At 37.5% G+C, this 72089-nt stretch overlaps 3 protein-coding genes across 4 annotated transcripts; 2 read left to right on the top strand and 1 right to left on the bottom strand.

Annotated features, from left to right (window-relative positions):
* The first annotated feature begins 2816 nt into the window (after window positions 1-2816).
* On the top strand, window positions 2817-5086 carry LOC139745439 (uncharacterized). The gene is made up of 3 exons (XM_071655826.1): window positions 2817-2941; window positions 3571-3849; window positions 4836-5086. The coding sequence occupies exons 1-3, from the start codon at window positions 2861-2863 to the stop codon at window positions 4962-4964; spliced, it is 489 nt and encodes a 162-aa protein (XP_071511927.1). The 5' UTR covers window positions 2817-2860; the 3' UTR covers window positions 4965-5086.
* Window positions 5087-27901: 22815 nt separating this feature from the next.
* On the bottom strand, window positions 27902-40550 carry LOC139745440 (uncharacterized). Of its 2 annotated transcripts, none has more exons than XM_071655829.1 (6): window positions 40421-40550; window positions 37183-37314; window positions 36149-36274; window positions 35278-35415; window positions 34329-34457; window positions 27902-32338 (listed from the first exon to the last, which is right to left on the bottom strand). In XM_071655829.1, the coding sequence occupies exons 1-6, from the start codon at window positions 40509-40511 to the stop codon at window positions 31803-31805; spliced, it is 1152 nt and encodes a 383-aa protein (XP_071511930.1). In that variant the 5' UTR covers window positions 40512-40550; the 3' UTR covers window positions 27902-31802. The 2 variants fall into 2 exon arrangements, with proteins under 2 accessions (XP_071511930.1, XP_071511929.1); XM_071655828.1 differs by having other exon boundaries at window positions 36149-36277.
* Window positions 40551-50122: 9572 nt separating this feature from the next.
* LOC139745451 (potassium voltage-gated channel subfamily A member 1-like) lies at window positions 50123-54199 on the top strand. Its single transcript, XM_071655840.1, has one exon. The coding sequence runs from the start codon at window positions 51516-51518 to the stop codon at window positions 53193-53195; it is 1680 nt and encodes a 559-aa protein (XP_071511941.1). The 5' UTR covers window positions 50123-51515; the 3' UTR covers window positions 53196-54199.
* The last annotated feature ends 17890 nt before the right edge of the window (window positions 54200-72089 follow it).

Raw genomic sequence — 72089 nt, forward strand, 5'->3', positions numbered from 1 at the left:
CTATCGAACTGCTTGTATTATGATTTGCTGGAAGAAAACATTCTAAAAATTGCCATTGTTTTCGAGTGATTTGTTGCATACTCTTTCAGGAAAGAACCACATAACCCAGCCCAGACAACATGGTAGTGACAAAGACGACAGTGGTGACGACAACGACGACTTGCCCCTAGCAGAATTGATTAAGCCAGGTATGGAAAGGAAAATTTAAAATAAAAATTAAAACACATTGCACTATACCAATTTGTAATTGCCTAGCTTAATTCTTCCATGGATGTTGATCACAACAAAGTGCAGGTCTGGATTTGAGTCATTCTGGTCAATGAAATATGATAAAAATGAACATAACCAACTACCGTAATGCTGACGAGCTGCCCTTGGCAGAATTGACTGAACAAAGTGTGTTTATATAAATATAAATTAGCACACACATAAATTTAAATGAGCGTGAGAATTTATCTGCATTATTTAAAATACTTTTAGGGACAGGTTCATTATAGTATTCTACTGCGTATTCTAAAGTCTTCCTGTGACATAATTATAATAGATAACAAATGACTAGCACTTGGTCAAACCTATCCAATTGCTTGTATTATAATATACTTAAGAGGAAACATGAACTAAATGCTAGAGTTTTCTGTAACATTTTTTTTTTTTAAGGAATGGATGACATTAACCAGGCCACTGAGCCCATGCAACTTTCTGAAGACTCAATTGAGAAATCAGTGGGAACAGCCAATGACAAGGATGGTGGAGATGAGTCACCTCTACCAGAATTGACCCCAAAAGGTACTCAATTAAGATTAAGAAATGTTAACCAACATATAACTTGCGAATAGCCTGAATGAGAGATTAAGAGTGGATATACGATGTTAAGAAATTATTATTGACAGAAGCACAACCGTTTCACAAGCATATGCCAGAGTTCCGGGAATTAGATAAATGTAAATGGCTTGAATTCAACTTGTCAGGCTGCTTGAATAGAAATTATATATCTATTTCATTTACAAATAGGCCTGTATGACAGTATATGTCTTGACAAGAAAATATAATTGACACAAGTTCGGGTAATTCATCTACAATTTTGTTAGATTCCATTTATGCGGATCCATTCGATGTCAAATCTGCAAACCCTAGTGATATAAATGTGATTATTGTATGGAGTCTGGAAACTGAATTAAGGAGCAAGATAGCCAAGCAGACACGATAAAGAATTCATGTATACTTTCTTACAGTTGGAATAAATATCACATGGTTATGATATCACCAACAAAATATTGTTCACATTTTGAAAGACAATGAAAGGAAATAAGTGGCACATGTAATTTTTCGATGGCTACCCCTTTTGTCTGGGGAAAGGGGCTTTCACAATTGGTTGTGCGATCGCTATTGCCATTATTTCTTGATAGTATACTTTGTACAGGATCGCAAGCAATCGCAAGCGATCACATGACCGATTGTGAAAGCCCCTTAATTGGCAGCAGTGCGTATGATAACAAATTGCTAGCACTTCGTGAAACCTATCCAATTGCTTTTATCATAATTTGTTGAAAAGGAAACATGAACTAAATGCTAGAGTTTTCTGTAACATTTTTTTTAAAGGAATGGACCACATTTACCAGGCCACTGAGCCCATGCAATTTTCTGGAGACTCTATTGAGGAAGCGGTGGGAACAGATACTAATGACGAGGATGGTGGAGATGAGTCATCTCTACCAGAATTGACCCCAAAAGGTACTCAATTAAGATTAAGAATTGTCAACCAACATATACTTTGCGAATAGCCTGAATGAAAGATCAATAGTGGATGTATATGATAAGAAATTATTATTGGCAGAACGCACAGCCGTTTTATGGGCATGTGCCAGAGTTTATGGGAATTAGAGAAATGTAAATGGCTTGAATTTAACTGGTCAGGTTGCTTGAATAGAAATTATATATTATTGCATTTACAAATGGGACTGTATGACAGTATGTGTCTTAAAAGAAAACAAAATCGACACAAGTTCGGGTAATTCATCTACAATTTTGTTAAATTCCATTTATGACCATCCATTCGATGTCAAGTCTGCAAACCCTAGTGAAATAAAATTATTATTGTATGCAGTCCGGAAACTGAATTAAGGAGCAGGATAGCAAAGCAGACACGATACAGAATTCCTGTATACGTTCTTACAGTTGAAATAAATATCACATGGTTATAATATCAACAAAATCTTATTAAAATTTGGGAAGTGAATTAATATGAATAAGTGGCATATGTCATTTTCCAGTGCTACCCCATTTTTCTTGGTAACGACGGTGGGGTATTATTTGTGTGAAATATAATTTTATGTATTACTTAAGCCATGAGTTGGTAACAGAAAAACAATGTTGGCTGTCACATTCTACGTAATTACCTAATTCATGGTCATAAGGGAATATTGATTTGAAAGTGTAAGATAAAACAACATACAAGTCCTCTCTAACATATCGGGCGAAGAGGTTATAATTTCATTAGTGTGAAAACATGAAAATGAATCTGTTGTCGAAGACTTGAAGTAAGCCATCTCCAAAATGGAAATGAGCCACGCCCCCTTAAAACACAAGTGAGCAATAAGGCAACTGACATTTGATAATGTGTTTGGAATCATTCAAAGTAATTAGTTGTTTTACTAAAAAGATGCATTTGATCAATTGAATGGAAATATAAATGAAAAGTTAAAGTGATTGGAATTCGGCAACGAGTGTTAACTTGTTTTCCATTTTAGGTACTTTCTTGGATATAAGTCAAGCATTTCCTGAGTCGTTGTATGAACTGCAACAGGGCCTGCCTATGTTCTGTTGTAATAGAGGATGTACTCGTGAAGTTTACCAGGAATGTATGACATGTTGGAAGCTGATCTGCTATGAACATTTTGTCGCAAAGGATCCTTGCAGTTGTCACGATGGCAAAGCTTGGGAGGTAAGAGTTAGCACGTTAAGTCTAAGCTTTAATTTAAAAATATCAAAAAGAAACTAAATACTAACAGTTCACCAATAATTCCGCGTGAGGTTTCACATACTTGACATAGTAGACAGACCTTGACATACTATTGTTATTTTCATGAACTTCTCATAAAAAATATTGTCATGGTGACTTACAGTAAGCTTGGAGCTCGTTATTCAATATAATATTATGCATACATGAACTTGAATGTGATAAACATTGCCAGTCAATATTTATTCTAATTCTTCAGAGACTGTACCACAACATATGATTATTTCTAATGTTTCTATGTTGTAATCAAAATCAAACAAAAACTTAAGTCAATGGAAATGAACTAATATTTTTAATATTGATTTCTTCTTGCGAACAAACTAATGCAGATAGCATAAGAACTAAACAAGAAATCTTCAACACTTCGTTCACATGTAAACGGAAATAGTGTCGGAATTGAAACCAGATATGTTTTGATGCATTGTGGGTGACTCGTACTAATTATAGATAATTAAAATTACGTTTAGTTCTTTATGAGAATTAAATTTCTGTTTGATTCTGATATATATATATATATATATATATATATATATTATATAATTATATATATGTAGGATGTTACAGACTTCGAGCGAGAGCGAAGCGACCGTGAGCAGCAAGATCCAGAGGTCTCACTTAACCATGCAGACTTCGAGCGAGAGCGAAGCGACCGTGAGCAGCAAGATCCGGAGGTCTCACTTAACCATGCAGACTTCGAGCGAGAGCGAAGCGACCGTGAGCAGCAAGATCCGGAGGTCTCACTTAACCATGCAGACTTCGAGCGAGAGCGAAGCGACCGTGAGCAGCCAGACCCGGAGGTCTCACTTAACCTTGATGATGCTGAACAGCAGAAGGTAATACGGATTTTTTTCTTCTCTTTCAAATGTAAATCAGTGTGACAACAAGCAATCACACAATTAAAGACATATCGTCCTTTTTGCAGATCAGCAGAAAACCATCCAAACATCTGTAAACCCTAGAGCATGGTGGGCAAGTTGTATATTCAAAATGTGAAATAGTTAAATCATGTAAAATTCAAATAATGCACGTAAACAGTGCATGATAGATAGTCTTGCTCAGACACTTGGAAGTTTTGTTTGTTGAAATAATAGTTATCTGTGTGTAATTTAAATTACAAAACACATTATGAACATAATGTACATTATAGAAGACATTATTTAATATTTTGTAAAAAGTAATTAAAAAGGACTGTGTCAGAGACTAATATATCTTTTCGAGGTTCGAAAAAATAAATTCAAATTATAACGGTAGTTTGTACTTTACAAATGAAGACCCTACAGGTCTAAAAACTACACAAAGGTTTTTGTAACAGTGTCTTCTTCATTATATACCTTATTGTTTTACATCAATTGTATACACAAATTCAATGCAAAAGGGACATAATGTCTTTAAGGCTCTCCTTATCAATAAGTCCTCTAAATCACAAACTTATTAAAACAATCATATCAATTGTGCTTGTACTAGCATTTTGCTTATTTCTCCTGATGGCATAACGGCAGTTGACTAAGCTCCTTCAAATTTAGCCAGGCAGAACGATAGCAGCCTCTTCCCGTGTTTTGAATAAAAGCGATATTTTTTATTCTTAATTCATAGATTTGTGAATTTATAACATAGTTCCCTGAAGACAGCATGGGCTTTCAGTTAAAACTATTAACATGTCATCACAGGCACCTTCAAAGCTTTTGAAAGGCTAATGAAAACTTTGCTAAAAATTTAACCCCCTTTTTGTATTCTCTGTTTCTTTTTGTTTTACTGAGTCCACTTAGATATTCAGATAATGCTCTTACGTTGGCTTCTTGTCTCCATATATCACTCGAAGGATGAAATAAATGAGACGGAGCAAGATCAAGGTGACCGTGACTCCCTCGAGCATCAAGAGGGTCAGCATACCCAACATGAAGATAACATGCACGAGGTTCAAGACAGTCAGTCTGAGGTGATTATATGATATAAAAGGTGTCATGAATTATGATAATATGAGCAGTATTTCAACAACAAAAATCTCTGTCAAATCATTATCTACACTTAGTAACTGCTTATTTCGGAAAGTGTGATTGGCTCTTCATACACAGGTTATGTACTGTAGTTCAATTACAGACTTGCAATAGCTTACAATCAAGTCCATTGCAAACGCGCCAGAAATTTAGTTTCTAAATTCTAAATTCCAAAATTCGCTACAACTTGGGGCACACAAGGATCAGACTGGTTCCACTGTATGGAATAATCTCCTTTTAGTTAAATAAACTTTGCTCTTCATCAGAGTCCTTTAAAAGTAGTTTAAAACTCACTTCTTTAATGCTACCTTTTGATTACCCATGCCTTGTATTAATAATTTACTTTCTATCTTACTCTTCTATTTTCGCGTGGAGCATTCTACAGAGTGGATTTGCCGCATTACAAATCTCATCAATCATTATTATCATTATTACTTACTGTTGCAGAATTTTAGGGAAACTAATATGAGAACTGCCTCGTGCCGTTTTTTCGACCTCTAATTTACGTTTGTAAACTCGCTGAAAAACGCATACGTTTTTAGACGCTAAACGGTTCAGTGTAGGACAGTACCTTTGTATTCACGAAACATGGCCCATATCTAATATTGACTTTTCACTTGCATATTGACATGTTTCTGTGGATTATTTTTAAACCTTCAGTATATTCCCACTTTTTTACAATAAACTTATGAAACAAATTTCCTTTTTACATTCTGTGTGCTACTTGTAGCAAGGAGAAAGAAAGAGTTAATCATGTGTTATTTTCTATTTCAGAAACGTGGGAGGAAGAGAAAACGGAATCCAGAAGAATGGAAGAAAAGACAGTCAAGAAAACGTAATCGGGGAGAGGAATATGTTGTACGTAATAAAACAATCCCTGCCAGAAAGATAGGAAAGAAGTGTAACACAAAATGTCCCCATAAGTGCTTCTCTAAGTTCTCTGATGAAGACAGGAAAACATTGTTCGAGGATTACTGGAAAACGGGCTCCTACACCCGTCAGCGAGATTTTATTCATCACCATATTTCTCGGTCCAAAGCAATACCTAGAAAAAAGAGAAAAAGTCAGAAGCGAGTGCGTCACATGTACAAATACCATCTCCCGCTCACATCACAAAGGGAACGAGTGTGCAAACATTTCTTTCTCAGTACTTTGGGAATTGGTTCCAAGCTTATTGAGTATACATTGAAGAAGTATGAAGGCCCGTTTGCACGAGAAGACAGGAGGGGAAAGTTACCGTCAGTGAACAAAACTTCAGAAGAAGATGTTAAAAAAGTATGTGAACACATTGATTCATTTCCTGTTGTTGAATCACATTACTGTCGTGCGTCTTCAAAAAGGAAATATCTGGACCCTTCTTTAAGCGTTTCCAAGATGTACGCAATGTACGAATCGTCTGTATCGAAACCAGTTTCCTTCGCAGTGTATAGAAACATTTTCAATTCCCAATATAATTTGGGATTTCATCATCCGAAGAAAGATGAATGTAACACATGTGCTTCATTCAATAATTCAACTCCGGAAGAAAGGGAAGTTAAAGAGCAGAACTACAAGAAACACATTGCTGAAAAGGAAAGTGCAAGAGAAGAGAAACAAAGAGACAAGGAACGAGCAAAGATCGATCCAATCTTTAGCTCCTTTACTTTTGATCTTCAACAGGTCTTGACTACACCCTATGGCCAGACATCTTCGTTCTATTACAAGCGGAAGATGTCTACGTATAATTTCACTGTATACAACCAGGCTACTGCATGTGGAAATTGCTTTGTCTGGCATGAGACTACAGCGAAGCGGGGAGCATGTGAGATTGGCTCATGCCTCTTAAAGTTCATGCAGTCACTTGATCCTGATACCACACACATAAGTTTCTTTTCTGACTGCTGTGGAGGCCAAAATCGGAACAGAATTATAGCTTGCACTTTGCTATATGCAGTTCTGCACACTAATGTTGCCATCATTGACCATAAATTCTTGATCAGCGGACATACTCAAATGGAATGTGACGCGATGCATTCCTGCATCGAAAGGAACAAAAGGGGAGTGACAATCCATCACCCCGACCAGTGGATACCAGTTATTCAAACAGCAAGGAACAGGAATCGGTATGAAGTTACCCACATGACGAAAGAGGACTTCCTTGATCTGCGTCAGTTGACAACACCCTGTGTGAAGTACATGAAGAAAGACAGGGCTGGCAATCCCGTCAACTGGTTGAAAATTCGTCAGATCCGCGTACAGAGGACAGACCCCTCTGTCATCAAAATAAAGTATGATTTCAACGAAGACTTCGTAGAAGTTCGCGTCTCGGGCTCAAGTCGAAGAAATGACATGCGTCTGCCTCTGTTGTACAAGCAACATCTCGCCCTCTCAAGGGAAAAGAAGCAAGATTTGCTTAGTTTGTGCAAGGACAACATTATCCCATCGATGTATCACAGCTACTATGAAAACCTCACGACAGAGGTACAACAGTCTCAGAGTGATGAATCCGAGGAGGAGGAAAATGATGGACACATGCATCAAACATCCGAACAGTGAATCATATTGTAGGCCTACTGTTGTGGCTTGAACACAGACGACAGTACAAATACATATAGTACTTTTGTGCATCGTTTAAATTCTACACATCTTGCGACTTCGACATTTCACAGACATGATCCAAATACTAGTATCATTAGTTGTATACAGTGTTTGGTGTATTTAGGGAAGTCTGCAAAAGGACTTTCTAACTTTAAGGCGGAGATACACATACAGTATATAACATGAGCCAACCTGATGTAAAATTACTGCATTAGAGCCTATTAGCATATGGAATGGAACTTTGGATTTCATACTGCCTTACTTTGGTAAAAGGAATCAAGAGACATACCATCCAAATTTGAGTAATTGACGTTTTTATATTACACCTAATGTGCTCTTCTTCCAAGTCAAATTTAATGCACAAACACTCACCTTGCTCAGAGATATAATAGGTTATACATTGTGATATTCCATTGGTGTCCTTGCAAATTTGAGACACATTTTGGTCATTACAAGGAGTATCACTTTTGTCGCTTACTTCGTTTTGCCCAACTAGGGCACCACATTGAAGGGAGAATGCAATGACTTGGACTTGGACATTACTTAGATTGAACACGTAGGCCTGTACTTAGAAAATACAGTAAGTATGTACACATTTTTGGATGAATTAAAATGTATTGTAGGAATTCTGTTTTTCCATTGGTAATTCGAAATATTCAAAATTAAGTGCAAATAAGGACACTAACAATAATTACAGAAATACCTGGTATAATGTGTGCTTGTGTGACAATTGTATCATAATAAATTACAAAACGAATTGAATCGAATCTGCAAATCCTCAAACCTTGGGAAATTTGAATACATGTCTTCTTGTATTTCAAAATATTCCGATGAACTTGATGAGATTTGGGGTTTTTCGCCCAAAGTGAAGAAAATTTATGCTTAATTTACACCATTATCTTTATTTTTTGAAATGTAAGTATTGGAAGAATGTGACATGCCCTGCAAAATTACAAATGTGTTGTTTGAAAATTGATTTCTAAGTTGCAATTTGAAATGCCACGATTTCACTTTCTTAGACTACTTTCACAACATAACTAATAATTGTGATTAGCATTTGGATATTCTGCGATGCAATGACAGCAAGGAGAGCATGAATTCATATTAATGTAAATAAAGGCAAGAACAGTAAAAAAATTTCAACAAGTTTTGAAAAAGTATCATAGTTAGAGACGCGAGTATATACCTGGCAGAATGTCATCACAAGTCCTGCATAAATGCAACACTGTGTATTATTCGAAATGTATTAATCTAATTGTCGATTTCACTTTCGTAACTATATCTGCACAGCATGAACAAGAAAGTGAATAATATTTTGATATTTAGCATTGTTTCATATTTTATGCCTCCGCCAACGAAGTGGCCGCAGGCGTTATGTTTTCGGGTCGTCCATCCGTACGTATGTCCGTCCCATTTTGCTTTTTTCAATATCTCAAGAACCGTGATGGTTTGACATCAAACTTAGTATGAGGGTATATGGGGGGGGGATAATACTTTGGTTCGATTTTGGGGTCATTGGGTTAAAGGTCAAAGGTCACAGAGGTCATTTTGTGGAAAAATGACGTAACTTTGAGAAAATAAATAAAATGAATTTAATTGTATTAACTGCCTTAAAGATGGTTCGTTCCTTGAATAGCTATGCAACATCGTAAGTTGATTAAAATGTAATTTTAGACAATCTGAAGCTTTCACGTTTGGAATCTTGATGTATACACGCAAAACATTATGCCGTTAAATTTCAAACGACCTTTTTTCATACCTCGAAACAAATATTAGTCTGTATTACAGTCCCTATTTGTAATTATGTAATGATGTGTGAAGTCCTTATTTTTACCATATTATTACAATATTTTCCAAAATATCTTCTACAATAATGAATAATATGTTCAACATTTGTTTTTTTTAAATTATACACAGAAACCTATTATTTCAACAAATAAACATGTCAATTGTCTGAGCAAGAACTATCAATCATGTATTGTTTATGTGTATTATTTGAATTTCGCGTGACTTATCGACTTCAAATTTTGAATATATAGCTTAAAAGTGTCATGTCAGGTAGACCGATGCCGCAATTTAAATGTTAATTGGCTGTATATATATATATATATATATAATAAAGTCATTTGAACATACATGGTGTTTGATTTGATTTCATTGTTGGTATTTCATTGGTCAGCTACATTAGACCATTAAAGCACAAAGATAGCTTTGATAAATCTGAAAACCTTTGAAAAATACTTCTCAAAAAAATTGTAGTATTAATTTTGATCATGATCATTGTGCCAAGTCATTGGCAGTAGTAATTGCTCTAAATTTCTTCATTAATTTCTAAATAATTTATGTGAGTTATTTAAGAATGGTCTCGAGGGCATTCGAATGAATACATGCACATTATCAGCTATAGTTTACAAGGTGTAACTATGAATAAATCGTTAATCTAATATTTGTTCAAAGCGTGAAAATTATTTAGAAACACTTGCGAGAATGTCTTAAGATATAAAGAGCAAGTTCTATTTTATTTTCTGTTTTTCATTCCCAAAACTATCTCTGTGCTTAGTACCAGACCACATTTAAAATTTTCTCGTACAATATACATGTATTATCTATGCGTAACTCTTGATTATTTTTTTCTTTAAAAATTATGAATTATGTACCAAATGAAATAACCAATGCTGTAAAATATTATCCCCTTTTGTCACGGGCAAAATATGTTGAAATAGCTTGCAGGAATTATTTAAAGGCAAAATAAGCCGCAAATCCTTAAATTGGCAACATGATTCTATACACTGTTGTAGGTGCAAATTGGCAACTTTTTCGATTGGAAAGGATTGCCACATGTTTTTATGCCATATTGTATACACAAAGCATACATTTTCATAGAATTGACTTAGAAATGAAGAAATTTATGTTGCTAATTTTAATACTAAAAAGCGATTGATGTCCTCTTAGGAATGTGGTCTGGTATGCATGGGGTTAATGCATTTCTCACAAATACAATATATTGAATCCTATAATTTAGAATTTTCCAGTAATAAAATGGGGATAAGGCCCCACTACAGTATATAAAAGACACGACTGATAAAGCCTAGCAATTACGTTAAAATCACTATTGGGTACAGACAAACTTAATGCACACATGTTATGGAGTGACAGTACCCTTTCAACACCGTCAGTTCGTGCGATGTTAAATGGCAAGAAGGGGTTATCGACGCGCGCTTTAGCGTTAACCCCTTTTTGCCATTCAAAAGCACGCGAAGATATGGCTGTATTAAGGTTACTAATGGAAAAATTGTAATTACTCAAAGATTTAATGAGGATTATCGCTGAAAGTACGCTTGTAAAGTAATTAATCGTTAATCTACACTATATATAAGAAATGAAGGAATCAACCTTGATTAAACCCAATTTTGAAGCCAAAAAACCTTTAAAGTCGATTATCTCGAAAACTTTTTTCGCGCAGCCCCGCGTAGCTCGGATGCGTTAACCCCTTTTTCCATTGAGGCGACGAGTTTATCTTAGTTGATCTTGATACAGTGTACCTCTTTCGGTGCGCCCTTTCTCTTGTTATGTCACTTCATCTGTTTCTATACATTTTGAAGCAAAGTAATTTGTTCAAGCATTGTGTATGTCCTCGTAACCGTATTGTGTCATTTTGCTGCGATGAGTTGGTTCTAGTAGGCCCTATTATCGCTGTGAGATGTAATTTTTGTAATAACGTGTTGAGAATAACAGATTTTTGTTTCTGAACGAAAGGAAAATGACGGAATTGTTTTGATAACCAATGTAGATGACGTGTTGAGAATTCTGATTCCTGTTTCTGAACGAAAGGAAAATGACGGAATTATTATTTTGATAACCAATGTGGATGACTACCTTCTATAAGTGATTTTGGTGTGAAAAGAGAGTTTGCTCAAAGAAACGCTTCTCATGAATGGTCAACGAAACAAAATACATCATACAATGCAACGTGACTCGCGTGCATTTAGCAAACGAAATGTCTAGACCTTTAAGTTCAAGTAAAATGCATAAAACACAGAATAAGAAAGCAGACAAACTAACAAATATGGAATTAATGACCGCAGACGTAACGTAGGAAAACCTGACACCTATGCTTGAAGAAATTCCCACAAAAGCAGAGCGCAAGATAAAAGAATACATGTGCGTAGTCCATACAGGTCGTGATGCGCTCGGTCGAAATGCGTATGTCGCAGTAAACGAAATTTTAGGCATGTCTACACATGTATATATAAATACTTGAATTCTACATACATTGTATAGTTTTATCTTTACAATAATATATAAAACAACCCTTTTCCGCATCCCTAGAAGTCATAAAAGAAAAAAAAAAAAAGAAAATCGCCCTTAAAGTTCAGGTTATGTTCAAGCTCACAACCCGTTCCCCCCCCCCCCCCCATGATGCAACAGTCCTGCTTAGCGACGGCGTTAACGCTTCATCGCACACACATAAATGGCGACAGCTTGGGTGTGTGAGAAAATTCATTCTTAAATGGATGCACCCCCATGGCACTCAGGATTATCACTGACCCTCCTATGCCTTTTGTCTATCCACCCTCCTGCTTTAATCCCCCTCCCTTCACCTGTTGGCCTCCTTGCCCATGACCTCCCATCCTCTCCTTTTGTTTTCTTTGTTCCGTGTCCCTAGCCTGTCCCTGACTGTTCGTGTTGTGTGAACTTCTTTATAATGTGATTGCTTTCCCTGCCTGATTATCATTTTGCCTCTGACGAAGATTCTTCTGGAATCAAAAGCTCAGGCCCCTTTAATAGACTCCATTTTACTCCTTTGGCACGCCACTGATATTCGATAAGCAGTTTTCAGCATTTTTGTGTTTGTTTGTTTTGTTTTTGTTTTGTTTTGTTTTGTTTTGTTTTTGCTACAGATAATTAGCCAATCACAAGACAGATATAATTCGATTCTAACCAATACCAAAATACGGTTGCCTGAATGTAAACTTTGGTGTGTTTGTGTTGTGTGTCGGCTGCAGTGTAGTTTGAAACAACAGAAACAGAAAAAAAGAAAGAGACACGCAATGTGTGCTATATACGAAAAGCCTCATTTACCGAGAAAGTTGATCGCTTCCATTCTCCTCCCATGGCATGTTGTTGTCAATGGAAGCTAAAGAGAATGCTTTTAGCAAGTATACCAGTACCTAAAGAGGACCTGAGGAACCCGTTGTTTTGAATGCTGTGCTCGGTACGAGTTCAAAACGCAGTCGAAGTTATCAGAATGCCATTATAATAGAACTGATAGCTCTATAGAAAACTTGTTTAGGTCAGTAAAGGTTGCTGTAATGCAATCTTTGTGGAATTGACTCATTACATCTGAGCATTTTGAAAAACGTGTAGAGTACTTTCGTTTTGCATATAAATGTTAAGAAATAGTTTGAACTATGAAAATAAAAAAGTATGGTTACTTCAACGATGTTGAATAGTTCGATTAGCCGTGATGCATAAAGTGAATTCATGAATTCATCTGACTAATCCTTACCGATTGATGATCACTTCTATAAGCCAACAGTTAAGCTGAACTGCTTTGGAGTGATAAGACAGGTAAACGATGAAAACTTGGTACATGTTGTATGCTATTATAATTATTATAAAATCCTGTAGCCAGAACTGATTTTACGATCATCTTTAACCTTTCAGAAAGTTCCAGTTTTCAACTTAAATAGTAGCGATAGCTTGTAAGAGTAAATTAGCATCCCTCTGACTATTTTTGGTCAATATGCATACTCTTAACCCTATTCTAACTGGGTGGGGGGGGGGGGGGGGGGTCAAATGGGTCAAATTGACCCCCCCCCCCACGTTTCGCGTCACGATTCTGCAACGCGCAAAGATTTTGCCGCGTCGTTTCACAACTTTTTTCATTGAAGTCTTCCGCATATTTTGAGACCAAATTTGCGACGTCTGAGTACACCGTTCTGAAGTTACGTAATGTTATGCAAATGCATGTCAACCGGAAAACAGCTCAAATTCATGATATCGTGTGCAAATTGAATGTAAATTGTGTTTTTGTGGTTAAATTGATATAAATTATAGTATTTCATCTTTGAACCATTGAAATTAATCAATTCTATATAGTGTAGATAAGCCTGAAAAAGTGCCTGCAACAAATTTTGAAAAACAACAGAAAACACAAGGTCGAACAATCAATAAAATACATAAGAAATTAACAAAACAATAAAAAACAAAAGAAATTGGTTTTGACTGTGCTTTATTTTTAAATGAAAATTGGTTTATATGTCTTGAGGAATTTTGACACAAAAATTTAGCAATACTTCAGTCTTTTTTATGGAGTTATAGGTGAAAATATGATTTCATGCACAACTTTGCATAATCAATTTATTAAAAATAGAAATTGTATGACCATGTAATCTTGTAGTTGACATCCAGCTCTATCTTCAGGAAAAATTTCGCAGCGATCGCGCGATCGGTGGCCGAGATCTGAAGGGGGGGGGGGGGGGGGGGTCACCCCCAGTAAAAACTCCTCCCAGTTAGAATAGGGTTAAGCCAGCTGGACAGAGCGATCAATGGGCGCGATTATCACCACGCGTGGTTAACCTAAACAATGCTCGGCCGGCTTGTTCGGTTTCAGTGTTGTTTATTTTCCCCTTTTAAAAACGAAGGTTCCTTAGTCCAGCCATTGTTTTCGCTTCCTGCTCAAGACATTGAACAGTTCAGCAAAGCTGAAGTTTAGATCACTAAACGGCGACATGAACTCATGATGATAATAGGACTTAGATCACAGCCGAAAGTGCGCTCCTTCATTACTCTAGAATGAGAAAGAATACCCTGTCTGTGTTCAAAGTTGGGTTACGGACGATGAAAAAAAAAAAAGGTTTGAATCATGAATTGTCGGATGACGTCGGCAGATTGATGATATAAATATTAGCGTATCATGGGAAAGATTAAGTAATGATGAGCCCAATGATATCGCAGGGCTCCAAACTAATTTTTATTTTTGACCACCAAAATCATTGATTTCTATTTTTTTTTTGGTGGCCAAAAAAATCAAGAAAAACATAGGAAAAACTAAATCGGTCCTACTAAAAACAATTATTAAGCATTACTGACGTGACAGGTACCCATGTCTAAAATAAATGAATACAAAAGTAGATCATCTCAATCACCATTATTCTGAATTCTAAGATTTAGCAAATAGGCTTATAGATAATTATAAAAGTTGATGCCTATGCTATTAGGTGGTCATAGCTTACTTTTGGGATGAGAAAGTGGGAGCATTTCCTGATTGTTTGTTTTAGCATTGTAAAGAGCCGAAAGTTACCGCTATTCATTTCTGATTGTAAAAGCAATCATCCAACATTTACTATAGTATGTTAGAACCTTACGGAGCCGAATATTACCGTTAATCATTTTCAAATACACTGTATAAAAGCAAACAACCGACATTCATTTTAGCATCTTATGGAGCTGAATGTTACCCTTATTGATTTCCGAATGTGAAGCAAACATCCTCTATTTATTCAAGCATCATACTGAGCCTATGTATACCATTAATCATTTTCAAATGTGAAAGCAATAATCTGTTATTTATGTTAGCATTGTACCAGAGCTGCCAACCGTTCCGAAAAATTCGTATACGAAAAATCGAAGGGAATACGACAATATGAAAACGTCCTTAGAAAGTACGAATTCACTGTGGGGCAAAATAATGGGTAAAAATATAGCAAACGCACGTCGCATGTGCCATGTTATCTGTATTCAGCTGGGATATCGATGCAACGCGTACGCACCGTATGTGGAAAGCGCTGAATAGAAAAATGTGCGCACACGCATATCGCTGCTTGCGTACTGTGTACACCGAACAGAACTTCGCGCGCGTGAATCCCTGTCGCCTACGGACCCTGGATGTTTACATGGATCGCCGTGGTATCCCAATTAGCCAGCTGCCACTACAGTACCGTATGAGGCGGGGTGAAAGCGTCCCGTTGTGCAATGTCTGCTTCTTTTTCTCTTCTTTTCATCCTCTTGTCCCTTGCCTCCCAAGTACGAAATGAGTTTTAGAGTGTTGTCTGTTTTTTTTTTTTTTATAACGCTATTGCATCATTTTCTGCGAGGAAGTTGTAGAGGTGAGTTTCTGTTCGTGTATTGATGACTGATGTGCACTGCCCTCTGCAGTATATGTGCAGGTGAAAAGCGTTCGAACTTTCTTTCCAGAGTATCGTGGAAACTCGATTATTTCTAGGCCTATTAAAGGAGATCTCATATAACAGAATACTTATAACAAACTATTTTCCCGTCAAAATGAATCAATTTCCTTTGTTTTGTATCGTTTATTGACTTGATCCCATAGGATCTCGTCGCAATACCGAGTTTTATATGTGTGTTTATTTTCGCGTAGCTTTCGGTGCTGCAAAACTTTTGCTAGGGCCTAAGCTTACTACTAAACTTCGTTTTATTTCCGTCGTTTCTCACACCTCGTTTAGTACGATTTCTTACATTTTATATCACTTTATCTGTTCCCTTTATACTTTGAAGTATTTAAACGTAATTCTCTTAGTGTCTCGCACTGTTATTTTCGTAACGGCGATTTCTCCGCTTCGCTGCAATCGAAGCGACGGAGTTTGATCCCAGTCGCTTCGATGTGCTATTTGCTGTCTTTTCTAAATGTTTGTGTTGTTGGGAGGTGTTGATACTTTGTATTTATTATTGAGTTTCCTAGGTATTTATCTCGAGGGATTATGCGTGTTTCTTAATGTTGATGATAGGAAAAGGCTAAAATGATCTTGAGTGATGTCTGATAGTGATGATAACTATGCTGGTGACTGGTGTAAAAAGACGGCTTCCTGTGAATGCTCAGCGTACGTGACGTTTGTTTTATTTCCCTTTCCCTCTAGTCTTCTTTCCCCCTTACTCTTCTTTCCCCTCTCAAGAATGATTAAAAAAAAAGAAATTACGTACACCTCACAACAAAACGAACCATGTGCTATAGCAACTTTCGTAAAGTTAAATCTAAATGTTCAATATCAGCAAAGAATAAGGCGAAAACACGAATGACAATAAATAAAAGCGAAGAGATTGTGTATGCAGTCTCTTCGGCTCGAAGAAACTTGACACCCCACCCCTCTCCCTTGTGGAAATTTCCACAAAAGCAGGTGCCACACCCAGGTGCGTGCCAGACGAAAGAATGCGCGCATTGGAATAAACAGCGTGTAAGTATCCTGGAAATATCGATCGAAGAACCAGCTCATTAGTTGAATTAAAGGAAAAATTCCAAAGATATCATGGTTCTATGTCTATAGCCTTTCTTTTGGCGCATAGTAGGGAACATCGAAGAGTCGATTATAGTGTACTTGATCGAATATCTAATGTTCCCTGAACAATAACAAAAGGATTGATTATTTAGTCAATTAAAAATGCAATCACAGAAATACATGAAAGGTCTCGTATGCCCAGACAAATTCGCTACGAGAAGGTCCAATGAGATGCAGTCATCACCTGGTTAGACAGCAAAATACAACGTGTAATGACAATTAATTTCAGTTCACGCGCATCAAAACTGCTTATTACTTTTCAAAGTTTTGGCTATCAACATTCGTTCGTGGGTGTATTTTGTTTGTTTGTTTGTTTGTTTTGTGTGTTTTTCCCTCGTGAAAGACGTAATGATTTCTTCATATCGAACGTAAATTGCATGTTTACCGTAAACAAGCCATTCAGCTCAGCTCAGCTATGGCGCATTCGATCCATCGAACTTGCACTATCCTCTTATAGGCAGGAGCACATGGCGCATTCATTTAAACTTGAAAATGAAGCCACGTGTTTGCACCACATCGGCGCTTCCACACACAGCGCGGCATTTTGCTATCATCGTTATAGCAGACTTTCCGATTCCAGTCAGGGGAAAAGGAATTGGAATACTTCGAAAAATACTGATGTTTAAAATCCAATAAAATGAAGAAAGCCTGAAAACAACGCATGATTATGTTTTGATAGTACATAATTGGAAACACAGAACAGAGTTTTGCATCCGCTCACACAGAAGCTCTCTTGAGAAGATCAAGCATTCCCCGTCCCCTGCTAGAAAATGGAAGCTTCCATAATCAGCCCAGAAAGATTTTGGAGGTACAAACTTGCACTTGTACACATTGCGAGAAAGCAATCAATCAACGCTGAACATTGCGTAGTTTAGAATCTTTATCGTGCTGGTGACCAGCTGGATGCTTCGGCATGTGTCATAACGTTATGTTTAGAGCCTGTAGGCCTCATAGCAAAAAGAGGGAGATTGAAAAAAAATACGAATTCTGGTGGAAAATACGAATTTTGGAGCTGCTGAGTACTAATTTGTGCTTCGAAAGGTTGGCAGCTCTGTCGTATACGGGGCAGAATTTAACAGTTAGTCATTTCCAAATATAAAAGCAAACATCCGACATCTATTTTATCATCGTACGGAGCCGAATGTCACTGTTGTCCACTTGCGAAAGTGAAATGAGTCATCTGACAAATATTATTTCATCATATCGTACGGGGCCGAATTTTGAACGTCAAGGCAGACATCAGACAGTTTTGTGTGTGTGTGTTTTGTTTTGTTTTTGTTTTGTTTTTTACCATCAAACGCAGCCAAATGTTACTATTCATTTCGAAATGTAATACACATGTAGCAAATATCCGACATTTATTTTAGCATAGTACGGAACAGAATGTAACTGCTATTCACTTCCAAACGTAAAAGCAATCATGTGACATTAATCATTTTGGCATCTTCCGGAGCCGAATGTTATTGCTATTTATTTGCGAAAGTACATAGCAATATAAATTATAAGCAAGCATCCGACATTTATTTAAACATCGTACGGAGTTGAATATTATTATCATTCATTTCCGAAAGTCGAAGGGAGCTGATTGTTATTGTTATATTTCGAACGTAAAACCGAATATCAGACATTTATTTTATCATCGTATATACGGAGTTATTTTGGTTATTCATTTCCGAACGTCACAACAAACATGCGTTATTTATTTTAGCATCTTCCGGAGCTGAATGTTATTGCTATTTACTCTTGAACATAAAAGCAAACATCAGACATTTATGTTATCATATACACGGAGTTGAATATCATTGTGTTCATTTCCGAACCATCGAATGCAGCTGAATGTATACTGTTATTCATTTCGAAATTTAAAAGCGAACATCCGACAGTTATTTTAGCATCGTATGGAGCAGAACATTACTGCTATTCACTTCCGAACGCAAAATCGTATATACGGAGTTGAATATTTTTGTTATTAATTTCCGAACGTCACAGCAAACATTCGACATTTATTTTAGCATCTTCCGGAGCTGAATGTTATTGCCATTTACTCTTGAACATAAAGGCAAACATCAGACATTTATGTTATCATCGTATACACGGAGTTGAATATTATTGTGTTCATTTCCGAACCATCGAACGCAGGTGAATGTTACTGTTATTCATTTCGAAATTTAAAAGCGAACATCCGACAGTTATTTTAGCATCGTATGGAGCAGAATATTACTGCTATTCACTTCCGAACGTAAAAGCAATCATCTGACATCTATTTTGTCATCTTCCGGAGCCGAATGCTATTGCTATTTACTTTCGAAAGTACAGGCAATCATCCGTCATTCATTTTATTATCGTAAGAAGTTGAATATTTTTGTTATTTATTTCCGAACGTCAAAGGGATCATTCGACATTTACTTTAGCATCTTCGGGAGCTGAATGTTATTGCTATTTACTTCCGAACGTAAAAGCAAACATCAGATATACATTGTATATTTTATAAACGTATATACGGAGTTGAATGTCATTGTTATTCATTTCCGAACATCAAAGCAATCATTGAACATTAATTTTACCACCGAACGCACCTGAATGTTACTGTTATTCATTTCGAAATCTAAAAGCAGACATCCAACAGTTATTTTAGCATCGTATGGAGCAGAATATTACTGCTATTCACTTCCGAACGTAAAAGCAATCATCTGACATTTATGTTAGCATTTTCCGAAGCCGAATGTTATTGCTATTTATTTTCGAAAGTAAAAGCAAATATCCGTCTTTTATTTTATCATCGTACGGAGTTGAATATTTTTGTTATTCATTTCCGAACGTCAAAGGGATCATTCGACATATAGCCTACTCAAGCATCTTCCGGAGCTGAATGTTATTGCTATTTACTTTCGAACGTAAGAGCAAACATCCGGCATTTATCTTATCGTCTTACGGAGTTGAATATTATCATTCACTTCCGAACGCCAAAGCAAACATTCGGTATTTATTCCAGTATCATACGGAGTCAAATGTCACCGTGATTCATTTCTAAAATCAAAAGTAAACATGCGACATTCATTTTTGCGTCTTACGGAGCCGACTGTTACCGCTGTTCATTTTCAAAAGTAAAGGCAAACATCCGACTTTTTTTGTAGCCCGATTGGGCCACCGAATTTTCAGCAATGAAATTTTGGTGGCGCAGGTCGTTAAAAGTCGTGAATAGCGAGATGATCGTAACCGATGTCGATATGTTCTAATAATTATTGATACTTGAGTGATGAACGCATGTGCACAACTTCCGCAGGTGTACTTCTTTAGAAAGTAGCGAACAATCAAGGCAGTGGACATCAGAGTGTGATTAAATCGAAAAGAAGCCCCTGAAATCGGAATTTGATGAAAATGGGCAAAGTCGGAACTCCATGAAATGTATTTTGATTGAGCGGTCAAAATAAAGCTCAACGGGAATGTGCCCTTGAATACCCTCGTCCACCCTCGTCCACCCTCGTCCAACCCGCGTCAATCGAGACGCAAATTCCCGAGGATGGATTATCCGTGCGGGCGGATGGACTCGTCCACTGAACGCGTATACCCGCGGGTACCCGCGGGGATACGCGTCAGTGGCCTCGTCCAGATCTCGGAAAAGCGTGACGTTTCCCGCGGTCGGCACTGTATGCATTGCTGCCAGCCCTGGCATTAAATCATTCAGATATTAAAATATCATTGCTGTTAATGCTAACAACTTTCATTGCACGATGAGGAAAGTGAAAATGTGATGATGTTGTGTAAAAACATATCAAATTTGTATCTTTACAGGATATTGCTAGTTTTGATCTTTTAATTTTAGTTTTGAGGAGGAAACCATGATATCCTCATCTTTCCCCCATGCCAAACCTCAATTTTCCCGCTGCATGTTTTACATGATGTGGAAATGCAAAGTGTAAGAAAGAAAGCGTAGTCTGTACGTGCTATCTACAGTACAATTGTTTCCTTGTCTTTTCAAAGTAAAGAAAAGCTGACAAGGTTTATCTGAAGTTCAATGATATCATTTTGTGAGGAATTGCACAGTCAATGTAAACGTGAGTCACCAGGTATTTGCAGGGACATGGGTCCAGAAACTTGTTTCCGTGTTCTACAAATGCAGAAGATATGTGTTCGAACCACAAGGGCGGTGCTACACTTGCAAAGTATAAAATCAGGATTGAAGTGAATGGACTATTAATATGCCTATTAAAAATGTCTTAGTTGGAAAAAGGGGGTTGCTAATGTAAAGAATTACATTGTATATCAATTTTTTCAATGAAAACATTGTTTTTATTTTATCTGTTACTCTCATGTAGTTCTTTTGTTTTGTTATTACAATTTTAAGCATTTCTTTTACTGGCTACTTTTACCACTACTGCTGCTACTATTAACTACTGTTATAGCTACTACAACTATCATTATTGTGAGGTTAATGTGTGTAATTGCTGGTGCATGTTTTTATAATAGGTCAGTGCATGAAGATGAACTCGACTGAAGCATTATACTGTATAATTCATGCCGCAGATCCATGAATGAATTAAAACCATCAATCAGTGTGGATGGTACGCTTCTTTTTTCTTCTTCTTCATCTTCTACTACTATTACTACTACTACTACTTCTTCTACTACTTTGGTTTCTTTTTCTTAAATGTTCTTCATCCTCTCTGTGGTATGTCATAAATGTATTTTAGAGAAAATGTCCATTTTGAAAATTTTCAGCTGTGCTCATTAGGTACAATTTAATTATTGTGTGTGTGCCCAGAGGGACAGTGACCGACAATGGAAGACCAGGGGGGCATTTCATGAAGGAACTTGTCAGATAAAATGTCCGACAAGTCAATTATATCCGACAAGTTCAGAGAAATCAGCCAATCAGACTAAAGGATTTCTCAAAACTTGTCAGATATAATTGACTTGTCAGATATTTTATCCGACAAGTTCTTTCATGAAACGCCCCCCTGATCACGTTGCAAATCCATTGTAAATCCATTCTGGAATGGTGGGGAATATTCTGGAATAGTGTGGAATATTCTGGAATAGTGAGAATATTCTGGAATAGTGGGTAATATTCTAAAATGGAGGTCTATAGACAGCATGTGTTCATTATCATAAAGAATCAAGCTTTTTTTTTATAAATGAGTTAACTCTCAGAAAGAAGTAATCGTAATTAAACAAAATTTAAAATGCTTGCAATTACAGCAGGGGCATTTTATCATTACACTTTGAGCTTGTCATTGTGCATGCGCGCAGATTTGTATACAACTTTGTCCGTATAATGTGCTTTTTTCCTTTGATTTTGTTTGCTTCATTTTGAGTTCGGTGTCGAGGGGGAATGTGCATCATTTGAATGGGGGTAATGTCAGCCCAACAGAGAGAAAACAAATGTAACCTAAGTTAATAAAGATGTACAGTATTCAACTGCTTGGCATCACTTCTGTGCTTCATTGAAGGTTTCACCGTTTTGAGATTTTTTTTGTGGTGTGTGCCACGAGACCTTTCAGAGGATCACCACACATGATGAGATTCAATGAATGCAGAAATATTGGTGAAACACTGAGTGAAAATGTGAGCACAATAAACCAGCTTCACAAGTCACAATCTGAGCATGTGCAGATAATAATAATAATAATTGCACACCTTGAAATTGACTGACTTGTAATTGTGGCATTTGAAAAGCTGGATAGGTCTTCATGAGAACTGTATTACAAGTATACAATACATGTAGATATATTAATTTTGAACTACAATAGGTGCATATCAGAATGTACAAGTGAATGTGTACTCAAACCAAATACTGTACCGTATATAGTTGTTATTTTCGCGAGAATTAATTTTCGCGAATCACAGCTGGACTGCCAATTTAAGGCCACGCGAAAATGTCATGCACTATTAAAGGTAATAGTACGCTTATGATGGGCTCTGTGTCAATTCGCGAAAACAATATCTCACGAAAATGTTTGTGCCCTCCTCATTCGCGAAAATATCTGTACGCAAAAATAACAGCGTATACAGTTAACAATAGCCATTTGTACAGCGCGCGAAGGCCTATATACACACGTAAATAACCACTTTCTGCTTGGCTGCTTGCAACTGCTCTTCTAGTTTAAAAGAGTAATCCATGTTTTGAAAAGTCTGTGGTTCAGAGATTTATTACCAAGCAATGTTAACTGTTACCCGGCTTATTTGAAAGTTATGAAGCACAAAGCTTGAAGTCTATATGCTGCCCTCTCTAGGCAGAAACTCTACAACTAACATTTCAATGTCATGTGAGCCATGTGATTAAACATTCCAAAAGCCTTTTGCCAAAGTGAAATTCTTTTAAGACATTAAGCCCCTTGAGTACTGGCTGATTTTGCTACAACATGCATTTCCCATAGACACTTGCCAGAGTATACTATGGACTCGTCCTCAATGGGTTAAACTGTGTGTAGACCTCTTGACCCAGCTCCTCTAGACTTGGAGAATAATATTTTACATTGATCATGATAATAGTAACCAGCTGAGGTGATTGTTGCCATTATTCTGCCGCAGACATTATACCCATTCTGCCATCAAGTGTCCAGTAACATTAGGTCACATCCAGTCCAAAGTAAAAAATGCTGAAAGCAATATGCATAATGTGGCCATGCACAAATTCACTTGAAGAATTTCACCAAAAGAATATTGTCAAGATGCTTGGTTCTGTTATTACTGGATGCTAGTAATCAGCTTCACAGATGAACAGATTCTGAGAAATATAAACATAGAAAATATTAAGAGAATTCCATTAAATTTTTAACAAAAAGTACACCCCCCCCTCCCCCCCCCCCCCCCCCAGACTTGTTACTGATTATTATGTTAAAGGTAATAACATTCCCCTTATTTTCTGAAAGAGGCAAGTCAAGTGCTCTTTTTATACTACATGTATGCTAGAAAAGAGAAAATATATTGTTGACTTGTCTTATTATAATTATAATTTCTTTATACTCGTTCTCAATACATGATATCACAAAAGGTTGTAGTCTAACTCATCCACAATGGCAGCACGGAAACTTCAAAAATTTGTAACTTTTCAACAGATGGTATGATTTTCCTCAACTTTTCTCTGACGTGTTCTTCTGATATTGCTGCATTCACTCAATCCACATATACAGTAATTGCAATTGCATTTGTATTTTCTTTGGTTTCATTTCCCTTAAAGATTAGACAGCTTCTCTAATTATGCAAACTCAAATATACAAAGCCACCCAAGCAAGAATGGGGTGCCAGAGGCCTTTTAAACACAATTGAAGGGGTCGGTGCAATATAGTGCTAACCCACACAATCGTCATTTTGAGATAATCACTGTTGAATCTTTGGAAAGTCCATACATTGTACATTGATAACACATGAATGCATGCATTTTTTACCAATTTATTGGTTGAATTCAAATATGATATTTTCACGGAGGTTAGAGTGAAGGATATTCCAGGATTATGAAAATGCATGTAACTCAATTTTGACAAAAGTGTGGGTTAGCACTATATTGCACCGACCCCTTCAATTGTATGACTGACAATCCAAACAATATTCACACGTGCAGATATGTACAATATATCCCATTCAATTTTATTTTCATATATTATGAACTTGCAATACACAGTCCATGACCAACAATGTGTCTCATAAACACATAAATGCTTCAATATTTAACTTTTATCTTTTTTTTATAACAAAGTTCCCACTCAGCACAAAGTCACTGAAAAAAATGCACAAATTAAAGCAAAATGCCAGTACAAAGAATTACCAACATGATTCAATACATTAGAAACAGCCTCAGTAGGAAGATAAATAGAAATACAATATAAAGAGAGAAGCACTTCCAAACACAATGACTTTGCCAAACTCCACAAAATATTACAAGACGAAACAAATTATAAATCTATAAAGACGGGCATTGCCTGTAGCAATTCTTAACTCTTCATGTGCCATGGTGGAAACCCCCATGTGCCACATTATTCTGAGACACTAACATAGTCATGCTTTGAGAAAACATTCAGTTTTCTAAGTCTATGTTACTTCTATAGATTTCTGTTAAGCTGGACAAAGAGTGAGTAAAGTTGTAGAGAAAATGCCAAGCTTTGCTTTGATGTGAATTGCATGACAAATCTACGATTGTTTTTCTTTCAATTGACCAGTAAGCTACATTACTGTAAAGGCATGACTTTTGCACACAAACAATGACAGAAACTTACAATTTACTTACAATCACAACATTAAATGCAAGCTATATGTGAGAGGAACAGAAGCGCAAGAAACGCTTTCATTGTACTGACTGCCGCATTCGGCGATTTATCGATCGGATTGGGCGGTTTGTGCAGAATACTGAGTATGCGAAGTTGGCACGCCGTCGACTGAGTCGGACATGTGAACATGGCACATTAAGAGTTAAATATAAAGGGAAAATTTTTCGAATGAACCTTCAAACAACACATGATGTGTAACAGATGAATAAAGGTGATGCATGAGTTGATAAGTTCAGTAAATTGATTTGAGCGATGAATACAAATGCTATCATGCTATGACACAAGATTTTATTTTTTAAAAAATATCAGTCACTCGTTCACCTCTTCCTTAAAACATTCAATTACACATACAATGAGACAATCAAGGTATAATGAACCTTAACCTTACACAGGCCACAATAAAGTTATCATGTTTTGGTGAGGAAATACTTTACTTTTATGCAAAAGCTATAAGGGAAAATGCCCCACAACCACCAAAAGATTACTGGAATATCTACAAAAATGAGAGAACGGTGCATTCAACGAATTTGCCACCTTCTTTGTTTTGGTTTTCTTCTTTTGACCCTTTATAATTTAATACTGTGCTTTGTTCGCCAATAGAGTCGCCAAAATAGAGTGTGCAAATGGGTTCTTAGACTGTACACTGTAAAACCACAAATTTTTGCATGCATTGAAACTTTCATGAATTTTGCGAGAAGCCAAGATGAGTGAAAGTAAAGTTCACACAAAAGATTTTGTTTACGCAAAGCGTTGCATGCTAGTCCAATGCTGTACTCAATCATGGTCAGCAATCTGCAAAATGTTCATGTTACAAATGTTTCCAGTTTTACAGAGATCGAGCATAATTTACAAATTTTAAATTCAAACATACTACATATTTGGTTAAATCAGTCAAATATATCTGTTTGGTGGATTTGAGTTGCGATGTTGCTTCCCTCAACTTTCAGTTTACTTCTCTTTCGCTGGATGTTTGGAGCATTTTTTCACTCATCTTTGAGATAGGACCATGAAGTTAATCGACTAAAACTATGAGTTGATCAACTACATAAAAGCTATGAGTTGATTATGAGCCTCACACAGGAGCCAAAGCAAATGGGGATGTCAGCTAATGTACAATATGTAAAATTGCTCTGCAAAATTTGCATGCTCAACAGCGACAGCATGCAATATCTATATTATATTGGATGGCTATGAATGGGATACCAGGGAATATTGCACGAGTTAGGGCCAATATTGCACGTATCGAAGATGAGTGCAATAATGGCCCTAACGAGTGCAATATTCCCTTGTATTCCATGAATTAATTGAGCGGACAACAATACGTGTTTTTAATGCGCCGCTAAAACATCCTACATAGATGATAATACTTTTTACTGCATGTCCCACGACAATGAACTATTGACTAATCAGATAGTTAGATTCTTTTTACGAGTTGTATAATTGACTCTTACAAATAATTTTAAAACTGGTAAACAGATAAAACTTGGATAGTGAGGGATTATGTACACAGCATAATCAGCCATGCACACACTACAATCTGTAATCCATATCAAAATATAATGACTTGTCTTTACACTGCAAGAACACAACAGTGGCACTGTTATGTTATGTGCTGGTAAACATGACCAGCATGACCGTTACATGTTAAGGGATAAAGTCAGTAAATTGGCTGATCAGTCACAAACTATTACGTCTAAACCAACTGTACATAAATTTACAGTCACAGCTGAGCAAATCAGCACAATTTTTCTTGGTGAAAAAGAATTTTAACTCAAATCAATATACTATGAACTGTCTTTGGTCTTGTTATGTACACAGTAGGACATCTATTGGTCGAATTATACACAGATTTGAAACTACACTCATTCTTAGAGTGCCTGGCCAACATTGCTCAGTGTTTGTTCCTGCTATTCAACTCTGCATCATACAATGCCTAACTAAGCATGGAAATTCAATTTGTCTTCACCTCAAGGATACTACATTGTTGCATTCTTTTTTCCTTTTGCCCCTCTAAAATGATTACACAAAGATGTACGCAGGGTACTTTAATCAGCCTTTTTATCGTCTTTGACCCATATTGCACTTTTGTTGTTGAGTTCTCTTTCTCCTTCTTTGAGATGACCAGGAAGAACAAATAAATAAATTAAAGTTTAATAAATTGATATGAATACAAATATATAGATTAAAAAGCAAAACAAAACAAAATCATAAAATCTAAGTTGAGCACAGTGCCTCAAGGAATACGGTATTCCATGCCGTATATCTAGCGAGTCTTATTTTTCATAAATTAGAGCTTCCCGACAAGATTTTTATATGCGATTGTGGAGTACAGTACTGAACATAGAAATGTATGAGTGCAAGTTGCATTTACGTCACGATCAAAGTTGATATTTTCATGTGTTTTTTAATTCACGAACAGCACATAAGTTGCAAATTCACAAAAATATGAATCTCGCAAAATATTCTGCTCATACACAGCATGTCATTCTTTAAAATGTAACTCCTTCAGTGTTTCATGTTGAAATTATAACAACTCTACGAAGGGTAAAACTACATATTGCATATCACTTTGTCTCAAAGCAAGCGAAGTGCGTGAAACTACAAAAGTGAACATATTCTATATTTTCAATTTGCAACTACTGAATTGTGGTAGAAGGTACTCTTTTGAACCCAGTAGCCTTAAAGCGAAAATATACTGCCACTAGGGGGTTTTGTGTGGCAGGCTATAAAACAACATGGAAAAATAAACGCGAGGAATACATACACAGAGTAACATAGCACCAAGTCTTAAATCTAGTTTCACCAAGGAAGTTCAAGAGCTGGGGTTCCAACCTGCTATAAATATTCAAACAGCTGTCAGTTTGCTAATATAGGGATGCACAAAAGAAGTTGACAGGTGTATTTTGTGCCTTTGAAATCAGGATTTGATGGCACCATCATTCTGAGCAATCAATTGAAGAGCACACCTGCCTAGCTCCTCCTTTTTTTTTTTTCCTTCTCTTTTTTTATCTCTTCAAAATGACTCTACAGTTTAGTCAGACTTCAATATGAATATGTTAAAATTGAACAAGCAACTGACAATATCTGGTATTAAAGAGTACAGTGTATTTGGCCCAAGCTGCTCAGACAAACTTTGCCGTAAAAATTCTCATTTCAAATCTACCATCATCAAGACATTTAATATCATGTACACTGTGCCAATTGAATGAAATGTAGACGATAATCTAGAATTTCTCAAGCTGCTTTTTTTTCCCAATGCAATACAAAAATAGACTTGAATCAGAAATATTCACACATCTCCTTGTTTTTACCACTCGACATGGTCACAATACGTGATATGAAGATCTTCAAAAGTCAAGTTTGACTACCCCTGAACTGTTACAATATAGTTTGCAGTGGTTTCAGTTTCACAAATTTTGAGAGTCCACTGAAATTTGATCAGTGTATTACGACCACACAAAGATATTACCTCCAATTAAACTACTTACAATGTACTTTCCTTGTTGACATGGAAAATGCTTACTTCTCATATTTGAAGCTCTATGCTTTGATCCCAAATTTTATCCACCCACAAAGTTGTGCGCACCTTGCGATTTGCAAAACATGGATGTTCACAATTTATTCTTTAATTCACAGTAATTAGAGTGAATTGCATGAGATATCATAAAATAGACTCAGCTGTTTTCACTCTCTGACATGTATTGTTTGTTATGCATGAAGTGTACATTACAGAAAAAACAATAATATTATGTCACATGATAAACTAGAAAAGCACTTGGAGAGCACAAACCTTTGCCAAGGAGAGCTCATGTTCACCCATACATGCATGCTGAAAATTGCCCAATTTCCCAATGATAAAACAATAAGAAGCCTCATGTTTTACAGTACCTCATCGAGCACAGCACACACTTTTTAGTGCATGCATGCAAACCTCAAATATACGCACACTGAACTACCAAGTTCATTGACCAGGTTGCAAAAATATCTTCTTTTTGTAAATCCTTCAAAAATTCATATAAATTTCCACATCACTACCAAAATTTGATCCTCTGTTCCTTGTGTCATTATCAACTTTTCCTGCAAGTTTTATCCAAATATGTTCACAACTTTTAGAGTTTATTCACAAACAGATACATTGTATAAACCGACGGTGACAAAAACATCACCTCCGCGGTGGAGGCAAAAAAGGGCAAGGTGACAAATAATCCAGTGTTGATCCATCATATGCTCACATCAATATCCCAAGAAGGTTTATGATTAAAACAGTGCAAAATACAAATAATTTAAAGAAAAAATATTATGAAAACATACCATATGGACACACTTTAAAACACAATTTCAATACCAAGCACACTTTTTCATTTCATTTGGCTTTCACAAAAATTACAAATAAAGGAAAAAACAATATTTTGCTGATGTCTTTTTGCTTTTTGGTATCAGCTGAATCAAAGGAAAAAAAAACAACACTCGCTTCAATGCACACAAGCTGCAGCCGGGGAATTTGAATATATTAAATATATCTCCATGAATGCAATCAAACAAAATATGAAAAAAAAAAATGTTCATATACAGCACAGGTCTTGCAATCTTTTAAAATAAGAATCACATTAGAATTGATAATTTTAACATTTACATCTCCTCAATTGAACAGTATAAAAATCATATACAAATATATAACAATAGTATTCTTTTAAAGCAGATATCTCACAGTTATGCAACAACTCAAGCATGAAACAAGTGCATTTAACACCTTAAATATCACTGACGCTTTATTCAAATTACACTTTATATAGTTCTGGTTACTAGCTTTTACGTTTCAACAGATATCAAACAGCTGTAACCACATCAAGCTTCCAATTATCATAAACATGAATAACTTCTGCTTTCACACGCTGCAATAGATAAAAAGTAAGAATACATACCAAAATCTGAAACAGTAGCATGTAAAATACGTAGAAAAAGAGTGGTAACAATAAAAATGACCGAAAAGAAGCCGTTTCACAACTTTTGACCTCACTTCGCAACTGTGGTTAATAAGTGCACCAAACTGGTGACAGCTGATGATTCCGAGTGATGCGTCAAAGCTCAAACATTGAAAAAAGTTTTCAAATCAAATTGTCTCTTTTGAACATGAAAATATATCAATGTTCCATGGCTGGCCAACGCATTCCACATCTTAATATTAGGTAACTGTATCAAACTTTTTCGAAGGCAGCAGATGATCGCATTGAAGCAAAGCGTGTAGATGCCAAGAGCATCGGCGTACAGGTCTTTTGAGATCTGCAAAATGTTTATGTGACTACCTGGCTCACATTTTCCACTGGATAATTAAGTTAGTCACTTCGACCAACTGAATAATCTAGATCATCCCATTATTTACTCACTTTGAACCATGGAATACATAGCTATAATTACGTAACTTCATTAGTTACTCACTTTGAACAATGGAATAGTCAGATTACCCATTAGTTACTTTATTATACTTTGAACAATGGAATAGCCAAATTTCCCATTAGTTAGTCACTTTGAACAATGGAATAGCCAAATTTCCCATAAGTTAATAGTCACTTTGAACAATGGAATAGCCAAATTTCCCATTAGTTAGTCACTTTGAACAATGGAATAGCCAAATTTCCCATTAGTTAGTCACTTTGAATAATGGAAAAGCCAAATTTCCAATTAGTTGATCACTTTGAAAAATGTAATTGCTTGATCATCCATTGGCTGTTGCGCTAAACAGTTTGTGCATGAACTCTTGAAGTAGAGCTCATCTGATTGGCATTTTTTGATTTTTTTCTTGCTACCATATGTTGGTAGCAAAATTGGGTAATGCGTCAAGTTCACAAATTTGGCCTAGTCCCCATAAATGTAAGCCCTGGCCGGGGGCTTGCTTCTCACAGTTGGCTTGACTCTGCCTTGTACGTGATCACTGCTTGTTGCTTGACTATTGCGAGACCGCCTTTGGAAAAGTCTATGACAATATTTGATGGTATATTTTAAAATATACTGTAGATATGTACATACAGCATACCTACATATGTAATTAACCTATGAATGCAAGACCACCGAAAGATCACCTACTCGAGTAATTAACAATGGATTACTGGTTGACAGAAAATATCATTAACATTTTTTTTTTCCACAGGGAAACACACACTCATTAAAAAAGTCAAATGAATTGATGCCATGATATTACACAGTCTGCATTATGTAATGTTGTTCCAATGAGCACTAAGGTTGGATGACAGAGTTATCAAGCCATTAGACAGTAAATGGGCTCATAACTAAAATAGTGGTCCAAAGACAGGTTGATATGAACAAGGTGGAAGTGAGGCGCACTTTGATAATTGGACCCAGTTCGTGGCAAGGGGGAAATATTACAGCAACTCAAGGTGAGATTCCCTTAAGCTAGGAGTTGAGATCATAAATGATATTGTCATACCACTGTCATTCAAGTCTCCACACGAGGGAACACAGAGTATCAAAGAGTATTCTTTGGTCAGCCCTGTTCTCAGTCTCCCATTAGACCAGAACCATGCAATGGCTTCTCCTTGGGGAAGAAGAAGAAAACAAAGAGAATACGGGACTCACTTCCTTCCTGCGGAAGTGGACAGACAAGAATCTTTTGGAAAAGAATTCCAAGCTCTGGATGGAATCAGAGATCTTCATAGGACGGGGGTGGGGTCTCGTCCCCGCTCCGTTGCCGGGCGTCGGACTTGATGACCTCCAGGTAGGTTGGGGGGACATCGTTCTCTTGGTTGCCGCCATCTTTGTGGTGACCGCCCCGCCCCGACGCATTCCCCTGTCCCTGCGTGATCTCCAACGTGGCGAGGAGCACATCGGGCTCGTCGGAGCTCGTCCCCTGGGTGATCCCGTCCCCCAGGGGGAACCCCACCAGGCCGTTAGTCCTGGGGCAACGGTGTGGAGGCAGGTGGTGGCAAAAGTTAGCGTGCTGCGACACATGGTAGGGCATGCTGATCCCGTCGCCATGCTGATTCAGTGTCCAGCTGACGGGTGAGTAGAGGCGACGCTGCGAGCTGCGCACCCGCCGCACATAGACGAGGATGGAGATGACCAGGACGGCGATCACCATGGTGCAGGAGATGATGAGGAGGTTGCTGAAGTTGAGACCACCAGAGTGGGGCGAGATTGTCTGGGGTGGGTGCTGCGGAACTTCTGGGATTTCGGGCCCTGCCGGGTCAGTGCAAGAAAACACAGGAAGGCTGAAAGCCTAAAACATTTATTACTTTAAGTTACACTATGATGTCCATTCAATACATTCACTATGGTGTTTTAAACTTCACACTTGTGACAAACGCAATACTGACACTTGCAGCATAACTAAAATTACTGGGAATATTTGTATGTTTGAAGGCCCTTTTCATTGAATCGAAGTGAGAGAGGCTCGGTGGCTCAGTCCTTGGAAATTAGCCAGGCATCATTAATTGCAGGATGGATGATTTAAAAAAGAAATGGCAGGCATTTTCCATCATTTTATAAAACAGATGATGAACATGTGACATTTTCGCAGAGTGTGTCGCTAGGAATTGTGTGCATGTGGTATACAGCAGTAACTGATCTAAACCCACTCAGCTGTACCTTGTGGGTTAAACTATTCCATATTTTACCTAATGCACACAATTCCTACAGGACAAATTCAGATCCCTGTATTCTTTTTCATACAGTGCACTCCCGTTATAACAAAATGCTTGGGACCGGCAGTTTTCTTTCGTTATGATGAAATTTTGTTATAACCGAACAAATACAATTTATCTCGAACATTTTTGGTAGAATAGTGTGATTAGGTGTGTCTTTAGAATCCCTTTTTCATTTCTGAAAAACCTTGTCCACACTCTTCACTTTCAACTCTAATAACTTTTGAAAGGATAGTGCTACTGCTTTGAAAGTTGGCATTGATTATGAACAGAATGTGTTAATGAGGCATGCCTAATTTCAGTTTAATCTGATAATCCCTTCGTTGTTGTTACTCCTGTGGTTTACTTCCTGTTTTTTGTCCCATTCATTGTACAGCCAGCACGGTTTGGTAAAGATTAAGCGCTTGAATAGACACTGTACTTCAGAGCCTCTTTTCTCAGTTCACACTTTTCCTGAGTTTGTGCTTTCTTTCCAATATTTAGATAGGTTAGGAGAGTCCATTTGGTTTGAGTTATACATCATTTTAAAGCTTAAAGTCTGCTCTTTCAGAATATGGTCTTTACTAAAAATTCATGTCTGGCGACTTTTTGTTTGTTTTGAGGTGCAGGATCACATATATAATGAAAACAAGGAAACCACGAATATGTATCATATTCTGTTTGCTGAATACTGGTCATATACTGGAAAGCTATGTGAAATGGGATGGGATTATTGTATACAATATCAAACGCAAGTTCGCCTCAGAAACTGTGCGTGACACAAGGAGCGAACACACAGTGATGTGAAGCGTTCGCCCGTGCAGAGACGCTATAAATGCTTGTTCCGCTACATATTTTCAAAAGCAATTCGCATTTTGCTATAACGGAGCACATTTCTCTTGTTTTCTTTGTCAGTGGCGCTCAGAAAAGACTTCGTTATAATGAACATTTCGCTATAACCGTGTTCGTCATAAGCGAATTTTGTACCATAGACTTTAATGTTGTTAATTTTGGGATCAGACGTTTTACTTCGTTATAACGAAATTTCGTTATAACCGTGTTCGTTGTAACGGAGGCCACTGTACTGAAGAAAACATCTTTATGACAATAGTTGGCAAAAGTGTAGATTACACAATCAATGGTGTCTCAGCATCTAGTTGCCTAACAAGCCAAGAAATAATCTTTGGTTTCAGTTTGACACCGTTACTGACAATGCCACACAAATGTGTCAAGGCTTCAAATAGATGTGGTATGATCGGCGAAGTGATATCACATACTCTGTCTTGGCTCTCACCATACAGCAAGATACGGAAGGTTCAAATACTGTAAAACATGATTATTTTCACAGCATGAAATTTTCACCAATTGGAGCCCACGGCCTTTCTTGCAGCATGAATTTTTTGCAAGTTGCCTCCAACATCCAAAGCATATGGTGAAGACAAGAACTTTTGCGTGCATTTTAATTTCGCGAATCTTGGCTCTCTCTCGATATTCGCGAAATTATAATGCACACGAACATTCCTCGTTTTACAGTATTGCTCTCTTACTGCAGTTGAGTTCATCCTCCCCTTTCCGACAGTCCTTGAAGAGGTCGCACCACTTGTACCTGGGGATGCAGAGACCATCTTCGCACTGATTCTCCCACTGTGCACACTGCGAATGAGGCTTCTCTGAGGCTGAACAATGGAGGAGGGGAGAAGAGAGATATTGAAAGGAGCATTTGTAGGACTATACATACTTCATACATTACATATACAGCACATGCAATACAGTCAAACCTGTCTTTACCAGCCACCCGAGGGAGAAAAAAAAGAGTGGCCTTTTTTAGACAGGTAAGTAACCACTACAGACAGGATCTAAGACATTTCTGTGCACACACATATATGTGCATTTGCACTGTTGTATACATGGACAACTACTTTAAAAGGCTCTACTTGTACATGTATGGGTATGCATTCATGTGTACTTATATAATGACGGCCTTAACCGTTATAGCCCAGTCACACTCACTACATAGCCGAAGGGGGTGGGGGGTTATTTGCCCCTCCCTTCCTCCCCCACCCCCCCCCCCCCCCCCATCTCTGCCATTTATCAACTGATTGTGACCAAACTTGGCATGCCAGTGTTTACTCTTGTATTTAAAAAGAATACATAGTCATATTTATTAATCCACTGTTATTCTTAACTTTATTAAACTAATTAAGCAAATTTGAGGGTATTTTCAAGGAATTCTCCTGTTTTGTTTTCCCCTGTTTATGAAGAAAATACAATCAAATTTGCCGTTTGTACCTCATCAAGTAAATTAAAAGGGGGTCTGGAAACACAGAATAATGGAAATAAAAGGGGTGGGTTTGGTGTCATATACACAGAGGACCAATCAGGTATGGATTCAAAGATTAGGTATTAACTTTGCAATAAACCATCGAATGCTAAGGGGGTGTTTGGGCATTACAATCAAAATTGTGCCAAAAAAAAAAAAGACAAGACATTACTCACAGCATGTTGCCTCATCACTTCCGTCCGGACAGTCGCTGATACCGTCACAAAGGGACTGTGCCACGACGCAGGTACCGTCGTAGCATTGGAAGTCACTGGAGCTACACAACGTGGAGATGGGTGGGGAATCCGGTAGGCCTAGTAGCATAAAGAGAAAAGCCGAGTAGCCATAGCTTGATTTATAGGTGGACAGATTTCTGTGACTACAATTACAACAGTACTGTAAGTACTTTCTTCATCATTTTTCAGATATATCTATTGGGTATAATTGATATCAACAATATTCAATATCAAGAAAAATTTAAATCAATAATACCTGATATCAGTTATGTAATTGATATCAGCAATGATGAATACCAATTGCAATTGATATAAATGATACACGATATTGATTGATATAAACATCACTCCAAGCAACTGCTTATGATAGTGCCTATGTTGTCACGTTTCATGTCAATGAATGCACATTGTAAATGCACAGACTACAAATGCTATACATAATGCAATGGCTACATAAATGTGAGCCTGCGAGCAAAATCAAAACCAAATTGTATTTTGGAGATGGGATGAAATTTGCGGCCGTTGAATCCATCTTCCTCATTATGTGTCTGAAACTATTAGCAGTCGTGACTACACCTTTGAATATTTGACTTGAAGCAAGCGTGGACTTCGCAGTGGCATGAAGATAACACTTGTTAGGTGTTGGGATCTATAACTAGTATCACTTGGGTTTATGTAACCATTGGTGTTAAGACTTTTTAAGGCAGTTGTTTGTGAGATAGCACTAACACCAGCGTTAGCACTAAACTTAAAATTTCCCATTATATCATATGCACATCTGTTCGCAAGACTCCAGACAAATTTCGCTTACCTTTAAATTCTTCACAGTATGCTCCTGTCCAGTACACGTCGCAGTGACACACAAAATGGTCACCAATAACCTGGCAAGTTCCCCCATGCTTACATGGCTGGCTTAAGCAGGACATCGAGGCTAAAACTACTTTGCAAGGATAAACAAGAATAAAGAAGAACACGAAGAACACAGAATGAATTACTTGTAATGTTGCTGTAGTTGTTGTTTTTGTTATAAATGTTTCTTACTCTTCTTCTTCTTTATGATTAACATTTTTATCATCACCATCATAAGCAGCAGCAGCAGGAGCAGCAGTAGGCCTATCAGTAGTTTTTATGGCAGTAGTAGCAGCAGCAGCAGTAGCAGTAGTAGCAGCAGCAGCAGTAGCACTAGTATACAGCTACGTAGTAGTTGTAGTAGTAGTCATAGTAGTAGAAGTAGAGTAGTAGTAGTAGTAGTTGTACAAGTAGTACTTAGCAGTAGTAGTAGTAGTAGTAGTAGCAGTAGTAGCTGTAGTAGTAGTAGTAGTAGTAGTAGCTGTAGTAGTAGTAGTAGTAGTAGTAGTAGTAGTAGTAGTAGTAGCAGCAGCAGCAGCAGCAGTAGTAGTAGCAGCAGTAGTAGTAGCAGTAGTAGTAGTAGTAGTAGTAGTAGTACCCTTGTTGTAGTAGCTTAGTAGTATCAATTCCTTGGTAATCTCCTACAAAGTGTCATCTGCAAGGGTAGCACATGTACCAGGTATCTTACAAATGCTTTTTATAAAGTTGTATCATGGTCGAGACAATACTATCCAAAGTTTGTGAAGAATAAAAACACCACAGATGGAACAGGGGTGGATATGAAGTCATGAATAAATAACACCAACAGGGACGGATCCAGGAATTCCGTAAAGGGGAGGCGCCTTTGAAAAATTAAAGGAGGGGTGCACGCACCCCCACCCCATTTTTTTCTTGTAATTTCTCTTGTTTTAACAAAAATTAAAGAGGGGGCACGTGCCCGGTGCGCTCCCCTCTGGATCCGCCACTGCACCAAGACATAGAAATGCCAGGTTTTACCTTTTTCTTCGCACCGTTGTCCTGTCCATCCTGGCTGGCATCTGCATGATGTGTCCAGGTCGGCCGTTTTCACACACATTCCTCCATGATGGCAGTCAATGTCGTGCGTACAGTTGAAGCTTGTGGGCGTGGCTGATACAATCATAGAAAAGTACAAATATGGGAAAAGTGTCTTTAATCCTTCCTGTGCTTCGTTCACCAATTGGCATGCATGCCTTGAGTGCTTTCTTTGAAGTAGAATTGCCACAGATGTCAGAAAAGTAATTGTTAATGAATAGAGATAACCTAATCCCCCACCCCAATACCTGTACTGCAAGGCTGCAAAATCTTGGGAGACAATCGCCATCCAAAACATCCCCAACCCCCACCCCCCATCCCCACCAACACCTTCACTTCGATCTCTCGAGTCTGGTCGCTCACTCCCTCACGGTGTCTTACTCCAAATTCCCACGCAAGGTTGGCAGCCCTGCTATTGTGATATTGTGACATCATGGCCCTCCAGTTGGATTGAGGCAGATTGCTATTTACTTTAATTACCTATTAACTAATTCCGAAACGATGCTGTAGGTCAGAGCCTGTTCATCGATTAGGACTGTATCCTCGGCTAATCACATTCAAACATGTATCTAAAATTCTAAAAATCTATGGGACATAAGACATGGCAGGGAGGGGTGAAAATTGCTTGAGACCAAAGACCTACATATAGTAGCTTACTCATAATCAAATACACAGTTCTTCCCATGCTTGTCCAGCTTGTTCTTAAAAGCATTCAGAGCATGCCGAGACCACATCTGCTGGAAGAGAATTCCACATATCCACTACTCTGTTGGCAAAAAAGTACAATTGTACTTGCTCACATCCGATTTAGCATACCGTTTTTCCAATCTTGAGTGAGTGACCACGAGTTCCCCCACCACCGTTATGACTCAACATGTCAAACTTTGTGTGACAATGACCATGCAAATATTTGTACACATCAATCTTGTCCCTTCATTTTCGCTTGTAACTGAGTGGACTTCCTAAATTTACAACTCTAGGTCAAGATTGGACGGATTACTGAATGCTCACTAAAAACAAAAACAAAATGGCAGGGTAAGCTGAGAGCAGGGACCACAGCACAAAAATGGTTTAAGAGCTTTATCCCTGCAAGCCGTGTGGTACTGAATTAATTACAAAGGACAAGTTCACCCAAATATGGGGTGGGTGAGTGAATGCAGGAATATTCGACATAGTACTATGCTATTGACGTTTCAGTGTAACCATCACTGGATGAAAACACTATAACAGTTTCTGACATCACTGCAGGACAATGATAGACTATTAGTAGAATTAAGAAAGAAAATAAAAAAGAGAATTGTACAAAATTTCATCTTTTTTTTTAAATGAAAAGTATACAAGTAAATGCTGTTCCCCCTGCCTTTTGAAAGAAGTAGGGGGGTCTACATGTAAATTTAAGTGCTCTTTTATTTTGCTAGAAATATAAGAATATGTTGAATTCTCACAAATATAATTGGTTGTAGACCTAGCTATGTACATTTTCTTGTGCATACTCCTGCTTTAAAGGGATAGTACAGTTTTGGTTGAGATGAGAAATAGGCTTTCGAATTTTTGCAAGATACCAAGAAAACACTTATGATATAGCACAGAGCATACCGTTTTAAGAGAAATTCAAAGTTTATTTGATGAAAATCGGGTTTGGAAGAACTGAAATATCCAAAAACAAAGTAAAACAAAGCGATCGTTATAAAGTGTGGGTCCCACACTTTATTAGAATCGTTCTTTTTTGGATATCTCAGCCATTTCAAAACCAATTTTTATCAAATAAATGTTGAATTCCTCATAAAATTGCATGCTCTTTCATATTTCATATGAGATTTCTCATTATCTCACCTAAAAATGTTAGAAACCTGAAATTAGGTCTCAACCAGAACTGTACGATCCCTTTAACACTCACAACAATCATTGCTGGACTGCCTCCCTTTCATACCCCCCCCCCCCTCCCAGCAAAGCTCAAATCAAAGTCATTAGTTTTGTTTGTGTGTTTGTGTGTGTGTGTGTGTGTGTGTGTGTGTGCGTGTGTGTGTGTGTGTTGTGTGTGTTGTGTGTGTTGTTAACCCGTTGAGGACGGTTTGATTTTGCTACAACAAGCATTTCCCATAGAAGCTTGCCCGAGTATACTCGGCACTCGTCCTCAACGGGTTAACTTCACTTGTCTGTGCTAAATACTTATTATTACAAATCTATAACACCTCTGCCAACAAAGGAGATTATGTTTTCATCAGTGTTGGTTTGTCTGTCTAATTACACAATTTTGTTAACTCAAAAAGTTGTGCACGAATTTGAATGAAACTTGCAGGAAGAGTTAAAACTTTTTTTTTGGTAGTGATCTCAGAAATTGCATGGATTTTTATCTTTTTGCAGACAGGATCAATGAACTTTAAAAATAAGTTCACACCATGCATTTTTGAGGTTTGCATGTACACGCTCGTAGTAGCTGGAAGCTCCGATGACGTTAACAAGATCGTGGCTTCTAGTATAGTCAGTATACCTGATAAAGCCACTAAAATGCTAGTTTACTGCCTGGGCCTACATGTATGTAAATTTTACTACTCTAACGGTTAGGGTTAGGATTAGGCTTAGGGATGGTAATTGCTAGGGGATATTTTCACACAATTAATTTATCGCGCTCTGTCGAGTAAGAATGCTAATCCGGACCTAGGTGAATATAGATATAGCCAGAAAAGGCATAAGATGAATTTTGCTACAAATGGCTAATGCTAGATTCTGTAAGCACTAACTAAAAAAACAGTGAATGTGATCATCACTGCACTGTTGAATCAAACCATTAGGTCCCTAAATACACATGGTTACTGGTACCGTTCACCCATAGAACAAACAAGGATATTTTGGCTATTTTTGCGCTCGATTCTGGTCGCGTAATATCTACGTACTAGGGCCTAGTATCTTTATGGCTTCTACAGGCTGTCTATGATTTACAGAGACCGTGTATCAAGACTGTAAACAACATGTTTGGTATAGACTCTACAGTAATAGTACATGGCATATGACGACTGGTGCGTGTTTGCGTGCAATTTGCACTGAGCTGCTTGCCAGATTATACAAAGATCCTCGGATTGTGTTTTCATTCATTGCACATGCACAATACCCTCTGATGTTCAATGTCAAGGCTTAATACGTTCACAAAATGTGACATGCTCGTCGCAAATATTCTACTCACCCGCTACATGGACTTGAATTTCTTGTGCGAACCAGCATAGACAGGAAAATAGCAGATTTGTTCGCCATATCATAGGCCAGGCGCTTGCCATTTTAGCTGCATCGCGTAACCTTTGCACTTTTTCCGGAAGCATTTGCGATACCTACCCACCGTATCACAGTACTGTACGTACCCGTGTCCACGCCAGTGATATACAAACGCACACGTATTTTGAGCGTGTTGAGTAGGCAGGGATATTTGAGGAGATCATTCTGAGAGGGGCGAGGTGGGTATGTTTACAAACACTGGAAAGGGGGCGGGGCTCAAATACCACGCCCCCCCCCCCCCCCCCGACACACACACCGTGTGTTACCCACTTTCACTCTAGAGCGGGGTATTACAATGGCTAAATGCAATCCGTAATTCATAGATCGACGTCACCATAATTAAAATTTCTCAAATGAACTTGAATTTACATTATGTTCATAATTATGAGATTTCATTATCTTGTTTCAATTCAAATATAGGGGGCCTACACAAAAGTTAGACAGGAAATTCATCCGCACGGACAACGTGATGGAGTAGGCCTATATCTTAAGAGTGAACCAAGAACATTACCTTAGGCCTATACAGGTTCTAGATGATTCGAAATTAAATAATTGGATTATAAACGAAGCCAAAAACACACATGACATTTACATTAAGCATTAATTAATGATGATAATTAGGCCCTATCTTACAGAAAGAATTTATCGTTTGTTTTCCAAGCACTGTAAAGTGCCAACGATGTCTGTAACCATTCACAAATCATTAATATTGACACTCATCAAAATCAGCATTAAGATTCCTTTCTCAAAAACAAAACAAAAATCCTTCACAGCGAAATGCACTATAGATAGTTGCATGATGTTGGCAGTACACATCCTGTTCTCATTCATTTTAAATGTCATAAAGAGATGGTTTCGTGAAGATTCCTGTGTTCATGACGCAATAATTATCTCAAACCCTTTCGCATACTGATTGTAGAGCATCACAATTATTCATATAGATATTTTGTCAAAACTTAATACCTGAAACTTTTCAATTTCACTACCTTCTTCTTTAGGTCTGATCTGGAAGAGACTTTCGATAATGTATTTCTCTTTCTGGGGTTGTTTTTTTTTTTGGAGGGGGGAGGGTGGGTCTAATTCAATTTATGCTCATCAAAAGCTATTATTTTGATCTTCAAATGTGCCTGGAATTGCATCCGAGGCATATTCTTTTTGTGCGAATCGTGAGTCTGTCGACATGCAGATCAAGTTCTTGACGCTTTGTTATTGTTGTTGTTGTTGTTGTTGTTGTTGTCGTCGTCTATGTCGTCGTCGTTGTTGTTGTTGTTGCTGTTTTTGTTGTTGTTCTTACCCATAAGGCCCTAGGTAAGTAGCTTTCACCCATATTAATCTGAGGTTAGGCAAGCCATAGACCAATATTAGGCTCTTCGAGGTTGGTACATGTATAAATACTGGGCAGGGGGAGGGTAGGGAGAGAGAGAGTATGCCTTTGAAAGTTTAATGACCCTATCATTTTGTTAAATGCTTTTCATTATTCAACATCTTATATAGGGTGACGCACTTTGATAAATACATGCTCGTGGCATTAACCAGACAAAAGTATTCTAAACTTCCATATTGTTATTTTTTTCAGGAAATTCGTTTCTACTACAAAGAACAAAGGATACAGAATTCATGATTCATTCTTATCTCCCCCTTCCCGATTTTCCATAACAATCTAGCACTTTATTTTCTTAACAAAACTTAACTAATAAACTTTTCTGCTCTGGCATTTATTTTCTTCTTGGCCCCTCTACCTCTCTGAGAGATAAGACCATTCCTCCTTATATTATTCAATGTACTGAATGTAACATGTATTACCTTATTTTTATAAAATGTCTGTGCAACTTTTTCTGATGCTTCTGTCTGGTCTTGTCCTAGTTCAATTATTTATTTTTTCTCTGAAACAGACGGATTTTGCCCAATGTTTCTTGCCTTTTGATGATTTTGGTAGGTCGACGGTACAATGAAAGTTCCAATCCTTCAAAAACAACCACAAAGTTATTGTTCAAAATTAATGATACAGCTATAGATGTACAAAAGTTCTGCAAGGTTTAGCAAACTTTTACGTCATTTAGGGCCTGCTATTATATTAGGCTGACATCTTGAAGTATTACAGATTTTTGTTTTGTTTCTTCTTTTGCCCAAAATGACTGAAACTAATTGAGAGAAGGAAGTTTGACGAGGGTACGCATATTAATTTTCTTATGCGCGGCGTCCCCTTTTTATTTAATATATACACTCATATAAAACTTTGGCGACTTTTGTCCGTGAACTCAATACATGTGAATATCAGGCTCTACAAAGCGGTGGAATAAAAGTTACTTTTTTTTTCCTCTTTTTTTTTTTTGTTCTTATTATCAACATTAGCATTTTCTTTCTGGCAAATAATAGGGTTTGTTTGATTTTCTGCAATACCTACATACATATTGATGTCCACAGTTACTACTGAAACAGCTGTGCCAGACAATGATATCTGTAATAATGGTATCATTATAGCCTATGGATATAATATGAGTGATCCCCGATCTATCACACATGAATCACCGACTGTTAAAATACGGTTTATCAATAGGGTTGCTATTTGCTAGGGATTTTCGTACCATGACCGGTCTTTGACATTTTACAGTAAAGTAGGCCTACTCATATCATACATGTATGGCGCCCTCTATATTCAAGATCTCGTTATTTTCGTGTATTGTGACTAGAGAGTGCAGTCACTTTCAATATAATAAAATGAAAAGGTGTTGATGTTATAATATCTTCATTAATCTTCTTCTCGTTCTTCTTCTTCATCTTCTGCTTCTTCTTCTCCTCCTCCTTCTTTTAATCAGGGGTTGCTCCAAAAGGAGGGATCCTGAAAAAAAAAAAAAAAACCATAACAAAATACATAACTTTCAGAGGCCTGGCCGGGGACCGGTCCACCTCGTCCAATGGAAGGGGGGGGGGGGGGGGGGGGGGGTTGAGAGGTTACCTTTGACTTTGAACATCCACGAGCGATACCTTTAACCGACATCTGCACCTCTCTGTTTGAAAATGCCTCGACCTTAAAGTCACTGTATTTTTTTCTTTATTTCCTTTTTTTCTGAATTCATTGGCCTGATTAAAAAACAAACAAACACAAGAACACAAGACGGGTGCACGTCACGAGATCAGCAACCACGAGTCATACAGCCCACGAGTCATACAGCCCAGCATGAGTTATACAACCCACGAGTTATACAGCTCAAGAGTCATACAGCCCATGAGTTCGACACTAAGCTAACAAGGCCCACGAGACCGACACATTAAGCCTCGTGTTATATGTGTCGAACACGTGGGCTGTTTTTACCTTATTACTGTCGAACTCATGGGCTTTATTTGCCTAGTGTCGAACTCATAGGCTGTATGACTCGTGAGCTGGATGACTCATGGACCTGTTTTCAGTGTCGAACTCGTGGGCTGTATGACTCGTGGGTGTCGATCTCGTGGGATGACCCCTAATTATACTCCACTGCGCATTGCAAAGTAATAATCATCCACGACATACAATATCATATTCAAACATAGAATGCATTGTTCTAAAGATGAGTTTTTAACCTGGTCTTGAACTCATTAATTATAGGCCTATAGCGTTGGATTATTAATAAACTCAATGTCGGAGATTTCAATTTACAACTACAGATTATAAAATTTCTGTCCATTCTTTTAGCAATTTTTAGCAAGTTATTTCAAAACACATTATTAGTATTCATGTAACTCTGCGAAGGTGTTTGTTCGTACGTCTGTTTGCCTTTAAATTTGTTTTGAATACAGTGATTCTTGAGATTCAATTCCGTTACTGAATGATTGTTGTTGTTGTTGTTGTTGTTCTTAAGTTACAGAGCGAAAATCCATGGAGTCGTTCGATTAAGCCTTTCCAGATGATTATGATGCGTTATGAAAACATAAGTCATTATAATGACGTTGTCGGACATTGTGTACATTCTGTGAATTATTCTACCGCATGTATATTGTTAAAGATATAAAGACTAGTGAGTGATGTTTTGTATAGACAATGGAGGAGATCATTGCACACACACACACACACACACACACATACACACACATACACACACACACACACACACTCACACAGTACAATCATGTTTTACTAGTTTACTTACACTTTTAAATAATACTTCTCTAAAAAAAAAAGTCATCTCCTTCAACTCACGAATTTCCTGAATTATAACGGACATTCCTGTTCACGTAATAAGTATTTACAATATCATACATCACGTAGATAGCATGTATACAAAAGACATGTTGCAGTTATATACACAAGTTATCTCTCTTCGTCTGTATAATGTTAATGTTCCCCCTCCCTCCTTCTCCGTGTCTCTTTCTGCTCCTGTGCACAACACGGGGACCTTCTCCCTATCGAATTTTCGATCGCATCCAATAATATGACACAGCCATTCCCCGTACGTCGCAGTTGTCTTGATGAAATGATGGATATAATCCATCACACCGTATCAAGTGAAGAAAAAAAAATGAAAACACGACTGTATTATTGTTAGATCCATCTCTCCCTCTTTCCCTCTCTCTCTCTCTCCCTCTCTGGAAAAAAAAAAATGTTGAGGCTTTATGGGTGGATGTTTCCTTCAATTAGCAAGCGACGAATAATGTATGAATATCATGCTTATATCAGCCACATAGTGATAACGAAATTCATGCTATGGAGGGGACCATGGGAGGGGGGGGGGGGGGGAGGGAGAAGAGAGATGGGGGAAGGAAGGAAGAAGGTTGGGTATAGGTGGAAAAGAATGTCATTATGGTATGATGTCTGGATGTGGTCGCGAACCAAACCGCATAGATAATACATTGTATAAATGTATCATCATGATCATACAATAGTAATCTAGATATAAGTATGTTTCTATTGTACGGCTACACATTACAACAATTTCTCAGAAGAAATTTTCTCGATGAAAATGATGCTGTAATGTAAACATGCTATTAAACAGGTTTTTCTTTGAAAGCATAACACCAGCTGAACGAAATTCATGTTTGTCAAAGAGAGAATGAATAGATTCCCCTATGCCCGCTTCTCCATAAAAACAAAAGCAAAAAACAAAACAAAACAAAACAAAACAAAACAACAACAACAACAATTACCTTATTATAATCTTACATTACTATAATGCAATGACTCTGAACGTTTTATGGCTTCGATATAATTGTAAGACAGATAAATACATTTATGCATAAAGTCCATATATATATGATATATAATAATTTCATGTTATATACAAAATTAACATATAATCATAACATTAATAATGTATACCTACACGCACTCACACACACACACACACACACACACACACACACACACACACACACATATATATATATATATATATATATATATATATAACATACATACATAATCGGTGCACCTTTTTGAAAACTCGCCCCAAAGAGCCCAAGGTTATGTTGAGCATTTCCATCTGCCATGCGAATGCTGCGCACTCAGCCTACAGAAGAAGGGGTGTATACTGTACTCTATCGATAGATTAATAAACACAATTTATTGTGTTGCACCAGACAATTGTCTCCCTCGCTTAAAGCTTTAGTGTGAGTGTGGGATTTTCATTTTCACGAGAAAGAATAAAAAATGGGTGGATAAGAAATCTGAAATAGGTTAAAGGGATCGCATACAATTTTGGTTGAGAACTAATTTCAGGTTTGTAAAATTTTTTTTTTTTTTGGTGAGATAATGAGAAACCTCTTATGAAATATGGGAGAGCATGTAATTCTATGAGGAATTCAACGTTTATTTGATGAAAATTGGTTTTAAATGGCTGAGACATCCAAAACAGAGCGATTCTAATAAAGTGTGGGACTCACACTTTATTACGATCGCTTTGTTTTACTTTGTTTTTGGATGTTTCAGTCATTCCAAACCCGATTTTCATCAAATAAACTTTGAATTCCTCTTAGAATGGTATGCTCTGTACTATTTCATAGTGTTTTCTTGGTATCTCGCAAAAAGTTTAAAGCCCAATTCTCATCTCCACCAATACTGTACTATCCCTTTAAATTTGACAGAGTGGACGGGCAGGACCGTAACAAAGTAACAGTGCTGAACATGCATTCTATTCTAAGTAACGGTATACACGGACCGGTACAGAGTCATTTTCATTATTTTTCTTGTTAGCATTGAGCCAAAAGCATAATAGCAGAGAATTCTCAAGTTGCGATGTTTCACTTTAAAGGCATAATTAACCATTTGCAGATAAAACGAAAGCCCAACATTAGTGCTTTAAAATAGTTCTAAAATGTGAGTTAGGGATAGAAACAATAACCAATGTAAAAATTTGAACAAGTATAATCGATGTTAAGTATTGTTACATATACAAAATGTGAACAATAGTTATAATAAAAGTGTTTCCAGGCTAAACGGTCTTATACAGTTATGGTTTAATGAGAAAAATAGTGACATCTCCTTATATTTTAGGCTTTCTTGCAAAAATTTTGTATGGTAGGATGTTTCGTGATACAACTGACCTGCACTTATGCATCAAAAGTAACATCTTGAACATTCTTTTTTTTTAAAGAAATCACTGCTCCCAAAGGTGAACAGGACCTTTAAGAGTATTTTTCCCAGTACATGCACATAATTTCAGGCCATGTACTGTGTCTGTAATTAACAATCAATGTAGAAAAAAGTAGAGATTACGGTATAATAATAAACAAGTGAAGAGTTTGTTTGCAAAAACCGATAAGTCCATATTTGTCAAATGGAGATATTTGCGATTAAAGGTCAAGAAAAATAAAGAGAACAATACGAAAATTTTTGCTTCTTTTGACCATAACTACAAAAATATACATTTATATGTAGTGACCGATATATCATTTAAAAGGTATTATTTTGTACTTTATGACAGAGACCATACTTCAAAATCTTCAAAAATGGACTTATCGGTTTTTGCAAACAAACCCTTCAAGTATTCATGCTTTGTTTTTCTGTCCTGTGTCTAATTAAAAGATCAACAAACAGTAAAGGCTTTAACTATTTGAAGAGTTTGTTTGCAAAAACCGATAAGTCCATTTTTGAAGATTTTGAAGTAAGGACTGTGTCATAAAGTACAAAATAATACCTTTTACATGATTTATTGGTCACTACAAGGTACACTTTTGAAGTTGTGGTCAAAAGAAGCAAACATTTTCTTATCATTATCTTTATTTTTCTTGACCTTTAATGGCAAATATCTCCATTTGACAAATATGGACTTATCGGTTAATGATAAGAGGGGTACCAGAAAGGTTTCATTCTGTGTTTTTATGACGTGCATTGGTACTATACAGTCACAAACTCATTAACAGTTATCCTTTTCTAGCGTATTTCAGTACTGTCTTATCACTGAGCGTGCACGCGTAAAATGAATTCAATCTGTGACGCATACTTATTATCACAGAGCATTGTCACTGTATGGGCATTTTGCGGGCATGATTTCTTTCAAGATGGTGGCCCAAACTAACGCAAGTGCCCCATGCGTATTTACAGCATTTGAAATAAGTTATACCATGATTATGTTATATGTAATAAAAACAAATACTTTGAAATTTCTTTCACGCGAAATTTCGGTTATGATAGCTTTTTTTTTTCTGTTTGGTATCTTGACTATACGCTATATTCCTATTCGAATAAGTACCGATATATTATTTCCATTACAACTCTTTAAAAATACTACCATGTTTTGATGACAATTGTCAAAAAAAAAGAGAGTGACCCCCTCCCCCAGGAGTTAAATCCTGCAATAAAACAGCTGAAGGACGAGAGAAGATCAAACATAGTAGCTTACAGCCATGACAGTGATTATTACACAAATAATTGTGACATCATGCGAATTAGACCCACTCGTATACCAGGCATTTTTTTTTTCTTGTGGCAATGCGCTTTCACGCTTCATCCTCTTTTTTTCATCTTTTTATTATAATGATTGCCTTGATTTAGATATCTCAGCCATTTCAAAACCTACTTTCATCAAACAAACTTTTAATTCATCTTAAAATCACACGCTCTTTCATATTTTGTAAGAGGTTTCTCATTATCTTAAAAAAAATCATCATCAAGAAACGTTGGAAACCTCAAGCCCCATCTCTGCCGAAACTGCACATCACTTTATATTTCTATTATTCACATAAAAAAAAGAAGAAGAAATAAATACGTATAAGAGGCTGAGTTGTCTTTTGAAGGTATGTCTCATAATATGCTAACCAGGTTTGCTGGTCACAATTTGCTGCCTACACTAAATACGTGAACCTTGCATCATTCTTAACGTCAATATTTTTTTTCAAAAGATGATGATACAGATCAGTTAGTTTTTACCTTTAACGTAGGAAGTATAAAAACCATTTCGTTTCAATTCCAAGTTATTTGAACATATCTGAAAAGAATGACATTGCGATAACATGATGAGATTTAATCAAACATTACGAGGTGAGGCAAATAGCAATATTAATACACAAAATCCATCACGAAATAGTGGCATGATATTCCTCCTGGTGGTAATATATACATGGTGCAATTCAGGAAAAACACTCTTTTCACCCACATGTAAGCGAATTAAAAACCGATGATGGACCCCCCCCCCCAAAAAAAAAAAAGAAAAAAAAGAAGAAGAAGTGAACTTGATGATTATACAATATGAGTGAACGATAAGTAATGAAACTTTGGATATCATAAGCTCGTGATCTATTGATTGGAATAAACATAATTATAGGAAGACCTATCAAGGCGACCAGCTTAATTACTAAGAAAATTTGAACAGCTTGTTATGTAACAAGTTAGGTATTACTGAAAGGTTTACATGGTTTAGGACTGTTTTGCTCTGATGATAGACTTACTTTAAATTGTTTGAGAATGGCGCTTAACATGTTTTGTGATCAAACGCCTCATTTGCAGGACAATTTGTCAGCTGCAAACACCGGGAATGCAGCCTACAACTATTGTGGCGCCAGTCAGTTTGATGACGCCGCTTCTGAAAATAGCTCTTACATATTAAAGAAAAAAAAATGATTGAGTAAACTACTAACAGCTTACTATATAGATTGTTCTACTTTTGTTGTTATTTTCTGGCACGGGTTATCTCAGCAGCCCACATAGCAATGACAAAACATCAGAATATCTCCACCATATATACCACCAGCAGGACCACATTTTGACACCTGCTACTCACCTTGGTCTATACCTCTGTATGGCGTAATTGGCCTAGATTATTCGATAAGAAACAGCAAGCAAAAGATGAAAGAGGGAAACTCTTCACTATTATTCTATCAGTTGGAGGCACGTGCACTGGTCTACTATTTCATCATAAAACAATGCGAAAATGATTAAAGGCGTTTATGTTCTTATTCCACAGTTATTGAAATATAATATATCCCTTTTCTTCTACCATTTTCCCAGTTTGGATGTTAGCGCTGCCCAGCACCGCGCAAGAAATGCATTATTTTGTGTGTGTGACAAATCTCTGCTACGCAAGGCACAAGACACACACTCGTAATTATACATGTGTACACGCGTTTCGTGCATTATAGGGTCTGCTCAGCAAGTCTGGCGGGCATATCATTATGTTCGTCGTACCGGGATTACGCCATTTCGCCCGCCCTAGCTCTGGTACTTCTCCGTGGTAGAAGTCAACGAGAGACTGAAAAGGGGCTGCAGAGGGAGAGGCGACGAACGGGGCCTCTACGAAGCTTGCAGCGACGACGGCGACAGGCGACCGAACTACCTACTTTCTCTATCGCCATTAATGCACGCGCTTCGCCATACGTGCCATGGCCTGTGTGTTAGAGCGCCCCAGTGTTACCAGCTACCGTAGATAGTAATACATCGCCCTGCGCATCTATCTACCTCTACCAAGATACTTCAGTTGTACGGCACGCACACATGCTGCGTGGAGGAGATTGGGCAGACGTTAGATGCCTGATGAAGCGATGTGAAAGTTTAGGGCCTGCTTGAGGCATGGAGCTCGACTCTTATCTCGTCATAGATAGGGGGAGGAGGACCAGTATTTTGCGGTGGTTCATCCACGAAATCGAGGAAGATTCGTGATAGTTTCGCGCCCGACACGAGAAACTTAGAGACGGGCAGAACTCGCAGTCACAGTGCTCGGTTTCTCCATCCATCTTCCATGTTTACATCCAGTGATCATTATTCGCTGCGGAACAGAGCGAACACAACCCATCACGTACAATCGGTGAGGCTCGTTAGTACAAAACTTTCCGTGGACAGAACTCGGAAATGTTAGCCATGTAAGTGGTGAAATGTCTACAACATTTGGAGCTGTAATGGGCGTTCTACCTGTAAACGAAGCACACCTTTGCCATTTTTCGTGAGTGTGCGTTACACAAATTGTCTCTCATCAGATAGGGAGAAAGGAAGGAGTTTGAAGTGAGAGTGAGGTTATTGCTTGCTCTCCGGTGGTATCATTCATAATCGTCAACTGATACTATAGGTTTCCCTCCTTTTATTTTTGATTGATGTCATTGTGGTAAGTGAAACAAACCCAATTGCCAAATTCACTAGCAAATATACACCTATCCCTGAGGGGATTCAATCCCACTTTGCATCTGTATGTTTTGTGTGGTTATATATTTCATCTGAGTATATTACCATGTTGTACTCTTGCTTGGCTTAATGCAAGCAAACAGTGTTGGTTTGAGTATGATATTTGTGCACAGAATAACAATTTAAGTTTTGCATTTCATTCAAGAAGTTTCCTTAGCTGTGAAGAGTGTTTATAGCTTCAGTCCCCCAAGTTTTACACTTTGCAGCTATCACGTCTTATCGAAACTTGCATTTTTTGTTCTATGTCTGCGCGATTCTTTTTTTCTTTCTAAAGTGGAAACCCCCAACCGCCACCCTGTTTAATAAAATAGATTTGATCGAGCGGTGGGGTCTAAACCCCGTTTGGTCTCGGTCGCACTCCAGAGGGTTGCGCCCGTGGTCCGGGGCCCAGAAGGGGAAGCCCCTTACCTCACCGGGAGGGTCCAAAATGGAGGCAGCCATGGCTGGGATTGAGCCGCAGGGGAACCTCTACGCAACCCCGCAGCACTACCGACGGTCCCTGACGCACTCGCCTGGCGGAGCCAGCATCGGACCGGGCATGAGCAATTGCCGGTCATTGCCACGGTTACTGGAGCAAGGTGATGACAGCAGCGACAGTGGTGATGACATGGCAAGTGAGGATCCTGGATGGGAGAGAGTAGTTATCAATGTCAGCGGATTGCACTATGAGACACACCTGAAAACCCTCAACCAGTTTCCGAACACTTTACTAGGAGATCCTCAGCGTAGAATCAGATACTTTGATCCCATACGGAATGAGTACTTCTTTGATCGCAACCGGCCAAGCTTCGATGCCATTTTGTACTACTACCAGAGTGGAGGTCGGCTACGAAGGCCTGTCAATGTCCCAATCGACGTTTTCACCGAGGAAATCAAATTCTATGAACTCGGCGACGACGCCCTCACAAAGTATCGTGAAGACGAAGGCTTTATTCAGGATGAGGAAAAAGTCTTGCCTAAGAATCTCTTTCAACGTAAAATGTGGCTTCTATTTGAATATCCCGAGTCTTCGCGCATAGCAAGAGTTGTAGCTGTGATATCAGTGTCTGTAATTCTCATATCTATCGTTATCTTCTGTATGGAAACAATGCCTGAGTTCAAAGATTCTCGTAAAATCAGTCAGAATGGCCAAGAAATTAGCTGTGGGGAGTCAGTTGCGACAACAGTGCCCACTCTTACTCAGGCGGGTAACATGTCGGAAGCAGATGCTGCCGTGTCAAAGGACGACCTGGCAGCATACTTCCAACAACCGTTCTTTGTCATAGAGACGTGCTGCATTGTTTGGTTCACATTTGAGATTTTGGTACGCTTCCTTTCCAGCCCAAGCAAACTCAACTTTGCAAAAAACGTAATGAATGTCATTGACATTATAGCAGTACTTCCTTATTTCATACAGTTGGGCACCATGATCGCACAGTCCTCCACTGACACCAACAGCCAGACAATGTCTTTAGCCATCCTTCGTGTTATCCGACTTGTGCGCGTCTTCAGAATATTCAAGCTGTCTCGACACTCGCGGGGCCTACAAATTCTTGGCCGGACTCTAAAAGCCAGTATGCGAGAGCTTGGCTTGCTCATATTTTTCCTCTGTATCGGCGTGGTCTTGTATTCCAGTGCCGTGTACTTCGCCGATGCAGACAGCGTAGATGATAAGGGTAAGCCAGTCTTCAGAAGCATCCCAGACGCATTCTGGTGGGCTGTGGTAACCATGACTACCGTGGGTTACGGTGACATGAAGCCAAAAAGTACAGGTGCTAAAATTGTGGGGTCGCTGTGCGCCGTTACCGGCGTGTTAACAATCGCGCTACCCGTTCCCGTAATCGTGTCCAATTTCAATTATTTCTACCACAGGGAGGCAGACAGTGAAGATTCCTCAAACTACTCACATGTGCCCAGTTGTCCGTTCCAACAAACGCCCTCTATAGAGGACAAAAGTGAAGGTAATAGTGAGTTGGATTCGCATGACTTTGTGGAGATGGAGGAGGGGCTACTTGAGTCAGGGAGTAAGAAATCAAACCACAATGGCAATTCCAAATCCAATAATGTTCAGGGTAATTGCGTCAGAAATAACAATCTGAATGCTCTTAGCATAGAAACAGACGTCTAACCTCGTAGCTTATGTTTCTGGACACACCTGCAAAATCGTTAGCCATATTTGTAGTTTTTATCTGAAGGTTAGACCTTCTTTGTACTATACTCCTGTGCCGACACATACTCCATATTTAGACATGGGCATATCAGTCCAAACATATAGCAAGTCAAGTTGACACAAATTTCCCATTTAGACTCAATGAACAGAGAGATTAGCATATTATAGCTCAATATCTGACTTTGCGCATGACTGAGATATACATGTACACAGCCAATGTCATAGACCATTGGCATCATATACTGTATGGATGCGAACATATTCTGACATTATATCTGTATCAACAGCATCCGCAAACATGAATTATCGCCATGTAGTGTGACACTGTGAGTTGGGGGTAGTTGAGGGTACTCACACAATAATAGCTTATTCCGTGTGCATAGATACAGGAACATTAGAGGAAGAAATATTTATCATAAGTCATGCTCATTACAACACAGTATTTGCCTCATGCAATTTAGGTCATGTGTGATTATTGAGTGAATTTGATGTGTATTAGAGTTGATTACACAGACAACAAATTTGATAAAAATGGAAAGAATTAATCCTAGGACCTGAGTACATGCCTTGTAACTGTAAACCTAAAACTTTACAATTATATTCCTGTAATGCTTCCCTAGTGATTTCTTTATTTGTAAATATGATGTATTTACATGACTATCACCTCTGGTATATATATACACACAAAACATATACATCATTCATTATAATATCAACAAGCAATATATGAACAAGCACAGTAGCCTTTCACTTACATTTGTTTTGGGCAAATTTAATATGTTTTTACTTTGCTCCACATTTTGAATAGATGCTAGGCTAGGTGATTTCAACCCTATCCTATGTAAATACAAAGATATATTCACATTTGTATTACTTTTTACACAAAAATATCACAAACAATGCAGTCAAACTGCATTAATTAAAAAAAATGATTATATGACTTGTTTGCACTATGCATCTTATGAAATACAGTCTTATGTTTGTGACTAGGATAGTGTAAAATTGTCAACTAAGTTATGATATATCATTTTGTGTGTTTTTGTTTTCATGTACACGTGTAAGATATGATATTTTGTTTTCATCATAGTCATGTATCACATATTATGTATCTGCAAGCAGTTCATGTGTGCTTATTTGTATCTTTAGGCCCCCAAACCACTGTAAGACTTTCATCCATTCTGCTAAGTTGTCAATATTCTTCAAATAGATATTAACCAAAAAGCAGCCGCAATAACTACATGTATGAAGAGTGATCATGCAAACATGTGTTTCCCTTTAACTAGAATGAGAAATTATGTGTAAATCTCACATATATACTGTACACACACACATACACACTCATATATATCATTCACATCATGGGTATTGAACTAAAAATACAACATACATTGTATTTTAATAAAGAACTGTCTGTTTCATCAGGCTACTCCTACAAATAACTGTCAACAGAATCCGATAATGCTCTCTTTGTGTTCATTATGCAGAAGCTCACAAAATCTGTTAATTTACAATTTATATTTTCAAGTAGACTGTACAATTGTTATGTAAGTAACATGGAGCTGCACAAATGCCAACAAATCACCTGTAGTTGTTAACACTTCAAAAAAAGTAGAGAAAATCTCAAAGTTATAAGGTGATTTATTTTTAATTTTTCAAAAGAAAGGCAATGATACATCAAAGCAAGCACACTTCTCTCATTCTACCTCTTTGAATATGATTTAACCATCTTGTATTAGTGTCACTCTATTAATGTCAGTTGTCCTGCTATGGCATCCTGCTATGTTTTCACAGCTTTGTCAAAACATGCCGCTATGAAATGATGTCTTCAGGAATTGTATGCCTTTCTTGACAATATACCAAGACAATCTGAAGAAACTTGAGGATGATTTGCACCTTTTTTCCCCCATGAGAAAAAAGTGAGGAATTGTGAACTTCACATGAAACATGATTCTCATGTTTTTATCATCTTTGTATGATCATTGAGAGTTTGCCTTTGCATTAGAGAGAAAGTTAATTTCTACATTCTTCAGCTCATAATTATGTAAAAGTTTTGTAATTGTGCAAAGATATACTGCACACTGTGCTATCTTATCTAGGCACAACTACAAACCTGGGCTCTGCTTTACCAATATGAGCACTAAATCAACCCCAACAGTGGACCCAAATTTGGGAAAGATTCAGATAAGATCCTGTTGGGAAGGATGCATCTAGTCATTTGAAATGTAACTACATACAATGTGGCAAAGTGGACCAAAGATGCTGCTCCCTAATGGCTTTAATAAAACAGTCCCTAACTTCTGAGGAAGGAGTCATCCAAAAATTGTCCCCGAAATTGGTTGAATGGAACTAATGTACACTGTAGGACTGACTGTAATGCTGTACATGTAAGTGAAACAGCCCCCTGGATTCTTTTTGCTGGTTATATTCTTTTGACAGTTGAGTCAAACTATATTACCAAAAAGCTTCACATTTCATTGACTCCCTGAAGCACTGCTTTTATTTGTAATTCATTACTGACACTGTCTTTGAGCAAGACTATTAATTGTCCCATCAGATGATTATTATTTTCATAATTCAGAGGGGAGTACATCTTTATATTACGTTCCTTCTTTTACAACAATTATATTACATTCTTCTAGGATTTTGAAGGCAATTCAATAATTCAGAAATTTAGAATTTAAGCAAATAAAACTGTCTGTTCAATAATCATCTTAAAGGGGAAGGCTAGTAACTGATCAGTGGGAATCAGTAGAAATGCTGGGAGATGATTGTTCCAATCCTTATGGGATTCATTCAAGAGTTCATTGTATATCTATTGTTGTATGAAAATGATTTGCTTCAGAACGGTCTCATATTCAAGTAATGTGCAGATTAATGCTCCGTCACTGACCAGGGACGCTAACCTGGAAGGATTAAACTGCACATTACTTGAATATGAGACCATTCTGAAGCAAATCATTTTCACACAACAATTAATAGGCATACAATGAACTCTTGAATGAATCCCATAAGGATTGGAACAATCATCTCCCAGCATTTCCACTGATTCCCACTCATCAGTTACTAGCCTTCCCCTTTAATCTTTTGAATATTTTCCTTTCTAATTTGCTGATTGTGTGCTTCCATTTTCTCAAGTGTTCAATTATCTTTAAATATTGATGATGAAAGTCATTCCCAATACATTCAAATCATTATTACAAGCTACCCTGCTCAGCCTTCATGCCATACATCTGCCCCTATCCATTACTTGTTCCTCATTATGCAGGATTTTCAAAAACTGATGATACTGAAAACTATGTTATCAAATAAAAAAAGCACATCGTTATCTGGCTTGTATAATGACAGCCTGGTGGACATGATTACACTGTACAAATCCTTTGTTTCACTAACGTTTGCCAAGGATCAACCGTAGCAAAGGTAATCATGGATTTAATGATATCTAGGCAGTCCTGAAGTGTTTTCAATTTGAGGAACTGGTGTACTGAGCAGTCTTTCATCCCAGCTATAGTCTGTTACTCAAATAACACTTTGCTCTGAGCTCCTGAATTATGTATTGTTGTTTTCAAAAGGACACACACATGCAAAAAAAAAATCAGTTTTTTTTTTGTTTTTTTTGCCAGAGTTCAGGGAAATTGAGTTTGCGATGAAAATCTACTCCATAGAGGATTCCCCTCTGGATTTTGCAGCAAAAGTTTGATGGCGGATGGTGTTAGAATGTTGCATGAAAAAGATATTATTGCGTGGTGGGATTTCTAGAGAAGATGATACTTTTGCCAAAGGGTACGGCTTCGTTATGTCCATTTTCTTTAATTCCATCTTGGCTTCTTTATGAGTGGATTTCAAGGAACTTTCTCAATCGTTATCTTGAGTGTAGATGTAGGAATGAACCATCTTGTTATCTCACATGGCAGGCTTAGACTCTCTGGGTAGCTATCTTGTGCTTATGTTTTTGTTTGTTTGTTTGTTTGTTTATTTTCCATCAGAGAAGATGGCTGGATAGTCTGTGATTATACAGGTTTGATCCAGAAAAGTGACGTGCTAGAATTACTTTGTGATAATGGTAGCCACCCTTGGATCGCTGAGATGTAAAATGCATCTCTGTGCATTGGTAAAAACAAGATTGCCCTTAAGCGCCATAATGAAGCAGTTCTTCTAGAAGTGAGTATTAGCTATTCAATTTCATCTCCTCCCAGGCATTTGGCAAATGTCTTGTTTAGAATGACCTTTTGAAACATTGTAGATCCCTCCCCCCCCCCCCCCCCCCCATTCTTGAGATATTATTTATCCTTTGGCAACTGGACGCATCTCATACAAGAAAGATATTCATTTTTATTTTTTTGTAGGGTTGGTGTAACCTACATAGATTACTACTAGAGGGAAAATATGTTTAAAGGAAACCAAAGCCCAAATATAAATGTAAATTGGGTGAAAGTAGAAATATTATCAAAATGCATCAGTGACAGTTTCAGGAAAAGTGGACAATCAGTTTTCAAAGTTTTGAATTTTCAAAGTTTTGAATTTTCAAAGTTTCAGTACTGTCATCGTGGGAAAAATAGATTTCTACACTCATGCTGTCAGACCGGATGTCAATATAAAGAAAATATTGAAATAGAATTAACATACAGCGTATTTACACTTTTCTAGGTCTAGCAAAATGAAAGACCACTTTATTTTCTTTTTTTTTCAGAAATCAGGGGGAATATTATTACCCTTAACATCTGTCAGTAACAAATCAATGGAATGTTATATAGTTTTCTGTAGAAAATGAAATTTTGCAGAATTCTTATATTTTCTTTGTATTGTTGTCCATAATGACTGTGTAAAAATTGTAGTACATGTAGTCTCCTTATTCATTGATGAAGTCACTAAAACTGAAAAATTCACAACTTTTGGACCAATTGTCCAATCTTCCCCAAACATACACTGATGTGTTCTACTTATATTGTTGCTTTCACTCCTTCCAAATTTATGTAATGTGGGCTTTGGTTTCTCTTACTCGGTAATTTGTTCTTTGCAAGATTCTAGAATCTCCACTGAATTACCACATGGCTCTTCAGGTTTCCATTGGTGTTTGCGGTTAGATGAGTTAGATGAGCCTATGGTTGAGTTGGATGCGTCTCTCCCTACTCGGTACAGTGTTGCTGAGAACCTAGCTGAAGCTATTCTTCATTATGTATGACATGTTTACTAGAAAGATGAAACTCTTCTAATATCTGGAGCAAAACCCTGGTGAAGGTCAAATGGCAAATTCATAGGTCAAGCATAAATGTTAATAAAGTACCTGGATGTACATCCAACATTATTTTTTTTTTTTAAGTTTCATACGGGGATTACTCTTTTGAGGCAAATGCCTGAATATAGACCCTGGTTGTACTGGATTTCAGGCCCTGTCATGTACAAATTGGCTTCTTGTGAATGATTTTCTGGTCCTTTATTTCCTTCTAACTGGCATCCATGCTGAGATATACCAAGCCAGGAATTCCAGGTCATTCGATATCTTTTCTACCTATCATACTGCCACAAATATTAGCCACATTCTTATGAAGAAATAAGTTTAATGTGAACACAACTGCTGAAAATTTTCAGGTATTTTCCATGGAACACTACTTGTAAAGCGTTTTTGTATACAGTGGCTTGATGGCTACCAGTGGTTAGAGTATCAATATGCTAACCTGTTCCCTTTGGCCAGCTGGTGGTCAGTATATTACCAGTGATAAGTCTAGGGGGATTTTAGATTTCAGAACATAGAATGAGTGAAGTGCGGCAGGGGCATCAGGACAAGCCAATAAATAATTTATGCACAAGAGCCAAGCCACACGAGTGCACAATGAGGGGACTGCAAATTTTGACAAATCTAATGCGATAAGTGGAGTTGATTTCAGCTGTGGCAACCGATTCCAGAGCTGAGAATTGACCCAGATCGTGCTGCGCAGTGTGCCTGCAATTGTAATGGAATGAGTTACACGAACCATGCTAGGATTTGAATGTGTAGTGATCACGCACTGTGCCCGGGGCGTGTGGCGTGAGAGATGCAGCGCGCCAATTCATAGCAATAATGGCCCAGATGTATGCTCAAATTACATGTCCTCTCAATCTAACGGACGCAATTCAATTCTCAAGTCTCAGAACGACTTTTCAAAGCGAGGGAATTCAAATTCAAAATCATGTTTGTGTCTGCTCTGGCTTTGGTGTCTTAAAAAAACCATAAATCATTTGATTTTGATAATTTCTTCCATTTAAATGCTGACAAACACCTTCAACACCCTGAAGATAAAACTAGATTGGATTATCTTTTTTTTTGTGTGTGCAAGAGAGTGGGAGAAGAAATTTCTGTTTTGAGGTGGGGTGTAGACAGTGAAATTATATTCCAACAACACATCCCTTGCATGCAAAACTTATGATATCCCCCAAAATGATATTGTTCCTGCAGCAAATATTAGAGGGACTATACGTACAAGCAGTGCAAATGCATGTTGACTTGCACTGATTGATACACCATTTAATATACTGATCATCACTTACAGTGTATGTGGCCAGAACAATATCTCCTTATCTGCCATATATTTTACAATAATTTTCTATCATTTTTCTTCAGATTGCTTGCATGCACCCACCAACAAACAACAACTGTCAAGCCAAAGTTTTGCCAGTGATATAATCTGTCAATCATTGCTGAAGCATTTAATATGATTAACAAAAAGAAAATGGGATGCCTCCCCTAGACTTAGCTTAACTCACATGTTCCCCTGCAATGTCTGTGTTTTTTTTAAATCATATTAGTGAAATCGAAACATGTAAGCTATGCTCAATCTAGGAAAGCGTGTATTCCAGTGTCTTTTGTTAATCGTATTATCACTGTAGGGATGATTGACAGATGATAACAGTGGTGGACTCTTGGTTTATAAGTGTGTTTTTTTTTCTGTGGGTGTATCCAAGTACAATTTAATCTGGAAAAAAAAAAGATTGTAAATAAATTAGTATGAAATATATGGCATATATTTAGATAATTTATTTGGCCACATATTAGCAGAACTATTCTACTGCTTTCAGTAAGCTTAATTGTAGAAATATGTGGCAAGTTTAAGGGCAGAGTAATCGTTTTTCTCTAATATCCAGTTCGCTAATGCGTGAACGTGTATCTGCAACTGGCTGGTATGCTGAAACAATCAGGTACAAGCAAGAGCCTAATTCTGCTTGCAGTATTGAATTTTTCAGTGCGCGATATACCCTCATTAGCACTGATTACCATCGGGGGGGGGGGGGGGGGGGGGGGGGGGGGGGAGGGGTCAAATTCTGCTTCCAGCGTTGAACGATTCTGTTCTAACGCGCGGCAGTGGAGGACAGGACTAATGAGCGTTGTATGTTAATGATATTCAATGGGACCATTAGTTAATGACGTGTTACTGTGTTAAGTGGTACACGTTAATGTCTCGTGCAGATACGGACGGGGGGGGGGGGGGGGGGGGGGAGGGGGGATGGAGAAGAGAAGGACTTTGAAATTTGTGCTATGCATGCGGTCATGCATGCCTTCACACACTCGTCAATTGCGCACTTGCATGCTGCTGTAAACATGAAATTTCAACTACAACCACAATAGAACGTGTTGTACACAAGCACACCCATTACATAATGATGAAGAGATAAATAAAGTATAAAATATCGTATAAGATGTCAGCATCAACTTTTACCTGTAAATGTTGCTGATATCAATAATCATGCAGTGTTCCGCTGAAAACACTCCCAGTTTCGCTCCTCCCAAAATAGGCACATCCAGAAAGTAGACCTACAATTGTACTGTCTGGAAACTAGCCAATGCAAAGGAAACTGATCTCAAACAGTTCAAAAATTAATTTCGTTATTTCACATGTGCAAAGGAAACAGAGTATGAAACAAGATCAATCCTAGGACAAGATGTGTCCAATATAGGTATTTTGAAATGTCAAAAAGACAACATGCTACTGTAACTAACACAGATAGCCAAATTGACAGTCACAATTTCCTAATCATACAGTGTATGCCAGCTTTTTGCTCCAAGTTTTTGTTTCTTCAAAATGTACTAACATTTTTGTATGTTTTTTCCTGCATTTAAAACAACTTTTGCTATAAAGTTGATATCTTTTTGTAAGCTTTTTTTAAATAGGGAATGAATATATCATAAAATTAAAAGATGAAATATATAATAAGATATTCTCTTCTCCCCTCCATCCCTATCAAAACATAAACAAACAAACATTATGGTAGGCTAGGTTTGTTGAAAACTGTAAAGTGATTTGTGTCATCTGCACACATTGTACAGTATGCTCTAAAGTGAATATATTTGAAAGTTTTATGTATGCAGTTAATTGATATTAATGCAGAGCATTAAATGACTAAATTAGAAGGATAAGATCTAAATCTGATTGAGAGTGATCAGACTAAGACGGGGAGAGAACGCACCCCCAAGGGAACAGTTCTGCTTGTCCAATGGCAGGGGTAGAGAGAAGAAGGCGTTAATTAAAGAGAGATTTCCCGTGGAAACCGGGAATCGTTTAATCTGCAATGTGCATAAAACAAGACATGTGTTATTAGCATTTAGGGTGATAGGGAGAGTGAGTTGATTGGGGTTTTATCGCTGTTTGCTCTTTAAATTTGAGTTTACTCTGTGCCAGAACTAATGGCCGTTTGCCCAAAAGTACTGTACATGCTTGCTTTAGCAGGTGCCTCACAGCAGTGTTGAAAAATGGGTTGGTTCATGAATCCTGTAATTGCTCGACTTATGTGTCATAATATTCCTGTTCATTCGTGGGATGTCTGTTTCTGCTATGAAATATAATTGTTCTATAATTAAGCACTGGAGTACTTTGACCATAACAAAATTCTTGTGAAAATTAAGGGCCATGGCTTCCAGATGATTTGTCATCTTCCCTTGTTGACTAAAGGGAGACACTGCAGCCAGAAATACCATACAGGAGCACAATTGAGACGGATGGGAGAGATAGGAGGGGAAAGGAAGAGAGAGGAAATATATCTCTGTCACTCTCTGTATGTTTAAAGTATATGCTGAAAATACAGATAGATAGAGAGAGAGAGAGAGCACTTGTCGCAATATAAATGCAAGTAATATGTTCCCTATTCAGCCACAGAATATTGATATTGAAAGGGGACTAGGGGGTATTCGCATTGGAGTGCCATCTGCACCCTTAAAGGGACACAAGCCTGGGATTCAAGAGGGCAATGTATATTGTCGGATAGCCCATGATGGGTATTGCGTGTGCTTTCATTCTTACATAATTTCAATATTCGTTTATGATTCACTCATATACGTTCACATCTGAGTCAAGAGACCAATTGAGATTTGTACAGTGGACTCCCATTATAACGAAGTCCTTGGGAGCGACAGTTTGCTTTTGTTATATCGAAATTTCGTTATAACCGAACATATAAACAATAAAAATACAAAGAGTGGATAATGCTGCGGCCTGAATTTTAACTTCGTTGCAACCGTGTTCATTATAATAGGGGTGCACTGTAGTATTATTTTGACCATTTTTAACATGCTGGCTGTACAAATCAGTCTTATTCTGACGATCAGAATGTAGTTTCATCTCCCTCCATATCACCATACCATACCATTGAGAATGAGCAGATTTTTTATCTACATTTGACACATTTCCTACAGTACAACCATAGACACCTGCCTAAGTTTTACTCTGGACTAGTCTTCAATGAGTTGATGATAAAGTGTGCCAATTAACTCCTCTAAATTGCAGCATTACATTTTCCTTGCCCTATTTCAGATTTTGGAAAAAAAAAAATCATCTGACAGTCCTATGAAATGTTGTCCTAGCACTGCTGCAGTTCTCAGAGGAAAAATAAAAATAAAATTACCCCCCCCCTCCAAAAAAAACCCCAACAACAACAAACAAACTAAACAAAAAAAAAATGTACATGGTATGAAGGGATTTTATCAGGTATTTAACAGAACAGTCTATAAACCAATGATGGGGTTACCCTTGAGCAAAAAATACTGAATTGAAAATAAATGGTAAGGGGCAGATAAATCTTCAGTAGATAGTGGCCTTTATTTACTAAACTTAAGAAATATATGGCCATATTAAACTTAATCTCTTTAGATTTGCAAACAGCCTCAAATTTTAATGTGTTTCAATAACTTTTTGAATATCGTCTTTTCTCCTGTTTCCCCTGTCAAAAGGACATAGATAATTCTTCTTTTTTTTTGCATTTTTAGCCATTTACTGTAAAGTGATTAACAGATCAAAAAGGCCCATTTTGGTATTTTTGTTCTTATTTCTTTCATCTCTATTTTAATATAATATTTTTGCTCAAGGAACAAACAGCATGGATAAGCCAGCACACTCTTTCCCAGTTACACTCTAAAGAGCATATATTCATAATGTGTTTTTGGCCAGCAGCGCTTTGTCAGCTGCTGTACCATTCTAGTGATAAGAATCTTGCATGTCACTAAGTGCGCCTAAATGAACGCCTGTCCACCGCAGCCATTAGGGAATTGACTAGTCTGTGCTTCAGACTTTTCCCATATCACTCCTTTGCTATCACATACCCTGGACAAAGATTCTCCATAAAATTTTGATTATTGGTGTTTAACTCTATGTATTTTTTTGTCTCACAGATTCTTGCAATAGATATTACATTATACAGTTCATAATTTTCCCTCGCACATCAAATCATGTAGGGTAACAAGACTACAGAAGCCCCTTTTAAGATATTATATAATTACTAAAAACATGGCCATAGTCAGTTTGCTTATTCAATCACTGTAGCATGCAGACAACAAAATGGTGTCGTAATACTGTGTAGCTCCAAGATGCTGGAGTTAGCAAATGGGAAATATGATTCTTAAAAAAAATAAAAGAAGGTAAAAAATGATTGTAAGGAGTGGCAAAAATATGAGTAGTATATGCTTGAAACAATCCTATCCAGTGACATTGTGTTGGTTTAGTGGTGTGAGCTCATGTAATAATGTCATACAAATCAAATACTGCTTAAATTTGCCGTACCGTATGATGCCTTTGCATTATATGTCTGTGATCCATGTTCGAGTCACGTTGCACTGTTAAGAGCATTTTTTTCTGTGCATTAAAGATCTATTAAATGTCCAGGGCTTTCAAGCTTAAATACACCTTTCCAAGGGGAGACATGCCATTATGTCTTTAAGAAAGGAGGGAGAAAATTATGTAATACTCGACTTGCCTGGAAGCTTTACCGACACTCGATTGACGTCAACGGTGACTCATGAATGGCAGTGATGTGTCCCCCCCCCCCCTTTTAATATTTTCTTTTTCATAGCATGAATAGGTCCATAGGTAATCAATTCAGACAAGTTGAGCGAACAAGAGATTTAAAAGTAGACATAGTAGAAGAAGAAATTGGAAAGAAGAAACCTGGGAAAAGGATAATGTACGCACACATTTGAATACTACGCACTCTAGAGATATAGATAGAGAGATAGAGAGATAGATAGATAGGTAGATAGATGGAGAAGAGAGAGATGGGGGCATAGGGAGATATGGTTTTGTTGTCAGTAACTAATCTTTGCTGCATAGCTTATAGTTTCTTTCAGAGATGCGTAAAAAAAAACATGTATTTTCTGCTATAATGAACAAATTGATCTGCTGTTTTTCAATCTGTCAGTTTTGATAGGGTTGTGGGCTCTTCTTGCTCCATCGTTTTTAGTTATTTTCATTTAAAAGATAACAATAGAGAGTCCTAGCCTCTCTAGATAGAGTGAATGGGGGGGGGGTTAATAAAAAAAACTAGATGATATGGAAAAATATTCTGTACTGGTTTTCACAGACCTTTTTTGTGTTATATTACTCAACTCAAGATGTGTTGTGAAATGGAGAGGGATGATAGGGAGGGGTTGAACTGTTTCTCTGCTTTGTTCACCATATGGCATGGGTTTCCTAAATCTGCTAGTGATTATACATGTAGAGATGCATCCAATCTTGTCTGCTTCCAAAAGGAGCCTGATTAAGGACTGCCACATTTTCTAGTGCCATAGTGGATACACAAATGTACATTTGTGATCTCATTGGCATTATAGCCTAGTTTAAGGGGAAATTGAATGTTTCTCCTCCCCATCTCTCCGCCCCCACTCCCCCCGCCCCATGATAATGACATAATAGTGATAATAATATTGATAATAATAATGATAATAGTAATGATAGTAGTAGTAGTAGTAGTATTTGTAGTGCTAATATTGACACTTTCGACAGTAGTGGCAGTACATGTAGTAGTAGTAATAATAATGATGATGATGATGATAATAATTATGATAATAATAATAATAATAATGATAATAATAACAATAATAATAATAATAATAATAATAATAATGATAATAATAATAATAATAATAATAATAATAATAATAATAATAATAATAATAATAATAATAATAATAATAATAATAATAATAATGATTAAAGTATTTAAATGTATAGGATTGCAAGTCATGGCTGTGAATATTCTAGGTATATCGTGCTGTATAGAAACAATAAAATGGGGGTCTGGATGATGGAGACTATGAGTGTACATCACTTTCCCTCACTTTTCCCACCAGCAAGCTAATTCACAGAGCACTGGATTATCATCCTCCTCTTTGGGTCCTGATGTTTGTCAAAGTGATTATTTCGGACACGGTTTCCATGGCAACGGGATGTCGGTTCCTCATCCTTTATCATCAGGCCGTGATGTTTCCCGCTGCATTGTAAAACGGCATACTTTCTCGCATCAATTAAAAAAAAGAGGAAAAAAAAAAACCCTGAAAGAATGGCTGAGGATTTTAGATCAAAAGGTCTAAACTGCACAAGATATAGAATGCATTTTGAATACAGTGCTTAAACTTGAGATAATCATGTAAATGATTTCTAGCTCAGATGATGAAAGCACTTTATTATTTTTCAGTACCAAATACATACATACTCTCCAACTGTCCCCATTAGATAGGAAATTCCTCTTTGGAAAGAGGACACTGTATTGAACCTTGTGGTCCTGTTTTGTCAACATCAGGTAATAGTGAAAACTATTTTTTTTAAATTATTTTCCTCCAGTTATTCCTATTTACTGAATTGTATGGTTAGCAGGTATGTACTATAGCCAAAATATTCATATTTTGCACTTGTTGATATGCATAGTCTATTAGAGCAGCATCAACAGTGGGTATTGAGTGAAAACCTCAACCTTGTGGTAGGCCGCAGAAAAGGTGATTATGCGAACTGTGCTGTATCAGTGTCAATATAATCAAACTAGGCGTCATCCAATAGTGAGCTTTGGTCATATCGCCACCAAAGGGTGTCTCTAATCCTGCATTAGATGTTTTGCCTCTCTACAGGGTATTGCGCATCATTCCCTTCTAGTAATATGACGCTTGTTTTTTTTTTTCTTTCTCACTCTTTACCTTCTTTTGCTCTCTCCACCTTCTCTTTCTCTCTGCACATAGTATTAACTAAAAATACTTGTATTTCGTCCTCCTGCCAAAATGCAATAGAAATGAGGGTTAAAGTGTATATTGTTGCTTGAAATTTCCCCTTGAAAGAATATCGTACACACATGTACTGATGTATAATCATATGGACACACATAATGTGATAGCCCAGCACCATGATAAACTTGCATATTATTGTATATCCTACAGCAAGAAAAATGCAAAATAGTGGCATTAGAGTGAAACTGATTGAATTGAAATATTTGACACTTAGTGATTTGAAAGTTTAATTATACTCAAGCTTAGAATATTCAGGGGTTTGATACTCTCCATTTTTGTGAAGTACATATTTGATTATTATTTTTTATCATCTTTTCATTTTTACACCTAATCTTCTGTGTGCTTAACTGGGTCCAACCCTTAAGACCAATCTTGTCAAAACTAGGATTTTCCTATACTGCCTCTTTTCAAGGTTCTTGGAAAGAAAGTATAAAAACATTAATACATTTGCAAACTTAGGGTGAGAGGAATTTGGAAATGCTATACAATGAAAGTAAAAAATAAGCGTTAGACAATCTTTACAGGATTACTTGGTGATTGGTAGAAAATACATGAAGTTTATATCTAAATACAGTGTGCACACATTATATAGGGTTATACATGCACACCCACACACAGACATATACAAAAAATTTTTAAACACACATTGTAAGCATTCGATTTTAAGGATAGTCAGGTATATTTCACTAATGACTCACTGCCTAATGTAGTATCATTACCCAGTTCACATACCATTGTGCATTTTAGTTGAAAGAGAGGGAAAACAGACAAGTAGTGAATTTTTTACACTTACAGACTGTACTATGGCATGACTAATACTGGAAAATGTGGCAGATTGTTTATTTGATTAACTGTGGTTTGTTGTGATGGGAAACTGTGTTTGATGTAAAAAAGCACATTGCTCGTAGTTAACAAAAATAGAATATCTTACAACAGGTCAGAGAATGCAGAGTAAACAATGAAGAGAGGAGTGAAAGAGAGAGGGCCCCTGAAATTATTGCCCTCTATTGTTGATATCATGTACACAAACAAACAAATAAGGATGACCATTGATTTTATTCTGTTATTCAAAAACAAGAACATAAGAATGACTAATACATTCTATTACTTTTATCACACAAACAAACTAAAGATGGCTATTGATTTTATTCAAGTATTCATATGTAAACAAACAAATAAATGATATTATCAATTACATTCTTTTATTGATATGACATAAACACACACATGAGGATAATGTATTAACTTCTTTATGGGGGAAAATGTAGGCATTGCTTAATATGAAGTCTTTTCATTTGAGTATATTGTAAGACAATGAGAATTAGTGGAAGTTCTGTCCAATTTCCTGTCTCTAGAAATATATGTAATTTCTGATGGAGGAATATTCATTCCACACTTAGCAGATGGTGATTACTTTTTCTTTTTTTCCTTTATTTCATTGAGCACTTTGAAATCCTCACAGACGATGAAGTGAAAGTCAATGGCCCTTCATTGAACACTATAGCAAGGTCTCCACTCATGGATTTCAAAACAATTGATATTATCCATGAGAACCATCCAAAATAGTGCAGTCACCCTGCTCTTCTACACTAGAATCGACCTTACATATAGTACCATCCCTTCCTTCAATCGCAACCATGCACAGTAGTATGAATTGTTGTTAAAAGCAAGGTCTGCTACCATAAAACACTTTGTAGATCACCCAATGTATTTTGTCTCATCTTATTTCCGATGGCATGGGACCGTTATCTCCTCTGTTCCATGTGCATGCACTGTCGTGACTATTCAAATCAATCTGTTAGGTATTTCATACTGGTGTGTAGCATTTGGTGTAGATGTTGAAGCTTACCTCTTCCGATCTCCGCAAATGGCGAATTCCGAACTGATAGAAACCTTCAATCAGAGCTGGCGAGAGAGGTGACAGATTAGAAATCCAACCCGAGATAGCAACAAATCCACTGACTGAGGGGTTAGCTAGCAAACAGATTTTAGGGGTGGGGAATTTTGTATTAGATTGTGACCCAAACAGAAAACTATCAAAGTCAATGAATTCTCTGGGACCTTGCATGGATTGATATAATAATGCATTTTACATACAAATGCTCCTAAAATATGGCCTGCATTGCCCTTTTATATTTCCTATCACCTAGGTATATATCAAGAGTTTTCGTTGTCCTCACTGAGATTACTTCTTAATCATCTATCTGAAACATCAAAGTAAAAGGGAAATAAAATAAAGAAGTGATGCTCCAGTAATGCCTCTGGAGATTACCACTCATGTTATGAGCTTCTGTAAAGACAACAAAAAGAAATAAAGATAAAGTTCGAGTAACACTACAGGATGTTACCGATCATGTTATGAGCTTCTAAAGACCACAGGTGTGGTACCATCGCATCTTTCTTATCGAAATCCAGCATTGTTTTCTTTGCTACTGACTGAAATCATTGAAAGCATCAGCTTTTTATAATCATCGTCTTACACACTCCATGTGTAATTGCTGTTTTGATCTAACATATCCACATCTACAAAAGACATGAGAAAGTTCACTCCAGCTCTGTTGCAATTGTTGGCACATGTGGAGTGTTGGGAGGAAATGACCTTTGACCTGTCAGCCTGTGAAGATGGTATGGAACGAGCACAACAGCGAGAGGAGAAAACAGGCCTGGAAATCATGAAAGAGAGTTTGTAGCGATTCTTCACTGCCGTTGTCCCGTTTTGTTTGCCCCGCCCCTTTTCGTTTGATCACCTTCTATGGCTGTCTCTACAAAATTCGCCTCAAAAATGTAAAAGCAAAATCGCCAAAAAACCTGTGCAAAGCAGTAAATTTGACACCTGAAAGTGTAAGTCTAGCGTGCAAGCCTAAAAGTTCCCCCATAGAAATTTGTTTGCGTATGATTTTGATTTGTTTTTTCGTTGCATGCCTACCCTTTTCACCCGTAGGTACAGTCACATGATCACATGTGCGTGGAACTGGACACGATTTAGCATAGCGTCCCAAGCTTGCCGTATGTCTCTTATTTTTAGATTGTACTTTACTAGCGCTCCTATACCCACAAGAGGCGGAACAAAGAGAGAACAACAACAACAACAAAATCACTCGTGGAAGATTTGCAGAAAATGAACAACGCCTTGCATAATCAGACTTCGATTTCAGATTTTTGATTATCAGAACAAATGTCTGCTCAGCTCTGACGTGCTGCAGCAACAAGACTGGACCTCTGCAGTCCTCTTTCCTGTTTGGCTTGATATCATCTTACCCCCTTTTTTTCCGAGAGCCCATTTTTCAATATGATATATCCAAGAAGCTGTTTCACTCTACACATCATATTTAGCATCCTCTTTTTCCTTGTCTTCCCGGGAGACTTTTTGCAAAGATGCCTGCCTCAGTTGCTGACGTTACAAACGCATGTTTCTAGAGGACAGTCAGTCACGTAAAAGCAGAAGCATCAGATAGACCCCCTGCGTTTGCTGTTCACCTTTTGACCTCTCACCCTCTGACCTTCTCACCCCTGCGAAATAACCAGCTGCCTTCATTGGGCCCCAGGGGGTCCATGCTTGCTTGGCACCTGTTACAACTTGTCCTGGGGATAACATCAGAATAGCAACAAGCAAGTATCATTCAATAATAATGACATCTTTTTATTTCATTCCTGTCTTTTGGTTCAATTATAAAGCCAGCTTGCATTCCATGAGCAGGGGCGGATCCAGGAATTCCGTAAAGGGGGGGGGGGGGGGGAGGTGGGCACAAACAATATTTCCAGTGCTACTTCTGGGTTTCATCTTATTTTTTTCTTATTTCTTTTGTTTTAACAACAAATAAAGAGGGGATGCGCAACCCATGGGCCCCCTCTGGATCTGCCACTGCATGAGTAAGATACATTGTATTCATAAGGATTATTTCTAAGCAGGCTGTCTCTGTCTTTTTTATAAGGTATGGGCGTGTTTTGATAGAATAGGAAAAGTATGTTCAAGGGATTTACATTCTGGGGTATTGAACATCCGGTGGGTAGTGACTAATTCATGACCTGCAATTAACAGACAGAAAATTGAAGGAGTATTTATAAGGAGAATATAATTCAAGATTGATCAAGAAGCTGAAGGTACTAATGCAACTTTTTTTTTTTAGTGAACCTAATTGCAATTGAATTGACAAGGATAAATCATCGGATAATTTCTATTTTGATAGAAAGAATACCTTAATGGGAAATCTATACTGCTTTGATCTATTACTATCTTGCTCCATTGAAGTACATGCATTGCTTTTTGGGATGCAGATGCTGTGGGGGGTACTAAACTATATCCCCATATTTTTCACTCTAACTTCAATATTCTTTGTTATGATTTGTGATTGAAGTTCATAAGCACTCTGTGACTAATATGGGCATGTTAGTAGTGCAGGTGGAAACTTACTGGAAGACTTAGAAGAGCAAGCGTGGATCGTCCGCCGTCCAATGAGAGCAACTGTGTTATCCGTCTCCTGCGATCGTAAGGCGCCCTCACGATATGTGCGCAGCGATCCCACGCAGCGCCGACCTTTGTGCACCACGAAACGAACAAGAGATGAGACAGCATTAAAAAAAAACAAAGAAAATCAAAACAAAACCCACAAACAAAATATACCAAGTGCCTTGGTTTGCACCAATCTAAATCATGTTTCATAGAGAAAAACCTCACTCTCTTGGTGCATACTTAAGGCAGCTTCACTTTAAAGTAAAGAGAGTACAGGCATTCAAACACTGTCACGTTTTTTTCCTCTCGCTCCAACCTGCAAGCAACAGGTGAGTTTTGTTTTGCAGCAAAAACTTTTCTTGTTGTCTTTCAAAGAGAGAAATATGTGATCAGTGTTTCTAGAGACCAAGCACACTGACCGGTCAATTTTCTGAGCACAGATTTGCGTTGTAGTTTAAGTCAGCACTATCATGTTAATTTCTTCAGTGTACTTGAAGTTGATGGATTTTAGCACCATCTATGTACAGGCCTAAATAGGCCAAAAGTGTGGAAGACACGGTAATGTAATGAATAGAAATGGCATTTCAGTCTGTATTACATCTTCTTGTAATGTATGAATGCTATTTATTTCTTTTTTTTTATACCTGGCTACTGGAATTGTTTAAGAAACCACTATATTATCAGTACATTTGTATCATTCACAGATGATTAATGTGAATGAGCATTCATGGAAGTGTTGGAGGCTTGTTTGCATTATTGATATGTGTTTGTGTCATACGCCAACTGAATCTACAAACTGTCCTTCCGTTTGTTGTTGCATGTGGCCCAGTCAAAACAAGCTTTGGGTTTCTGGTCACATACCATGCTATACCTAGAGGGTATGCCCCGCCCCAGT

The sequence above is a fragment of the Diadema antillarum genome, unplaced genomic scaffold, assembly GCF_040938485.1.
Source record: "Diadema antillarum isolate AM-2024a unplaced genomic scaffold, OU_Dant_1.0 seq00001265_RagTag, whole genome shotgun sequence".
In the NCBI taxonomy this organism is placed as follows: Eukaryota; Metazoa; Echinodermata; class Echinoidea; order Diadematoida; family Diadematidae; genus Diadema; species Diadema antillarum.

Bases quoted from the DNA above. Each gene is read 5' to 3' on its own strand.
- LOC139745440 (XM_071655828.1), bottom strand. From the start codon at position 40,511: ATGGCAAGCGCCTGGCCTATGATATGGCGAACAAATCTGCTATTTTCC. The intron at 35,416-36,148 runs GTAAGCGAAATT...TTATGCTACTAG, and splicing joins ATACTGTGAAGAATTTAAAG to GCCTACCGGATTCCCCACCC. The intron at 32,339-34,328 runs GTAAGAGAGCAA...CTGACCCGGCAG, and splicing joins GGAGGATGAACTCAACTGCA to GGCCCGAAATCCCAGAAGTT.
- LOC139745439 (XM_071655826.1), top strand. From the start codon at position 2,861: ATGACATGTTGGAAGCTGATCTGCTATGAACATTTTGTCGCAAAGGAT. The intron at 2,942-3,570 runs GTAAGAGTTAGC...ATATATATGTAG, and splicing joins ACGATGGCAAAGCTTGGGAG to GATGTTACAGACTTCGAGCG. The intron at 3,850-4,835 runs GTAATACGGATT...TATCACTCGAAG, and splicing joins ATGATGCTGAACAGCAGAAG to GATGAAATAAATGAGACGGA.
- LOC139745451 (XM_071655840.1), top strand. From the start codon at position 51,516: ATGGAGGCAGCCATGGCTGGGATTGAGCCGCAGGGGAACCTCTACGCA.